The sequence below is a fragment of the Suricata suricatta genome, chromosome 16 (genome assembly GCF_006229205.1).
Source record: "Suricata suricatta isolate VVHF042 chromosome 16, meerkat_22Aug2017_6uvM2_HiC, whole genome shotgun sequence".
NCBI lineage: Eukaryota > Metazoa > Chordata > Mammalia > Carnivora > Herpestidae > Suricata > Suricata suricatta.
This window is the reverse complement of record NC_043715.1, coordinates 47,712,716-47,777,945: the sequence shown is the minus strand read 5'-3', so window position 1 is coordinate 47,777,945 and position 65,230 is coordinate 47,712,716. Positions and strand designations below refer to the sequence as shown.

The following is a 65,230-nucleotide window of genomic DNA, read 5'->3' as shown; positions in this document are numbered from 1 at the left end:
GGTCCTGAACTGGATGGGGGGTGTGGTATAAAGGACTTTTTATTGTGGTGACTGACGAAGTTGGAATACGGACGGACAATTCGATAGAAGTATTACTGTGCATTCATGAAGCCCGTAATTATTTATGTAAGAAGATCCCTGTTTTTAGGGATCACACACTCAAGTCTTTGGGGGTAAAGAGTCTTGATGTTTGTGTCTTACTCTCACATTGGGGCTGGGGATGGGGAGACAGAGCACAAAATGATAAAGAGTCAATATTACTGGTAAATGAATCCGGTTAAGGGGGATACGATGGTTCTTCATACCTTTTTTTATTTCTGCTAAAATTTTAAATTTGAACCTATTCCCAAACATTTTAAGATTTTGTGCCAGAAAAGACCAAATAGCCTTCAGAAAAGGCTTTTCTCTACAGTCTCAACAGCCACGAGTGCTCACGTCCCATGTCCCGGAAACAGTGACTGGTCACACTGTTTAAAAATGTGACAGCTCTTATTATCCAAAAGACAAGAAGTGACAAGTGTGCTACGTCAATAAAGGGGAGGGAGGAATATTATCTCACTTGTATGTACTAACACTCTGACAACACACTTTAAAAAAAATACCACCTTGGGTGGCTCAGTCAGTTGAGCGTCCGACTTCGGCTCAGGTCATAATCTCACGGTTCGTGGGTTCAAGCCCCACATTAGGCTCTGTGCCGACAGCTCAGAGCCTGGAGCCTGCTTCGGATTCTGTGTCTCCCTCTCTCTCTGACCCTCCCCTGCCCAAGCTGTCTTTTTCTCTCTCAAAAATAAATAAAACATTTAAAAAAAAACCAAAAGAAGTGCTAAATTGAGCTAAAACTTCTGTATTATCACATATTATGTATGTATCTCAGAAAGGCTTTTGAGAAACTGAAATGTGCTCAGACCAAGGGATGGCAAACTTTCTATAAAGGTCCAGACAGTAAATGGTTTAGGCTTTATGGTCCATCTACATTCTCTAGAGCATATTCTTTGTTTTCTCCTTACAATTCTTTTTTTTTATTTTTTAGTTTTTATTTATTATTGAGACAGAGAGAAACAGAGCATGAGCAGGGGAGGGGCAGAAAGAGAGGGAGACACAGAATCTGAAGCAGACTCCAGGCTCTGAGCTGTCAGCACAAAGCCTGATGTGGGGCTCAAACCCATGATCCATAAGATGATGACCTGAGCCAAAGTCAGCGGCTTAACCAACTGAGGCACCCAGGGGCCCCTCTCCTTATAATTCTTTAAGATGTGAAATTCCAAGGTGTCGGGCCATACAAAAATAGGATACAAGCTGGATTTGGCCACGAGCCTATAGTTTATTGTTCTCTGGCTTGAAATTTCATAATATAAATATATGGTAATAGTTTCATCTGTAGAAAATAATAACTAATACTGTACAGCTTTTTTGAAATTTTTTTTAACATTTTACTTATTTTTGAGAGAAAGACATCATGAGCAGGGGAGGGACAGAGAGAGAGGGAGACACAGAATGTGAAGACAGGCTCCAGGCTTTGAGCTGTCAGCACAGAACCTGACACGGGCCTTGAACCCATGAATTATAGGATCCTGACCTGAGCCGAAGCCGACGCTCAACTGGCTGGGCCACCCAGGCGCCCCGTACTATTAGAGTTTTAATCCTCACAACAGAAGAGCTCTTATCCACACTGAACACACAAACTGAGGAACAGAGAGGTTATGCACCTTGTCTGCAGTTAGTCAACTAGCAAACAGTGGGACTGGACAAGTCTGCTTCCAGAATCTGCTTTTTAATTACAATACACTGCTTTGTAACCAACATTCTGGTTTGGTCTCCTTAACATTAGCTTCTCCTAACATATTTTTAGTTTTCTCAAGAAGCAATGGAGGGGTATGGTCCACAATGGCCTGAAAAGTATCAAACTTCTTCTAAGAAGTCCAGCAGGAAATGGGAGGTGGATAGTAGATGATGGAATAGAGGGCTGGTCAATGGCCAGAACTGCTCCCCAACCCACCCTTCACAGGAACTATTTTGTCACATTAGCTGTCCTGGTATCTGCAAGGAGTCATTAACTGGTGGGCTCTCATCTGGATATGCCCATCTTTGGATTAATTTTTCTATCACGTACTTTTCTTCATGGCCCAACAAGGACATTTTATTTGGTTTAAAGCGTCAGTGCCCTGAGGAATGGTTACAGTTACGGGGGAGACTATGCCATTCAAAAGTCACCTCTGGCATTAGTTGTCCAATATTCCATTCTTCTTCCATGAACAACAGAACCCCCGAGTCGTAGCTGGGGGTGCATGTCCATACTCTTCAGTTAGTATGTAGATGATACTGGGAGTCAAATTTCTGATTCTTAGAGAATGAAGATGCAATTTGTAATGGAGCAAGGCTAGAAAGAACACTACAATGTTGAATTAAGAAATGGTGGTTAGAACTCATGGTTCATTCTAGCTATGAACATCCTTATCTATCTGCCTACTTATGTCCATCCCCTCAGTGGTGAAAAACAGCCTATTTCCCAGGCCTTGATTTCTTAATACCATTCCCCACTGTGAATAACCAGGGTCCTAAAGAAATAACAGATTCCGTGGCTGGGGCAGGAGAGTACAAGGGAAGTATGGGACATTGTTTTGTGCCAGACGAAGGAGGTGCTCAAATTTATGAAGAGTAAATAAGCAGGGGCAGCTGGGTGGGTCACTTAAGTGTCTCACTCTTGACTTTGGCTCAGCTAATGATCTCACAGCTCGTGGGAGCAACCCCTGCCTTGGGGTCTATGCTGACAGGGCAGAGCCTGCTTGAGATTCTCTCCCTCCCTTCCTGTCCCCTAATCACTTTCAAAATAAAAAAATAAACTTAAAAAAATGAGCAAACATTTTAGGTATTTGCTAACATATGTTGAAGGAATGTTACTGGTAGAAAAACACTCTTTTGGGGTGCCTGGGTGGCTCAGTTGGTTAAGCGTCCAGCTTCGACTTAGGTTATGATCTCACAGTTCATGGGTTCTAGCCCTGTGTCGGGCTCTGTGCTGACGGCGAGCTCAGAGCCTGGAGCCTGCTTCAGACTCTGTATCTCCCTCTCTCTGACCCTCCCCTCCTCACATTGTCTCTTTCTCTCTCAAAATTTAAAAAAAAAAAAAAAAAGGAAAGGGAAAAAACCCACTCTTTTGCAATCATCAGTAACAGTTGATTTAGGCCACATTTAGCAATGGATGCTAAAACTAGTGGAGGAAAATTTGTTGAAAAACAAGTTATTTACAGAATCAGAATATACCTCCCCACAATATACTAATTACAAAGGTAAAAATGGTAACTTCGCAGTGGAAAAACCAAGCTTACATCTACCTTAACCGAGTTAACCAAGTTAATATCACCTATAACAGGATTAACATATTATGTTTCCTATGTGCTACACCAAGGACATATCACTTACGGAATCCTTATGCCAAAAAATGCATAATTTAAATCCAATATGGAGAAAACCTCAGACTAATCCAAATCGTGAAACACTCAAAAGTATCAAGGTCATTAAAAACAAACATTGAGGTACTGATCCAGATGAAAGGAGTCTAAATGCAATGTATAATCCTTGACTGGATTGTGGACGAGAAAAAATGTGATAAATACATTATCAGGACAATTGATAAGATGTGAATAAGGTCTTTAACTTAAATAGTGTTAGGTATCAATATTAAATTTTCCTGATTACTATACTTGGAGCTGTGTAAGTAGATCAAATATCCTTCTTTTTAGCACATACACTTATGTATTTAGATGCAAGGGGCAAGAGGTCGTAACATACTGAGAGTTAAAAATTCTATGAGTACAGGGGCGCCTGGGCAGCTCAGTCAGGGGAGTAGTTAAGGGTCTGACTTCAACTCAGATCATGATCTCATAGTTGGTGGGTTTGAGCCCCGCACAGGGCTCTGTGCTGATGCCTCAGAGCCTGGAGCCTGCTTCCGATTTTGTGTCTCCCTCTCTCTCTGCCCCTTCCTCACTCGCACTCTCAAAAATAAACATTAAAATTAAAAAAAATTATATGTGTGCATACAAATATCAACAGGTGTGTATACACACATTCATATACAAGGAGAGAATGACTCAAACATGTTAACTCGTGAATCTGAGTAAAGGGAATATGAGAGATGTTATGTAACTTATATTTTTGGGAAGGTTTTAGATTATTTCAAAATAAGTTTAAAGAAACGTAAAAATACATATGAAGCAAAATATCATCATTTAGGGATAACTAAAACCAAATACCTATTCATCTATACTTTTTTAATGAGATCACACAAAAATCTCATGCCTTTTTTCAGGTTAATATATTCTGAACATCTTCCGATATCCCTAAATATAAATTTACCTTTTCCCATCTGATGTTTGCATAGTGTTCCACTGGATTAATAAATCATGAAATACTTTGGCTACCCAACTGATTGTTTGTTTGCTATTATAAACAGTGATGTGATGGCCAGTCTTTTCTATACATCTATAGCAAATACAAATTTACTTCTGAAGATCAAAGATTCATCCCGGGGGATCTAATCCTTAATTTAAATCCAATATACCATGTGAAATAAAGCGATCATAGTATGAGTTCTTGGTTACAGGAAATTTTAGTCAGTAATTTTATTCGCTTTTCACAGCTTTAGTAAAAATAATGATCACTGTAAATAAGTATAAAATATAAGTTAGAGAAAAGGGGAAATAATCCAGAAGCTTCCCCGACCGCCCCCACCCCACCAGCTAGCATATGGCGAATATCCTTTTCACACATTATCTTTGGACGTGTATTTAAAGACTACAGCAGTTGGATCTTGCCAAGAGGGTTACAAGCTATTCCTCCCCTGAATATTAGTTCTGTTCCTGTTATTATGGTTCCACGTCATCATTTTAATGGATGTTAGATAGATTCCATCTGAAGAAATCCCTTTCCACTCTCCACACTTGAGAGTTTACCACTAGCCAAGGACTCTCCAAATATGTGATGACGTACAGCCTGACAGAAGCCACGAACACATTTTTCACTTCGAACGATTCTTGCCGGCATGGACTTTCTGATGGTACGTAAGACGTGAACGGTGACTGAAGTCCTTACCACATACGTCACATTTGTATGGTTTCTCACCAGTGTGGACTCTCTGATGGGCTCGAAGACGGAAACTTTGACTGAAGCTCTTCCCACACTCCGCACATTTAAATAGTTTCTCCCTAATGTGGATACTCAGATGGACTCTAAGATTTGAGGGGAGACTGAAGGCCTTACCACACTCTCCACATCTATGGGGCTTCTCTCCCGTGTGGACCCTCTGATGATGGCGAAGATTCAAGCTCCTTCCAAAGCCTTTCCCACACTCCTCACATTTGTAAGGTTTTTCTCCAGTGTGGCCTCGCTGGTGGTATATGAACTGCGAACTGTATCTAAAACCCTTTCCACAGACGTCACACGTGTACGGCTTCTCCCCAGTGTGGACCCTCTGGTGGGACTGGAGGCCGGAAGACTGACTGAAGCCCTTCCCGCACACACCGCACGTGTACGGCTTCTCCCCAGTGTGGACTCGCTGATGTACCCGAAAGTCTACGGCCTGACTGAAGCTTTTATCACACTCCTCACATTTATAGGGTTTCTCCCCAGAGTGGACTCGCTGATGAGCATGAAGATTCGATCGCCAACTGAAGGCCTTCCCGCACTCCTCGCATGCATATGGTTTTTCTCCAGTGTGAATTACTTGGTGCAGTTTCAGATTTGAACTGTAACTGAAGTCCTTACCACACACATCACATTTGTACGGCTTCTCTCCAGTGTGGACTCTCTGATGCGTTTGAAGCTTCGATGACTGACTGAAGCCCTTCCCACACGTCTCACATTTGAATCGTTTTTCCCCAGTGTGGACGTTCTGATGGACTTGAAGATTAGAGGCCTGACTGAAGCCCTTCCCACACTCCTTACACTTGTACGGTTTCTCTCCTGTGTGAACTCGGAAATGGATGTGAAGATCTGTGTTACGGGTAAAGCCCTTCCCACACGCCTCACATTTGTATGGTTTCTCTCCAGTGTGAACCCTCCGATGGCATATTAACGGTGAGTTATGACTGAAGCCCTTTCCACAGACGTCACATCTGTACGGCTTCTCCCCGGTGTGGACCCTCTGGTGTATGTGACAGTGGGCAGCCTGAGTGAAGCCCTTCCCACACTCCTCACACTTGTAGGGTTTCTCACCCCTGTGGACCCTCTGATGAACACGAAGATTAACACTCCAACCAAAGCCCTTACCACACTCTTCACACTTGTATGGTTTCTCTTCAGTGTGGACTCTCTGATGGCATTGAAAATTTGAACTTTGGCTAAAGCATTTGCCGCACTCCTCACATTTATAAGGTTTTTCTCCAGTGTGAGTCCTGTAATGAATGATCAGGCCTGTGCTGCTACTGAATCCCTTGCCACAACGGTCACATCTGTAGGACTTCTCCCCTGCGTGGTTAGGCAGATGACGGAGAAAAGCGCTCTTACCGAAGCAATCACTGGATTCCTGACGTTTACTGCGCTTCTCTCTTGGACGGATTCTCTGAAGAGCCTGCAGGTGTGGGCACTGACTCGAGCACTTCTCTCCGGTGTGAACGTCCCGCAGCGGAAGCATGGCGCTGTAACCGAAGCCCTGTCCACGCTCACGACACGGGAGGAGGCCCCCTCCCGGGGGTACATGCGGACGGAAACCATCACAAGTGCTTTTGCCACGGTCGCTGTATTTGTAGGGTTTCTGCTCTGGGTCAGTGCCAGGATGGTCCCTAAGTGGGGATTTCTTCACGAAGGTTCCATATACACTCAGGTTATTTTTCACATTAACTTGCTGACCTCTGCTCTGCTTCTGCGACTCATGCAGGCGGGCATTCCCACGAGAATCCCGAGTTTTCCAGACTGACAGCTCTTGACTTGCAGTGGAAGTGGAGATATTTCCTTTATAATTCATTACATTGTTCTCATTTTCAGAAACCTGGACAGAATCACGTCGGAGTAACTGGGAGCCCTTCCCCCGAAGACACATGGTTAAATCACCTGCAACCTGCTTCCTGATTTGCCAGCAGGATAGTTCTTCATATGAAAGGTATTTCAAGGCAGCTTTTCGAAGAGTCTCCATCTCACCTTGATTCTTGCTGCCTATAAAGAGAAAGCAACGTTCAGAGCTAAGGACAAGCAGATACTTAGGTACAGATGTCAGGATCTCACATACAGGCCTCCAGAATCCAGGGGGAGGGTCATGTCTGTACAATATCATTTATCCTTTTATGTGTTTCCATGCAAGCAGAAGCAAAACATGGGGCCAACAGACGCTTTAGCCACTAAGTGTAAATGTGACCCATTTTAGAACCATCCATTTGACAGTTTAAAATGAGAGCTTTAAGTCTGAAATCAAATGACTACAGGCAAGGGGCGCCTGGGTGGCTCAGCTGGTTAAGCATCTGGCTTCAGCTCAGGTCATGATCTCATGGTTTGTGGGTTCGAGCCCCACATCGGGCTCTGTGCTGACAGCTCAGAGCCTGGAGCCTGTCTTCAGATTCTGTGTCTCCTTCTCTCTCTGACCCTCCCCTGCTCATGCTGTCTCTCTCTCTCTAAAAATAAAACACTAAAAAAATTTTTTTTAATGACTACAGGGCAATAAAGACAATTCACATTCTATCCTACAATAGCATCAATTAAAAGCCTACTCACCTTTACCTCAGTAGGCTTATGATAAGAGGCATTCTCCCTAGGAAGATTACAAAAGCCTATAGGCATTAAGTAATATTTTGGGTCCTGGCAGAAATCACACATAGTAAGGACACCACTGTATGAAATGCCTGTTTTAAAAAAAACAAACAGGGGCGCCTGGGTGGCTCAGTTGATTAAGGGTCCGGCTTCTGCTCAGGTCACTATCTCACGGTTCATGGGTTCGAGCCCCACATCGGGCTCTGTGCTGACAGCTAGCTCAGAGCCTGGAGCCTGCTTTGGTTTCTGTATCTCTCTCTCTCTCTTCCTTTGACCCTCCCCTGCTTGAGCTGCCTCTCTCTGTCTCTCAAAATTAAAAAAAAAACATTAAAAAAACAAGGTTTTTGTTGGATACAAAAAAACCTTCCACCACGAAGCGACATTGGAAGGGAAAAGGACACAAGAAAGGGTACACCCATCAATCACTCACAAAATTCATCGCCTTAAACTCATCACGTTTTCAGACCGACTACTGCTTCATTTTCATTTTCAGAATGTTTAACTTCTAAATGGGTAGACACCACTGTATTACATGCTTATTTCAGTTCTAAACACACACCCGAATATTAGGCTGGGTCAAGATGTAAAATATGTGATTGAGGTTCAAGGCCAAAAACGTATGGAAGCCGCTGGCTTAAAATGTTTGAGTGGGGCTTGGAACCAAGTCCTTAATTAACGTGCTTAAGTGGAAAGTTACAATCTAATAATAGAAGCTGAAAAATTCTCAATGGGTATACACGCATTTCTAGGTATGCAAGGGGAAGATGTCATGCCCTAATCCACGGAACCCGGAAGTATGCTCATGTCTGTGGCAAGAGGGCTTTAGATCTGATGAAGGGTCCTGAGACGGGAAGCCATCCTGGGTTATGTGGCTGCATCCAAAGTCGTCACAAGGGTACGTATCAGAGGGAGGTGGGAGGGGATGCTTCTGGGCCTCACCCTATGCATCTCTGCCTTTTGCTGGTTCTGATTTGTATTCTTTTTTTTATATATAGTTTATTTATTTTTGAGACAGAGAGAGACAGAGTACAAACGGAGGAACGGCAGAGAGAGAGAGACAGACAGAATTGGAAACAGGCTCCAGGCTCTGAGCCATCAGCACAGAACCCAACACAGGGCTCGGACCCACGAACCGAGAGATCATGACCTGAGCGGAAGTCGGACGCCTAACTGAGCTACCCAGGTGCCCCTGATTTGTATTCTTTTTGGGGCGCCTGGCTGGCTCAATCATTTGAGCATATGACTCAGTCTCGGGGTATGAATTCAAGCCCCGTGTTGGGTGTAGAGATTACCAAAAAAGAAAATCTTAAAAAAAAAAAAAAAAAAAAAAAAGCCCAAACCTCATTCCTGAAGTTGAGTCTGCCTGTGAAAACGAGACCCAGTGAAGTGAAGCAAGGACCCAGTGTCTTGAACGCACCCACCACGGAGCGACATCGGAGGGAAACAGGACGCACAGAGGACGGGGTACGCCCGCCAGCCGCTCACAGAATCATCACCTAACTTAGCACGTTTGCAGACAAGCTACGTTTTCGTTTTCAGGCAGGAGAGCCTGTGAGTTTACGTGATCTAGGAATACCTAATTTTTAACTTCTAAATGGGTAGAACGAAGACACATGCAAATTAAAGAGCAAGGACACAGGGGGAGAGAAAGGAGACAGAACAGTGAGGTGACAGGCGAAAGAGGGCGAGGGGGCAGGAGAAAGGCGGGTGAGAGGCTGGGGGGGAAGTAACCGGCCTGCCTGGGGACAGGGACGAGGCACCCTGCCCCTCCAGGGAGGGCCGGTGTCCTGGCTCACTTTGACAGGAACAGCAGCTATGCAAATGGCTTATTCATTTAACAAGTACGGACGGCATCATCTTCTATGCAGAAGGCCCACGCGAGGCTTTGAGTAGACACAGCAACTTAAACCGCCCAAATTCCTACTTCCTGGAGAGATGGCGGACGCACAGGTAAATAAAACTGGGTTACTAGGTCAGGAGGTGCCTGGTGCGCAGACACGAAATACGGCAGGGAGAGGGGATGGAGAACGGAAAGGAGGACGCTTGAAAGAGCAGACGCAGAAGGCCTGGCGGACGGAGGTGAGATCCAGGCAACGGGCTGAGCAAGGCGGCGGCTGCGGACTCCACGCCCGGGCAGAGAGGAGCCAGTCAAAGGCCCTGAACCAGCAGACAACACTCCAGGGCGGCCGGGACACCAGGGGTGACGGAATCCAGGGTAGCAAGGTGGATCAGAGAGGAACCTGGTGAGGCATCCAGGTGAGGTAGGGTCTCGCAGGCCACTGTGAGGACGCAGAGTGAAATGGGGAGTCTCTGGAGGGCTTTCGGCAGGGGAAGGGCGCGACCCCACTTGCTCTCTCAAGAATCACTCCGGTACCATGTTGAGAGAGGACGGAAGTGCAGGGGAGGAGGCAGGGGGACCGGCGTGGAGGCTGTTTCCCCAGTCCAGCCAAGGGATGGCAGTGCTCGGACAAGAGTGGCAGTCACGGACGTGGTGAGAGCCCGAGGAGCTGGTACCTGAAGGGACAGCCAGGCGGATCTCACTGCAACATCCATTTCTTTGGGTTTCTCTTTCCATCACCCAAAGCTCTTCTTCTGCCTCCAACTGGGACACCATATCTGGCTTGAGGGGAAGATGTCCTATGAAAAGGCAACGATATATTTTTAAGATGAACCCCTTTCTAAAATATATTTTTGTTCAAATATTATAATCCTTGGAACCTCTAACGTGACATTTTGAGCGCACTTTTTTGATCATGAACCATAATAAATGAATTTAGGTCCTGACCGAGTTCATGTCTAGATGGAGATAAATTACATTTAGCCAGTAATTGTTCTCATCCTAGATCCCACTCTCACACCACTCACTGCAAATGGCCAGTTTCTGCTGCAATGTGAGGTCTTGATAAGTAACTTTGATAATTTCTATCCTTATTCTCGTTTATTCTATTTCACTGAAAAAGAAAATGCCAGTACAATGTACTAAATTAATTCCGTGACTCACTAATGGGTCACAGCCACAATTTGCAAGACAAGGTATTCAAAAAACATAGAAGCCAATTTGTAATTTATATTTCCCATTTATAGTTAATTAAAAAAAATTTTTTTAATGTATGTTTATTTTTGAGACAGAGAGACAGAGCATGAGCCGGGAGGGACAGAGAGAGAGGGAGACACAGAATCTGAAGCAGACTCTAGGATCTGAGCTGTCAGCACAGAGCCCGATGCGGGGCTCGAACTCAGACACACTGAGATCATGACCTGAGCCAAAGTCGGACACTTAGCCGACTGAGCCCCCCAGGTGTCCCTTATCTATAGTTAATTTAGACAGGGTTTCTCAACTGAGGCACTGCGGGTATCGGGGACTGGCGACCTCTGCGTTGAGGGCGTTGTCCCGCATGCTGTAGGAGGGTTAGCAGCATTGGTGGCCACTAGGTGGCAGTAGCACCCCTCCCCTCTAGTTGTGACGATCAAAACAGTCTCCAACATCATTCTACTGTTGGGGGAGGCTCAGCCCTGACACAACTTTGAGCAGAAAGACCAGAAAAACCTGCCTGCGGTCCCGGGGATTAGAAAAACTAGTGCTTTCAAGGTCATTTTTAAAGGGCCAAAGCCGTGAACCACTGAGGACACAGGCTCTCAAGGGCGGTGAGGTTTGGTGTCACAGTGCGCCTGTGCTCACCCACAGAAACCAGGTTCCGGAAGTTCTCCAGCGTCACGTCTCGGTACAGCTTCCTCTGGGCGGAGTCCAGCAGCCCCAGCTCCTCTATGGTGAAGACCACGGCCACGTCCTTGAACGTCACTGCCTCCTACGACACCAAGCACACTCAACCTCAATCCCGTAGTCTCCACTGGAAAAAAGCCAGGACTGAGAAGAATAAACAGGATTACCAAAAATACCTGTTGCTGATACGGAGGGAACCCAAGCGGATTTCGGTCCCATGGTTGTCCCCCATCCCCACCCAACCGCCCCACAAAGCTTGGATTCTGTCACTGTTTTTAATGTCCGCAATGTTCACAGGCCTTTGGCAGCGCTCGGGACGGGCACACAGCTCTCTGGGTTCAATACCCCTGCCGCGACCACCTGCGGCATTCACAGCGGGTGAAGGCACAGACCGAGTTCAGATTTCAAAGGTTTAATTACAGGACTTTGGGGAGGTCCCATAACTTCCCACTATCCCCATTTCCTCTTTTCCTTAATGAGGTCTAAACCACAAGGTTGAGTAAGTATGTGTAAACCGCAGGGAATGGCACCTGACACATATCAAAGTGCTCAATAAATCTGAACAATTACTATCGTTCTACTTTCTCATTCCATTTTTTAAAACTTTTAATTTACTTATTTTGGAGAGACAGAGAGAGATAGGGCATGAACGGGGGAGGAGCAGAGAGAGAGGGAGACACAGAATCCGAAGCAGGCTCCAGGCTCTGAACTGTCAGGCGCCCCTCTTACTATCTTAGTAAGAGAGTTATTAAGCCTTTCTCTAGTACGTACAAGTACAGGTGACCCTTCAACAGGGTCTGAACTGCTTCGGTCCACCTTGCGTACAGATTTTTTACAACACTGTAAACATATCCTTCCTTACAATTTTCTTAATGATGTTTTGTCTCTAGCTTACTTTGCTATAAGAATACAGTACATGATAGATATAACATACAATATACATGCTCATCAACCGTTTCTGTTATTGGTAAGGCCTCTGGTCAACAGCAGCCTAAAAGAGAAGTTTCTGGAGAGTCAAAAGTTACATGTGGATTTTCAGCTGTGCAGGGGGTTCAGCATTGTTTGGGGGTCAACTGTAGACCCCACCGATGCCAATACTACAAATAGAATTAGGAATGCAAGTGAAAAAGGGATATGGGAGGGGCGCCTGGGGGGCTCAGTCGGCTAAGTGTCCGACTTCGGCTCAGGTCAGATCTCACGGTTTGTGAGTTCAAGTCCCGCATCAGGCTCTGTGCTGACAGCTCAGAGCCTGGAGCCTGTCTTCCGATTCTGTATCTCCCTCTCTCTCTGCCCCTCTCTTGCTCATGCTGTCTCTCTCTCAAAAATAAATAAAACATTAAAAAGTTAAAAAAGAAAAAGGAATACGGGAAAGGGCTGCTGCTGTGTAAGCGAAGTAGGAGCGTAAATGACTTTCATCTGTTTCAAATTCCTATTTGTTTTTCAGAGACTCTTTTGTGAAATACTAACGCACGCAGAGTCTGGCCGCCACATGCATCAAAATCTGTTGTTTTCCATTAGCCTTTCCAAGGAAGAGAAAAAAAGCTGTGCCTAATCTTTGAAAAGGAAAAACACGTCTTGGGAGACAGAAAAGAATGCCTTATTTACCTGAAAGTAGGTCATTTTCTCCTGCTCCTTCTCGGAAAGGTCAGAGTCCTGAGGAGGCATAACTGGGGAAGGACAAGGAAGCCGTGAGCCGCCGGCCACGGCTGCCGCGAGCCTACGCGGGTCTTTGCAGAAGTTACACGAAAGCCCCCCTACTTCCGGGCAGGGGCAGCCACGCACAACGTGGGCAGCAGAGCGCGGAGTAGATTCCAACTGCGAATAAGCGTGTGGGCCAGGGGCCGCTGGACAGCGACCAGCCTGCACAACCAAATGCAGTTTCCCTACTGCAAGAATCGTCCGTCCTGGGGACAGGAGGGAATGAAGGACATTGTTAACAACAGGCAGGCGTTTAAAAAAAAAAAAAAAAAAAAAAGGGGGTTCTGAAGTCAAGGGCCTACATTTAAACCCTGGAGATCATACTATCTACGTCATGTCCGGGAAGTGGGTGTTAGAGAAAAAACCGTGTCTCACTGCGGTCATCGGCGCTGAGAACTGCAAAGCACAGTCACCTCGTGAGGTTCTCCCCGGATGACCTGAGCGGACGGGAAGTCCAAAGAGCCAGGAATCCTTTGTGCTTGCACCTGCAGAAAAGGAGATGATACTCGCATTATAAACTGGATTTGCAGAGGTCTTTTCCAAAAGCAACAAAAAAGACCAGGAAAGTATCTGGACTTCTTAATGCTCTCCTAGGAAACTCACCTTTCTTCTCTGAAAATTCTACTTCTGACTTAAAATTTAAAAAAAAATTTTTTTCTGTCTTTTATTTATTTTTGTGAGACAGAGAGAGACAGCGTGAGCAGGGGAGGGTCAGAGAGAGAGGGAGACACAGAATCTGAAGCAGGCTCCAGGCTCTGAGCTGTCAGCACACAGCCTGACGCAAGGCTTGAACCCATGAACCGTGAGATCATGACCTGAGCTGAAGCCGGATGCTTAACCAACTGACGCACCCAGGCGCCCCTTAAAATTTTTTAATAATTTGTTGTCCAAGGATGCCTGGATGGCTCAGTTGATTAGAAGTCTATCTCTTCGTTTCGACTCAGATCATGACCTCATGTTAGTGAGTTCAAGCCCTGTATCAGGCTCTGCGCTGGCTGACAAGGCGGAGCCTGTTTGGAATTCTCTGTCTTTCTCTCTCTCTGCCTCTGTCCCACTCACGCTCTCTCTCAATAAACAAATAAGTAAATAAAATAAACATTTAACAATAATAATAATAATTTGTTGCCCAGCTAGTAACATTTCATCCAAACTAGTATTGGTTTTCCAAAAGGCATCATTTGGAGTCAGTTTACTTCATAAAGTCAAAAAAGGCTTAAAAGTAAGAGCCTTTTAATCTATGTGCATGAAGGTAAAGAAAGATACAAAATAAAAATCAAGACACACAGAAGACAGACTGAGAGGCCATTTGTCCAATAGGAGTATTAAGAGGTGAAGAGAATGGGAAAAATGGCAGAGAGGTATTACTTCAAAAGGTACTTGTGAGTTCATATATAGAAATTCTGAACAGTATAAATAAAAATACTCTCTTAAACAAACTATACTGAAACCCAGGAATGCAAAGCACTAAAAACTGGAAGTAAATAAGAACTGAAAACAACAAAAATCCTTACGGCTCCCAGAGAGAAAATATAGTTTATCTAACAGAAATGATGGTCAGATGGACAGAATCCCGGAAACAGAATGGAGAGCTAAACAACAGAACACTATCTCCAAAAGGAAGAAAGAAAATAATTGTCACCCTTGAATTCTATGCTCTACGGAATGACTACTAACACAAGGGAGGAGAAACCTAAAAGAGCCTTGAAGAAGCAGTGACAAAACAAACAAAAACAAAAATAAGCTCTTGAAAATATGTTGGTGACATCTTTGTTATTTAAAATAAACAAACAGAGGCGCCTGTGTTGCTCAGCAAATTAAGCTTCCGATCTAGGCTCAAACCCTAATCTGTAATCTCACCATGAGTGAGTTGGAGGCACACAATGGGCTCTGTGCTGACAGCTCGGAGCCTGGGGCCTGCTTCAGATTCTGTCTCCCTCCCTCCCTTCCTCTCTCTTTCTTTCTGACCCTCCCCTGCTCTCTCTCAAAAATAAAATAAATGTTATAAACAAATAAATAAATAAATAAATAAAATAAAAAGCCCAGTTTTTAAAAAAGTGGTGGTGTGGGGCGCCTGGGCGGCTGAGTCAGGTGAGCGTCAGATTTCCGTTCAGGTCATGATCTCCCGTTCGGGTGGGCAGAGCCCCCATTAGCGCTTTGCGCTAACAGTGCCCAAGCCAGCTTCCGATCTTCTCTCCCTCTGTGTCCCTACCCTTCCTCAGCTCGTGTGCACGTTTGCCCTCTCTCAACTTTAAAAAAAAATGTGGTGGTGGTGAAGTGCCATCATTAAATATCAAGCACATTTTTCATCTCTGTAGTTCTCAGAATAAGAATACATGCTAATTAAATATAGTATCTGATCGGTGCCTCGGTGGTTCAGTCTATTTCCCATGCATGACTCTTGGTATCAACTCAGGTCATGATCTCACCGTTTGTGGGTTCAAGCCCCACATCCGGCTCTGCGCTGACAGTGCTTGGTATTCTTTCTCTCCCTCTCTCTCTCGCTGCCCCTCCCCTGCTTGCTCTCTTTCTCTCTCAAAAAAATTTTTTTTTGGTTGTTTTTAGTATCTAAGGCAGATAATCGTTTTTTATTCCAAAGCAGTTGCGAGCAAATAAAGGGGAATAAGAACAAAAGCAAGAAATGTTAAAACGCAGTAAACTGCAAAATGAAAACATATTTGAAATATATGTGCACGTGGTAACAAATTCACAGTCACGCCTATTAACAAGATTACCCCTCCGCAGACTGATGCGACAAATACTTGAATGTTTTCCTAGTGCTAATTTACTGACCGAAGGAAACCTAGTGCTAATTTACCGAACTGAAAGTAGAAGACAGGACGGGAAGGTACCTTCGCTAGTACGCAGCTGGGGCTATGCCGCGGGGAGCCGAGGTCCGTCCTTCCTCCCTGTTCCGACCGCAGGGACGAGGAAGAAAAGGACGCGGTGGGACAGCACGGCCGGGTCTGTCTCCAGGATGAACTGCGGCGGACATCCCCAGGCGCCAGCGCGGGTGCCCCGGGACTTCCCCAAGAGATCGACAGAGCTGGGGAAGCGCTCGGGGTCCGGGAGGATGACAGCAGGGCCACGCTGTCGATGCCCCTAGAGCCCCGAGCTCCCCCTCTTCACTGGGGCTTCCCAGGCAAAGGGGCGCTGTGACCGAAATACTCTAGCAAGAGCGAGAGCCAAACACAGTTCTAAGCTCTGGACACGTACTGTTCAGTTGGAATCACAACGCTACCCAGTGGTTACTCTCGCAAGTTCGCTACTGCACGGAGGAGGAGAAGTGGAGCGCAGAGAACAGCTCGCCAGGTGTTGTACCTATAGAAGTAGCAGCGGTGCTGGGTAAGTGGGGGCGGAGAGCAGAGGGATCCCAACCTTCCGCACTCCGTCTCTCAGCCTCCGCCGGCGGCCGCGACTCCTCCATCCTAAGAAAAGGCCGCCTCGGTGGCGACTAGTCTCACGCTCCGGACGACAAGGCTCGGAGGGGTGAAGGGGGAGCAAGGCTGACTCACCTCCCGACCAAAAAGATGGTGGCTGTCTCGCTTTTCCGGGGCGGAAGGGCCTCTACCTACCCGGCGCCCCAGAACTACACATCCCAGAAGCACCGAAGGGAACAAGCGCCACAGCGCCACCTTGTTTCCGGAAAGAGTTGAGGACTACATTTCCCAGAACCTCCAAGAGGAGGAAGAACGATGCCCGCCCCTCTTAGGGCACTCCCTTCCCTCCCAGCAAATCTCCCAACTGGTGGATCATAGACTACAACTATCAGAATCCGCTGTATTGCTGTCCATTTTGCCGACTTAAAGCAGTTGTCTGACGCCAGTGAAACTGAGTTTTTCCCGTTGACAAAGAAACAAAACGTAATTAGCAAATGTTTGAAGTGATTCTTGGGGCGCCTGGGTGGCTCAGTCGGTTAAGCGTCCGGCTTCGGCTGAGGGCATGATCTCACGGTTCGTGGGTTCGAGCCCCGCCTCAGGCTATGTGCTGGCTGCTAGCTCAGAGCCTGAAGCTGCTTCAGATTCTGTGTCTCCCCCTCTCTCTCTGACCCCCCCTGATCGTTCTCTCTCTCTCTCTCTCTCAAAAATAAATAAAAAGCATTAAAAGAATTTTTAAAAAATTAAAAAAGATTCAGATTCTTAAAAACAGTTTGTAAAAAGATCACGTGATCCTTTACTAATGAAACTGTACCCACTACTACAAGAACGTGATAGTCTTATTTTGCAGTTTCAGACACTTTTCAGATATAAAAAAGGAACGAAGGACCAAAAAAAAAGTGCAACAGGGGCAAAATATAGTGTAGATTTCAACTTTTGTGACTAGCACAGATAATAAAGAACTTGGCTACTGAGGACAGCCAGACATACTCAAGGTAAAACAACAAGCTTTAGCATATTTGTATGATCAATTTCTCCATCGGGCGTTTGTAAACATCCCTCAGATTTCTGAATTTGAAGGATGAGTACAGTATTCTTAATTAGCTTTTCATGCAATAGTCACTATAAAAATTTATTATTTGCTCATATCTATGATAGAACAGATGTTTCAAAGAAATGAGGGTGGGGAAATAGAGGAATACCTAAAAATATCTACAAATCCACTTCAATATGTTTTCATTTCTTATTTACTAACGTGTTAAGCAGGAAATTAGGCAAAGTGACAGGAGGGCAACCTTAGGTGTCCTGACAGAGGTCCCCAACCAAGGCCTGCCCAGGGACCACCCGACTCCACCCGTCTGGCAGAAGGTTTATAGTTACAGCATCCCAGCAAAGAGTTAAGTTTGTTGCACTTGCTGCACGTTTGCAGAAAGCATCCTCTTGTCTTTACTCAGCGTAGGTCTCTAGAAATAGTGAATAGAGGGGCGCCCGGGGGGCTTAATTAGTTGATCGTCCAACTTTGGTTCAGGTCATGATCTCACAGTTCGTGGGTTTGAGCCCGGTGTCAGGCTCTGTGCTGACAGTTCAGAGCCTGGAGCCTGTTTCTGACTGTGTGTCCCTCTCTCTCTGCCCCTCCTCTGCTCATGATCTGTTTCTCAAAAATAAATAAATGTTTAAAAAAAAATAGAAATAGTGAATAGAAATAATGTTGCCATTTCCTATCCCCTGCAAGCATTTCAAATACATTTTGGGAAAGGATATGTGTAGCTAATTATTATAGAATCCAGGCCTGTCACTCAAATGTTGAGATTCAAGAACCCTTCCGAAAGAAGGTAAGTCAAATCCAAGAAACTACATTCATAATTATTCCTCTCCAAAGTTCCAAGTTTCTATATCCCCTAGCCTTCTTATATAACTACCTTTTAAATGTAAACATCCTGGGAAATAATCTAGTGTCCCTATCACTGTGGGAGTTTAACCAAGGTTTCTTCTGCTAGCAGGGGGGAAAGATACATTTCATTATGCCCTCGGATAAAGTCAATTAAGAAAATTCCCAAGAAATTCAGCATAAATTTATCAACGGATTTGCAGCAAATCGTGTAATCAAGCCCTCTGATAGGAAGACAAGATAGCGTTAATCCTGAGAATGTGTATATCAAGTAGGTAAAAATTATAACTATATCAAAAGCTTGTAACTGCTTGACTGTATAAATAGGGTGAAGCTTATTTGTACTCTCTTCCCACAAATTACCTACAATCAGTACTCTGAATATGAGTGTTCAGCAATAAGACAGCTTTTCTACATTGTGAAGGAGATCGCTTCCACCACTACCCTCCGCTGCCGGCCGCGGCTCCCCGCCCAGGCTCGGGCAGGTCCAGGCTTGGAGGGCTCCCAGGAATGGAAGACTCCTCTACTTGCCAGGAAGGCGGGGACCAGCCTCGCCCTCCTACCGCGAGAGAGTCTCCTTCCGACTAGAGAGACCACGTGGACCACGTCCCAGAATTCCCTCGCCAGGCCTTCCAGAAGCGGAAGTGCTCCAGGCTACGAGTACCGCAGACTACGCCTCCCAGAATGCCCGAGATGAACGACGCCCTCAGCTCCGCCCCCCTGAAACGGAAATACTTCCGGGTTCCCTAAACTTTTGGGTTTTAACTCCTTTAATGCCAGAGTGAATCTTGGCGAAGTAGTGCCGTTTTAGACTGCAAGTGTCTTCCTTAGTGGCTCCTGCAGATTTTCTGTTCAGAAAGCTGATCACTTTAAATCGCGTTCAAGGGGCTAGGAAGTATGTCGAGGTAGAGAAGTGAGGAATCCCACGGAACTGCTTTGTAGGAGTAAAAATAAGAGGGAAATGGATTGTCCGTGGTAGAGAACAAACTCCAAAGCACTTCACTAATTGAAATTGGGTTAGAGAGAAACGTTTTTGTTACTGTCTTCAAGCACCTAGCAAAAACAAATGAAAATCTTTTCTAGAAAAAGAGAGCATCATCCTAGGCTTCAAATTATTTCTGTAATATTAAAATATATGAATAGTGGGCAAAATAGTCCTTGAAGATAAAAGCATTATGAGGTATAGAAACACTTCACAAGTTTCAAATTATCAAGAATAACAGTTTCACATTATCAAAAGCAAACTTTTAAAAACAAACTTGACAGAATCGTAAGGGGGAAAACGTTTACAAATAGAATGGGAAGTTTTAATGCATATTTAGGAAGAAATGTAGAGTCTTGAGAGCATTTAGTAAGACAGAAGAGAAGTTGAAAATTAAAATGGAAGGGGGTGCCTGGGTGGCTCAGTCGGTTAAGCATCCTACTCCGGCTCAGGTAATGATCTCACGGTTCTTGGGTTCAGCTCCATGTCAGGCTCTGTGTTGACATCTAGCTAAGAGCCTGAGCCTGTCTTCAGATTCCGTATCTCCCTCTCTCTCTGACCCTCCCGTGCTTGCGTTGACTCTGTCTCTCCAAAAAAAAAAAAAAAAAACAATACAAAAAAAACACTTTTTTACCTTTTTTTAAAATGTTTTATTTATTTTTGATACAGAGAGAGACAGAGCATGAGAGTGGGAGGGGCAGAGAGAAGGAGACACGGAACAGGAAGCAGGCTCCAGGCTCTGAGCTAGCGGTCAGCACAGAGCCTGACGCGGGGCTCGAACCCAGAAACGTGAGATCTGACCTGAACTGAAGTCGGAGGCTTAACCGACTGAGCCACCCAGGCGCCCCAAAAAAAGATTTTTTAAAGAAAATTAAAATAGAAGCATAGATCTCAGGAATTTATAAACAGAAAACAAAACCTACAGTAAGTAGATGGAAGGAAATAATGAAAATAAGAAATTCATGAAATAGAAAACAAAATAGACCGAAGATTTTGTGAAGCGCCAAAAGACAATTCAATGAATAAAACAATAAAATCGACAATGTCCAGTAAGAGTGACAAAGAAAACAAAAGACAGAAATGACATATTACCAATTTCAGTGATAAAAATGGAAACATCAATAAAGATAATAAGAAAACATTATGTGGAACATTACAATGATAAATTTAAAATACATGTGAAATGGTTATAAAACTCCCAGAAAAATCCAGCTTAAAACTAAAATCAACTTCTAAATATTACATGTTAACTAACTTGAATTTTTTTCAATCTGGAAAGACACCTAAAATAAACGTACCCAACAATTATACATAATACTCGGTGACAAAATGTTGAAAATTTTATCTCTGAGAACAGGAAGCAGAAGAGAATGCTAAATACCACCCCTTTCATCACATTGTACTGGGCCATGTATCCAGCAAAACTGTCAACCTTATTTATTAATTCCCATAACTTAGCTGTAAATTATTTTAGACTTCCTAAATACATAATCACGTTATTGGTAAATAATGACAATTTTGTTTCTTCTCTTTCAATCTTTACATTTCTTATCTATTTTTCTTTCATTTGTATGTTGAAAAGAACAGTTTCTTTTAGCCTAGTCACACTTTTTAAAAATATTTTTGCTGGACTATCTTAAAGCTAATTGCAGAACCTCTTTTCAGTACAATTTAATTGAAATCCTGGACAAATATGATAAAATAATTTTGCATTTACTCCATTCTTTTCCACCATGGAACGCTTTCATTTGCCCCTCTGCACCATAGGATATTATTTCATTTGAAGTATAGTTGACTCTTGAACAACACAGGTTTGGACTGTGCAGGTACACGTATATGTGGAATCTTTCTCAATAAATAAAGTTCAGTGCTATAAATGTATTTTCTCTTATGATTTTCTTTTTTCTTAGTTTTTTAAATTGAGTTATTTTTGAGGGAGACAGAGACAGCATGAGTGGGGAAGAGGCAAGGAGAGGGGGAGACAGAAAATCCCAAGCAGACTCTACATGGCCACCACAGAGCCTGATGTGGGGCTCAAACTCATGAAACTGCAAGATCATGACCTGAGCCAAAACCAAGAATCAGACACCCAGGCACCCCTCTCTTGTGATTTTCTTTTTCTTTCTTTCCATCTTTATTTATTTATTTTTGAGAGACAGAGAGAGAGAGTGCAAGCAGGAGAGGGTCAGAGAGAGAGAGAGGGAGACACAGAATCTGCAGCAGGCTCCAGGCTCTGAGCTAGCTGTCAGCACAGAGTTCGATGCGGGGCTCGAACCCACAAACCATGAGATCATGACCTGAGCCGAAGCCGGTAACCAACTGAGCCACCCAGGCGCCCCTCTTGTGATTTTCTTAACAACATTTTCTTTTCTCTAGCTTACTTGAAGAATACAGTATATAATACGTGCAACATTCTAAATACATGTAACAACATATTAATTGGTAATGCTTTGGTCAATAGTAGGCTAATAAGTTTTGGGGGAGTCAAAAGTTCTACACCCCTGTGTTGTTCAAGGGTCACTGTATTTCTTTTGGTGTATCTTCTTATGCAAAATGTGTGTGGTTTTGTGTACACATATTTTTAATTTATATAAATGGTATTGATGAGGGAGCCAGAGGCAAGCTGACAGTAAATCACACAAGCTAACATCCTGCAACTCTCCCTCCTTCCCCCAGGGGGGATATGTGTGACATTCCTCACGTAGCTCTAGCTGCCCAAGAATAAAGGGAAGGGAAAAACAAACGATTAACTGATAGACATCATAGTCATACAGGACATGAGTCTCCATCAGTTTGCAACTTAATGATTTACAAGAAAATAGGAAATCTCTGGAAACTTATAGACTCAGTTTCCTGGAGCCCTAACATCACCCTCCCCTCCATAGTCATGTGAGTAACAAAGGCAAGAAGAAAATGTAGATTAAATTCAATTTCTTTTTAACCTGCAGCCCAGTGACAAATACTTGAAATAGGAAGAGTAAAACATTCCTCCGAAAAACTCCCTTCCTCCCTTCTTTCTTGATGTTAATGCTTTACTAGAGGGAAAAATTATTTTGGCTCAATAACAGCAAGATCTCCAGTATCTCGTGAGTTGTCTTTAGCATATGAAAGTCCTTGTGGGAACTTCCCTCTGCCTTTACCCACCCCTCATCTCCAAGGGCATATAACCAATCACTCCTCACAACCCCAGTGCAGCTTTCTCTACCCACTGGTGGTGTCCCCACTATTTAATAAAATCACCTTTTTGCACCAAAGACATCTCAAGAATTCTTGTTGGTCGTTGGCTCTGGACCCCATCATCACTTCAAAACCACATCAGTATTGTGTTAGAAAACTCAATTGATTTTACTTTCCTCATTCAGTATTATATCTTTAAGATTCATCCATGTTTTAGCATACATCTAATCTATTTTATGGAACTCACACACAACATCCTATCTGTTTCCTCTTCCATGACAGATATCTGGTATCTGCCAATAATGACGTGATCTGTCTCCATCCTCCTATACAAAGAATGAGAATTTATTTAGGACACATAGCTAAGGAGTGCACTCGTTGGTTCACAGCATATTCATATACTTATATTTATAAATAATAACTAGTTTGATTTTTTTTAACTTTTTTTTAAATTTTTTTTATGTCTTTTATTTATTTTTGAGAGACAGAGAGAGACAGCGCGAGCAGGGGAAGGGCAGAGAGAGAGGGAGACACAGAATCTGAAGCAGGCTCCAGGCTCTGAGCTAGCTGTCAGCACAGAGCCCGATGCGGGGCTCGAACCCACAAACCATGAGATCATGACCTGAGCCGAAGTAGTACAATTGACCAACTGAGCCTCCCAGGTGCCCCAGAAATGTCTATTCTGAAATGCGTTGGCACAAGGTTTAATTAGCTATCTGTCTCTTTATTACTGATTTGGGGTATTTGTCTTTTACTACTGAATTATAGAAGTTCTTTATATATTCATTGTGGAGAGCGGCCGGAAGAGCTGCCGGGGGAAGAGATGTGTGCCCTGACCTAAGATCGGCCACCTGCAGGGCTGGACAGTGTTATCACTCCCAGCTCAAGGCCGGAGACCGCTTGGCTGGGCTTTCTTATCGGCTCCTCAGACGCTGTGCTAAAACTGCAGCTTTGGTTTCTCCTTTACCCTAGCCTCTTCACATGACCCTGTTTCTTAGTAACCGACCTGCGCTTTCTGCTCTTTATAAGATGCTTGTGTTTTCTCAGTAAACTGAGGCTTGATCAGAAACTTTGTCTTGCCTCCATTCTCTGTGCCCCCTGCCCCTCAATTCTCACTCCCTCCCTCAGGACCTGCATTGACGGACCTGCGGGCCGGGTCAATTCATTCTAGTTATAACTTTAAGAGATGATTTCATATATGACATGAAAATATTTCTTCCCATTCTACAGATGTCTTCACCTTCCTATTGGTATTTTTTGAGACACAAAAGTTTCTAATTTTGATGAAGTTATTGTTCCTTGTGCTTCTGTATCATATCGAGAAACCAGTGCCTAATGCTAAATATTTTATGTTACTTTATTTTTTTAATATTTTTATGTTTATTTATTATTGAGCTAGAAACAGAGCATGAATAGGGGAGGGTCAGAGAGAGAGAGACACAGAATCTGAAGCAGGCTCCAGGCTCTGAGCTGTCAGCACAGAGCCTGAAGCGGGGCTCGAACCCACAAACGTCAAATTTTATAATGTTTAGTTCTTACATTTAGGTCCTTGATCCATTTTGAGTTAGTTTTTGAAAACTGTGCGGTACAGGGTGCAGCTTCGTCCGCGGCATATGCATATCCATTGTCTCAGCACTGTTTGTTGAAGAGACTGTTCTTTTGCCATTGAGTTGTTTTGGCAAAAGAAGTTTTCAAATTCATTGTGTGCTACGTTGACTAAACATTCTTAATTATGAATAAATCCATTTAACAAAGTTTGTCTTAATTTCTGTGCTTTTGAAACTCCCAAGTTTTGAATTTTCAAAATTAATTTTAGAATTTATCCTATATGAGGCGCCTGGGTGGCTCAGTTGGTTAAGCCTCCGACTTTGGCTCAGGTCAGATCTCACGTCTGTGGGTTCAAGCCCCACATCGGGCTCTGTGCTGACAGCTAGCTCAGAGCCTGGAGCCTGCTTCCAGTTCTGTGTCTCCTTCTCTCTCTGCCCCTCCCCTTCTCATGCTCTGTCTCTCTCTGTATCAAAAATAAATAAAACATTTTTAAAAAAGTAAAAAAAAAAAAGAATTTATCCTATATATTTAGAGCCTTTAATCCTTTTGTAGTCTACTAATGCATATGTTATCGGGTGAGGAGCCACTTTATTTTTCTGCACGTACAAAAGAAATACTTAAAAATGGATAGGGGTATTTATGGGTAGAAAATTCCATAATTTAAAATATGCTCAACCAGTATAGTGATCTACAATATCAGTGCAAACACAAGAGACATACTAGTTTTATTGAGCATCCAATGCTTGATATTTGCTCAGGTCATGAGCCAAGGTTGGAGGTTTGAGCCCCATGTCAGGCTCTTCACTGAGCATGAAGCCTGCTTAGATTCTCTCTCTCCTTTGCCCCTGTCTTCTACTTGCATTTTCTCTCTCTCTTTCTCAAAAAAAATTACTATCTTTTTTCTGGAAACTGATGCAGTAGTTATAAAAATTTTGTAAAGAAGCAAAGGGCTAAGAATAGTTAAGATAATGTGAAGACAACAAAATGGAAGACTTATCAGATATTAAATCATATTATAAAGCTACAATATCTGAGACAGTGTGGTGTGTGTAAAGAAGGAAGAAGAATAGAGCCCAGATCAAAGCAGACACTCTCATTTGATTTGTGAAAAGAAAACACTGCAATAGAGGGAGAGAGAAGCATTTTTATATATGGTTCTCCATCAACTGGAATCCATATGGGGAAAATGTATAATTGCTTCTACTTCACAGTATCTACAAATATAACTTTCATCAGGACTCTATATCTAATTTTGAGGAGTAAAATCATAATGCTCATTTAGGAATAAAGCCTAAGAGAGAATGTTTCTTACCTTAGAATTTGTGACTGTCATGGATGTCACAAGTGCTGGTTTTGTTTGGTTTATCTAGGTTCTGGTTGACTGTGTTGAAAACTAACCTATGATGTGCATTTTTCTACATGTATTTATATTTCAATAAAAATTTTAAAAATATGTACTGCTATTCACATATTAAACAACTCAATACTGTAAAGTATTGGTGCTTCCATGAATGGTCTATATATTTAGAAAAATCTCAGCAGATTGTATGTGTATGTGTATGTGTAAACTGACAAACTGATTCTAAAATTTATAAGGAGGGGTGCCTGGATGGTTAAGCATCTGACTTCAACTCAGGTCATATTTCACTGTTGGTGAGTTTGATCTTGAAGTGCTAGTGGCATAGTAAATTTTATGACTTCATTACATAATTTTCTGGCTTGTGGCCAAATAGTTAATTTTAATTTGGGACCAAAAAACCCAGAAGTTGCTTTCTCAGGAGTAATGCCATCTGCAGAGAATGGCATAATTTTGTTCCTAAATCCTAAATATCTATGCTGCAAGCTCCATGCAGTGGCCCTACTGCCGCTGACACTTCATACATCATCAGATATATATCAGGAGTCACAAAATTATTTTGGTAAAGAATCAGATTGTAAATATTTTAGGCTTTGCAGACCACACACATCTCTGACACAACTACTCAATTCTACCATTTTAACATAAAGGCACCATAGACGATATGTAAAGAGTCATTATGGCTATGCTCCAATAATGTTTTATTTACAAAAACCAGTGGCAGCCAGATTTGACTGATGGATTGTAGTTGGCCAATCTTTGGAAATAAACTAGGAATGAAGATTGGGAAGTTGGTGTAGCCCTGAGCTGGAGCCATAAAAGTGTATTGATGGCCCGACCAGATGAAATTCAACTTCTTTAGATATTTACTAATAGGTATAGGGAAAAACCTCATCTGACACTACAAGAGATGTCAAGTCTTAATTAAGTTTACAGTAATCCCAGGTCATTCTCCGAAGATTCACCTGTATTTCCTGCACAGGTCAAATGAGTAAACTAGGGGCGCCTGGGTGGCTCAGTCAATTGAGCATCTGACTTCGGCTCAGGTCATGATCTCACAGTTCGTGGAGTCGAGCCCCGCATCAGGCTCTGTGCTGACAGCTCAGAGCCTGGAGCCTGCAGCCTGCTTCAGATTGTCTCCTTCTCTCTGCCCCTCCCTGACACTCTCACTCACTCACTCTCTCTCTCAAAAATAAACATTAAAAGTTATTTTAATGAGTAAAGTAGAGGGATGTGATAGAAAGCATGACTCCTATGACTGCTGTGGGACTATCTCTAGGATCCCTTGAATAATATGGGATTGCTTTTGTTTTTCTATTTTGGTACATACAAGGCAGTTACAGAGTTACAATGTTTATCCTTTCTTACCAAAACAGCCCTTGTTTCATGGGTGAGGGAACCAATGTGAGAATTCTGCCAGTTGCTGGATATTTCTATTGCAATTCGGCATTCTGGAACTTGGGAAATAACCATTCTACGGGTTCAGGGACCTATTCAGATCACCACATATGGACCTGAGCAAAAGTTCGGGCTATTATTTGTTGTTTATAAGCCCCAACTACTAAGTGGTGGGCACAATGCATTTGAGGTTCCAGGAACTAGTGTCATCTCTACTGTCCAGTAATCCCTCCATATCCTGGTGATTTCCACTTACCTAGTGCACAACTTAGATAAAACAGGGCCACAAGTCACTTTGAGGAAGTCTAGAACAGTTTATGGGATACAGTTTTGGCAGTGTATCAGATGCTCTCCTCAAGGGGACCTGGCCTGCTCCGTATTGAAGATGCTCTGGAAATGGGAATTGACTTGCTATGGGATTGGCTTAGGGGCCACGGTTCTCATGCTGATTCAGGTTAGACCTACGTTCACCAGACCTAGAGCTTTTCTATGTATTCAAATCGAGTAGTGTATTAGTAGGCTTCTCTATTTCGGCCCCAGGAACACCATAATTAATTAGCAAAAATGCAAAATATCTGTGTACCAAAACATTTCGGTGATCCCTTTGGCTTTGCTGTTCATTACAACAAAGACACTTTATCCTTGTCAATGAAGTGCCTCCACTTGACCTGTGAAACAGGACCCCATCACCCACACTGAATTCAGCAAGCCCATTTTGATGCCATAATTTCCCTCTCATTCCTGCCCTGTAGAGAAGAGTCACTGTGAAGCTCACCAAGGCTGCCAGTGCTCCTCTCACTGATGAACTTACTACGTCTTTAGCAAAGGCGGTGTTCTTTACACCCTCCCAGGGCACATAGAGTGTTGGGTTAAGCAGGTCTCACATGACAAATCCACTGCAGCAGTCCAACATTCTTTGTATACCTTCTATGGCAGTTCTTAGCTGGGGACAGTTTTGTCCCCCAACATGGAACATCTGGCAGGGTCTTGAGACATTTTTTGTAGTTACAGCTGTTGCGGGGGATGGGGGTGGGAGTTGCGCAACTGGCATCTAGTGTGTAGAGGCCTGGGCTGCTGATCGGGCTCCAGTGCATAGGACAGTCCCCAACAACGAACAGTGGTCCAGCCCAAAATGTCAGCTGTGTCAAGGTTGAGAAACTATACATCATATTTATGAAGTTCCGGCATTTTGACTTTAGTACATACAGGCTAACTTTAGGTTCAGATTTTAGTCATTTTACTGAATAAACTGTTGAAGCCATGCACAGATGCTCAGTCTGAAATTGATGTTCAGTGCACCTGTATCAACAAATCCACCCTATTCCAATATTTTATTACTTCCATCTGATTCAACACCCTTAAGACCCACAACCATATAAATTTCTCAGGTCTCTATTGATAGAAATTATATAGAAATGTTTGGGCAGGCATAGTGTCTCCTCACAGTCATACTTTATACTTGATGGCTCCCTCCACTCCCAGTTTCCCCCTCCCCTGCAAGGATTTAGGTATGATTAGTAGAAAAAAATGAGAGGTGATAAAGTCTTGAGGATCTAGTTTCCTGCAAGGAACCATCTCGGGGGAAATCATTAAAGGTTCTTCAGGGAAGACTACATCAGAGCAGAGAAAAAGGCTTCCTTCTAATGGCAAAGGAGGCTGACCTGAGTTTAGAGATCCAAGGCCTCAGTTTTGTTGAAATCTACCTAGGTATTTCTGCCTCAATTTTTCAGGGTTCTAGTCCTTCCCTTTGACGCTCTATGACATATGACAATCCACAAGTTTGCAAATTGATGTGTTAATCATTCAGCTGCCTACTGAATTTGACTTTGGGTCTCCTTTTTTGTTAAAAAAAAAAAAAGGAAGAAAAAAAAAGGCCAACTCTATACCACAAGCCCCTAGAGTATTAATATGTAGGCAAGCTCAAATCTGAAGATAGAAAAATCCTCCAGAGGCCATGAGTGTGGGCCCCATGGTAACAATTGGGAGTTGAAACCAAATGGCCTGCAAAAGCCAATGGAACTGGATACACAGCTGGAGGTTTAGTCTTTAGTCAAGGTCAGAGGAGCCATGCGCACTAGGAGAGAGTTGTGAACTACCCAGTATTATGAAGGAAAACCTAATTCTTAAAAAAAAAATTTTTTTTTTTGCATTTATTTAGAGAGACAGAGTGTGAACAGGGCAGGGGCAGAGAGAGAGGGAGACACAGAATCCGAAGACAGGCTCCAGGCTCTGAGCTGTCAGCACAGAGCCCGATGCAGGGCTCGAACCCACGAACTGTGAGATCATGACCTGAGCTGAAGTCGGACGCGTAACTGGCTGAGCCACCCAGGCGCCCCAAGGAAAGCCTAATTCTGCAACTGACTGTGAAGAAACAGGTCGTTTCTACCTAGTGCTACCAACATCTCTGGACCAACCCAGAGAATCAGAGCAAGCAGAGCGGCAGAAAGAAGAATCAAAAGGAAACCATTCTGGAATCCTGACTGAACCCGGTTTTAAGTTCTGCTCTACTTGTGGTCTTTCCAGTTATGGGAGACAAATCTTTTTGGTTTAACACAGGATCAACAGACATTTTCTGTAAAGGGCCAGAAAGTGTTTTAGGTTTTGTGGCCAGTGTTTGTCACAACTACCAAACTCTCACTGCGATGAGAAAACAGCAAGAGGTGATATATAAATGCATTGCTATGCTCCAATAAAGCTTTAAAAAGCTTGCCAACCTTTGGTTTAACCCATTAAACTACAAATTACCTTGAGATGACAGGCTATCCTGGTATCAATTCAACAAAATAAAACATGGAAGGCGTAGGATTTCTCATATCTAATGCAATTTGAGGTAGCGTGGACTTTGCGTAGCATGTGAAGGGGTGTGGTCCAAGAAATCACATTATATACATTATGCATACATATCCTTTGCGGAGCAAAGGCCTTTTACCAAATAAGCCTTAAATGATTCCTAAGGAAATGATATTCAAACCTGCTCAATGGCTCGCTCCCATCATGCTAGATGCCCCCCTGTACACACTTTTTCTTTAGGAAATCCTTGTTAAGTTTGACCTCAAAACAAATGTACTTTTGTTCTCCATATTCAAGATTTGCCCAATCCCAATTACTCTGTAAACAAGTTTTTCATCATCCCTTTTCTCCCACAGCTCAAGGTTCTGTTTCATGGTGTCTGCAAAGAGCCAGCTACTGCCCTAATCAGACCAAGCCAGTACTCTGGGATTCCATTCACTCAGCAGGGACGTCTGACAAGAAAGAACTAGGGCATGTACAAATCTCCGTTGTTGGAATTACAAACTAGAATCTTCTAAGCTACATGGATTTCTGCCTAAACTCCAAATATATTAATTACAATACACAGTTATGCTCATTAATGTAATCTTTGACCACAGATTTTTTTTTCCTTTTTATAACTAATTTCCAGAGTTCTATTCCTTAATTTTGGTCTCATATACCACATGTGGATATGATTTTGCTGTACGGGATATATTCTTGAAAAATTTTTGAATTGTATTTTACAGGGGCACCTGGGTGGCTCAGTCAGTTGAGCATCTGACTTCAGCTCAGGTCATGATCTCACAGTTTATGGGTTCAAGCCCCGTGTCGGGCTCTGTGCTGACAGCTAGCTCAGAACATGGAGCCTGTCTTCAGATTCTGTGTCTCCCTCTCTCTCTGACCCTCCCCTGCTCATGCTGTCTCTCTCTCTCTCTAAAATAAATAAAAACAGTAAAAAAAATTAAATTGTATCTTACATAGCTTACTATGTTGCTGTAAAATAACAGTATTTTACTATAAAACTGCTCAATGAAAAATCTGTGTTAAATAAGACAAAATCTCTGGAAATCTTCGTTGCCACAATTTATATAGTGTAAATATCCCTTCACATGATTGGATGCGTCAATACATTCTTAGCACGCATACACTTGATTAAGGTATTTGATGTCCCTAAACTACCTTAATCTATTACAATCTTCTGTCTTAAACCTTAGCCATCATTTCAATGAATGTTATTTCATATCAAAACATATTCATATAAATCCCTATTGATGAACACTTATTTCCACTTTTTAAAAATTTAGTTAACAGCATTGATGTGCTACTAACCTTTTCTATTTGAATCCCCAAATCATAAGTTTGTATTCTACCTTCTCCAGATCAGAGGGAGTCCGCATTCTACATTTTAATAAATACTGACCAATTTCAAAACAAAAAGCAATTACTCAATCCACTGCTAGGAAAAAGTGTGAAAGCCAGTCATGCCTCGATGATCAATGTGTTTGAGGAAATTCCCAAATTCCAACAAATGATGTTTTGTCCTTCTTTCTCAGGGTGAATAAAGGATGCAGTAATGGGATAGAGAACTTGACAACAGTAATCTACTTCAAACAGCCTCTCTACCTGAGAAGTTTTGATGAGAGTAATGCTAAAACCCTTAGAAGGCAATGACCTCAAAGTCTGGATGGAAATATGGAGAATAAGAAACCAATGATCAATTCAACACTGACTAACAGAAGTGTGTCATGAGTATAACTTGGGACACTTAAAGCCCTGCTTGGACTTTCTTGAAAATAACAGTCAACAGTGTTAAGGTCTTATTATTGTGGGACTAGCAATCAATTTTTCAGTCGATGCTGCCAGAAAAGGTAACTGTCTGGGATTCTATTGATTTTATGTAGTCTTAAGTTCAAAGTCCAAGATGATAAGACCTAACCTGATGAGAGGCTGGAGAAGACGGGAGCTCATCACAACAGGGCAGTGTCAAACCACCAGGACCGACTGCAGTACGGAGTGGTTTTGTCACAGTCCGACTGTCTCCCTGAATTAATTTTATTAAGGCCACTTTTAGGTCACCTCTTCGGAGTATAAATTTTTGTGAAATTCCAGAGGTGATCACAACACAATTTTCAAATATACGTTTCCCCCATTCATTAATTTAACAAATACTGAGCACCTCCAAAGTCCCTGGTATGTTAAGGCTGTGGATCCAGAACAAGTCTCTGCATTTATGGAGCTTACAGTCTAATGGGCATTCATTTCAGCATCTCCATACTTTTATACAAGGCCTGATAAAACTCATACTTTTCAAGGCCTCTGCCCTGAGTAGTATTTAAGAATAAAACTCAAAGTCCAAACTGTACCTTACTAGACCATTTACAAGTGTTCTTGGCTGTCTGGCCTCCTGACTACCAGGATATGTTAAGCTGTGGCTGAAACACCGACTTCCGCGAAACAAACAAGTTCTTTTGAACTTTATGATTGGAAGAATTCACAAAACACTGGAGTTTTCTTTTAGAAAATCATTTTATACAACTGTTTTCCTGGGTAGATTCTCTGTTGTTCTTACCGGTCCTACTGCTTTTATAAGATTTATCACCAGTGTGGATCCTGTGATGGATGGTAAGATTGGATCGCCAGCTGAATGTCTTACCACAGGTCTCACACTTGTAAGGTTTCTCCCCTGTGTGGACTCTCTGGTGAGACTGTAGCTGTGAAGACCGACTGAAGACCTTGGTGCACACATCACATTTGTACGGCTTCTCTCCAGTGTGGACGCTCTGGTGAAGCTGAAGACTTGAGGCCTGACTGAAGTGCTTCCCACACTCCCCACACTTGTAGGGTTTCTCCCCTGTGTGGACCCTCTGATGCATGTCAAGATTCAAGCTCCACTTGAAGCCCTTCCCACACTCCTCACACTTGTATGGCTTCTCTCCAGTGTGGACCTTTTGATGGGCCTGAAGGTGTGAACTGCGACCAAAGCTCTTCCCACACTCTGTGCATTTGAAAGGTTTCTCTCCGCTGTGAACTCTCTGATGGGCCAGAAGATTTGAGGCCTGCCTGAAAACTTTCCCACACTCCTCGCAATTATATGGTTTCTCTCCTGTGTGGATTCTGCAGTGAATTCTGAGGTCCGCTCTACGACTGAATCCCTTCCCACACTCTTCACATTTGTGGGGTTTCTCTCCAGTGTGGATCAGCTGGTGAATCTGAAGTCGGGAACTTTGATTGAAGCCCTGCCCACACTCCTCACACTTGTAAGGCTTCTCTATGCTGTGGGCCTTCAGATGGATTTGAAGATAGGAACTCTGACTGAAGCCTTTCCCACATACCTCACATTTGTAGGGTTTCTCCCCCGTGTGGACCACAAGATGAACTTGATAATGGGAGTTCCTCCTGAAGCTCTTCCCACACTCATCACACTTGTACGGTTTCTCTCCTGTGTGGACTCTCTGATGTGCTTGAAGATTTGAACTCAGAGTAAAGCCTTTACCGCACACATTACAGATGTAGGATTTCTCTCCAGTGTGGACTCCCTGATGGGCCTGAAGACTTGAAGGCCGACTAAAGCCTTTACCACATTCCTCACATTTGTAGGGCTTTTCTCCTGTGTGGACCCTCTGATGAATGTATAGATTTGAGCTACAAATGAAGCCCTTCCCACACTCCTCACACTTGTACGGTTTCTCTCCCGTATGGACTCTCTGATGGGACTGAAGGTGCGAATTCCGACTGAAGCTTTTACCGCACGCTTCACATCTGAATGGTTTCTCCCCAGTGTGGACCCTCTGATGGTCCTGCAGATGAGAGACCTGACTGAAGGCCCTCCCACACTCCTCACAGCTGTGAGGTTTTTCTCCTGTGTGCACTTTGCCATGAACGGTAAGTGCTGATCTACAACCAAAGGCTTTCCCACATTCCTCACATTTGAATGGCTTCTCTATGGTGTGGACTTTCCGATGGCTTTGCAGAAGGGAGCTTGGACTGAATCCCTTGCCACACTCACCACACGTATAGCCTTCCTGTCCCCCGTGAACCGTCTGATGAATACGAAGAACTGAGCTGTAACGGAAAGCTTTCCCACACTCTCTACACGTGTGAGACTTCACCTCTGAGTGTAACTGTTTATGAAGATCCAAGGCGGAGAGATCACTGAAGGCTTTTTCACATTCATTACATCGGTAAGGTTTCTGTCCTGTGTGAATTGTACCATCCTGGTTCAATGTTGAAACCTTCACGCGGTCTTTCTCATAATCATCATGGTGGTAAGATTTGTCACTCCCATGTATTCCATGATCGAGGGGATGTGCAATCCAGCCAATCTCATCAACATCCTGTTTACACCGACACAGAAGATTCTTCATGGAAATTTGCTGATATCCGTTCTGATAACTCTGTGACTCAGTCAAAGAGGTTTTCCTCCAAGAGTCTTGGGCTCTCAAAATAGGAAACTCTGAGTTTCCAGTACCATTGGGCCCAGCCACTTTGCAATTTAGCTCACAGTTCTCATCTTCAGAAATCAGAACAGACAGTCCCGCGCCAGGCTGGCAGGGCAGATCACCCAGTTTGCGAAACTGAGAACTATTTCTCATGGAGTTCTGCCACCTGGTTAGGTCACTTGCAATGTGTTGCCAGATTTGCCAGCAGGAAAGCTCTTCATGTGGTCCTCTGTCTTGAACAGTCCTCCGCTCGCTTTGACTGTTCCCTCCTAAAGGGGCAGAATTCAGAGATGTGGACAAAGTGAAAGCATTTCTCCAAAGAGTCAAGATTTCACAGATGGGACACAGCATGAGACTTTAATGAACCTAAGGATGGCCCAGCTTATCTTTTTCACCACGTATGAAATACTCTGGCTTATATACTGATAGAAACCAAGAGGTAGTATTAATGAAACCTACTTAAAACAAAATTGCTGCCATCTGACATACCAGTTAAATCATTTGTAAGAAGTGACATGTCTTTCCCACCACAATACAGGATCAATAAGGACAAGCATTTTGCAGTGTTGACAGATTCTGAAGGCACAAAGCAGTTAGTAGGCGCTCAGAAGTGCATGCACAGATGAATCCCTCTTTGAGCTCTGAGATTATGTCTAATTCTAAATCCCAGTTTAAGTGTGAACAAGACAGGGGAGCAGACGCGCTTTTACAAGTAAGGTGTCCGAGGGGCGCCTGGGTGGCTCAGTCGGTTGAGCGTCCAACTTCGGCTCAGGTCATGATCACGCAGTTCGTGGATTTGAGCCCCATGTTGGGATCTGTGCTAACAGCACAGAGCCTGGAGCCTACTTCAGATTCTGTGTCTCCCTCTCTCTCTGAGCCTCTCCTGCTCACACAGTCTCTCTCTGTCTCTCAAAAATAAATAAAAAGCATTTAAAAATTAAAAAAAAAAAAGTAAGGTATCTGAAGTAAGAAAAGAAGGGGAACCTGGGCGGCTCAGTCGGTTGAGCATCCAACTTCGGCTCAGGTTACAATCTTGCGGTTCGTGAATTTGAGCCCCACGTTGGGCTCTGTGCTGACAGTTTGGAGCCTGGAGCCTGCTTTGGATTCTGTGTCTCCCTCTCTTTCTCCCCCCCACCCCCATCCCCTTGCACACATTCTCTGTCTCAAAAATAAATAAACATTAAAACAAAAAACTGTCTGAAGAAAAGGACGGGTAAATACAGTTTGCTAAGGAGTTGAAAGGCAACAAAGGTGCTAAAGAAAGAAAAGCATCAAGACTCATGCACTAGATCTTTCTGAGATTTCTATACTATCTAAAATTTTTTAAATTTTTTTATTCTTTGGAGGAGAGAGAGAGAGAGAGAGAGAGGCAGGCAGAGCACAAGTGAGGAAGGGGCAGAGAGAAAGGGGAGACACAGACTCGGAAGCAGGCTCCAGGCTGAGCTGTCAGCACAGAGCCCGACGCGAGCTCTAATTCATGAGCTGTGAGATCATGGATAACCGGAGCCAAAGTCGGATGCTCAACCGACTGAGCCGCCCAGGTGCTATCTCTCTAAATGTACTCTAACCATCAGCCCCCACTACCCTCACAAGTGGAGTCGAATTTAGAGACCAGCGAAGAACACCAACTCTTTGTAAACAGTGTGGAAAATTTTTGGATATAGATCTACTAGTCTTCAACAAGAATAATTTTCAAAGTGAAGGATGGTTTATTAGTGAACTGGGAAATAACTTCCACAGCTTACAACATTTAGAAGAAACAGACCAGAAAGTATTAGGGAATCGTCACAAGCAGTAAAGGGTCATTATATGAAATGTCTCTCAAAGTCACACATTTAAATACACACAAACACAATGTCCAAGGCAACAGTGTAAAGTCCATTTCTTAAAGGCTCACTCACAAGCTCACTATTTGCTGAGACCTTTCATTCTCTGATACAAGAGATACGGAAATTGAGTTTTTTTCCCCTTCTGTGGGAGAGCTGCCTAATTGGACAAATTAATCGATCAAAACAAATTTCCTCCCCAAATGAACATGCTCTGCTACTAAAGCAAAGTCCCAGGGAAAGAAATTACTCGGTTTGGTTATAACCACAATGCTGCAAGTTCTGTACAGATTTCTGTACAAGCTGGTGCAGGTCAAGCTATAAGGAAAGGCACCCCTCCCCACCACACACGGATATCAGGGGCACCTGAGATATCAGAATTGGGTCAGAAATTTAAAGACAGAAAAATGGTTTGCAATATCCCCTCCTCACAGGGATCTGTTCCCCACCCATTAGCTAGCTCCACAGAAGGCGGGTTTCCCTACACGGAGCTCATTCACGCAACAAATATTTACAGCGCCCCTGCCATGTACCAGGACCGTTCTAAGCACTGAGGATAGTGAGCAAGGAATGAAGGACAAAGTCCCCCCACTCCTGAAGACTACACTCCCGTGAGGAGAAAAAGGTAATAAACAATGAACAGAAAGGTAAGTGAGGTGAGGACCAGGCCTCAGACACACGATAAAGCCGGCAGAGAGGAGAGGCGGGGTGGCGTTTGGACACGGTGGTCAGAGCCCAAACATGATATTAACACGAGTGACCTGAAAGGAGAGAAGGGGCCTGAAGGACTGGAAGGGGAAGAGAATGGCAGGCAGAGGAGAACGAGTGAAGGGCTCTGAGGCAGAAGCTTCTTTTGTGGGTCTGGGAAACAGCAGAGAGGACGCTGTAGGCAGAAAAGATGGGGCGTGAGGGAGGACAGATGTATTCGGAAAGCCAGTGGGGGACGAACAGCAGACCACAGAGGACCTTCTGGAGGCTGCTCTAAGTGGTTCTTATTCTACGTAAATGAAGAGAATTCTGAACAGAAGACTAATGTAACCTGACCTTGAAGTTACAAAGGATCGCTCAGGCTGCTACCTGAAGAACAGACTGTAGGAGGAGTTTCACAATCCAGGAAAGGGGTCTGGCAACTTGGACACGGGCGACAGCACGGGGCGGGGCGGTACGAGAAACAACACAGATGGCCAGGAAACTGCGAGAACTCATACTTGCTTGGTTCTTACCCACATTTCTCTCCAACTGGGTTGCTGTCTTCATCAACGAACGCTTCTCTTCTCTTTCTAGATGCCATTTATCTTGTTTCAAAGGTTGATGTCCTGAGAACATGCAAAGTCACAAGTTACAATGACCACACGTGAGCTAAAATTAACTGGAAATTTGAGTTCTGACTGCCTATTCGAGGTACCAAAAGTTGTGTTTTTCAAACCTGTTTTAAATCATGAGCCAAACACTAAATACATAGCATTTATTTCATGACCCGAACACACACATACCTGAAGATACGTATTGTCAAAACAAAGTTTGAATGGTCTATTTCTAACCAATGTCCGTGTTCACTAAATCCCCTCCCACTGGCCCCCGCGCACTCATGCAGTCAGCCAGTTTTTGCTGCAATGTGTCCTCAGAAGCTCTGATACTCTCTACTTTCTTTATTTCATTCAGTTCTCACAGAACTCAATAAATCAGTTTTCTAATGCACTAACGGGATAGGAGTGAACTCTGAAGCTGATCAGGCAAGGTATAGCAGTATACTTAGTCCATTTATAGTTCTTGAAAAAGACCTGAAAGATCCTGTTCAGAAAGGCCACAGATATCCCATGTCCCACAGGAAATGGAAAAGTCCAATCCCCCAACTCAGAGAACCATTTCAGGAGCCCCCAAAGGTCACCAAGACACCCCAGAGGAAGGCGGCCCTCACCCACTGAGACGAGGTTCCGGAAGTTTTCTAACATCACATCCTGGTACAGCTTCCTCTGGGCAGAGTCCAGCAGCCCCAGCTCCTCCTCCGTGAAGGCCACTGCCACGTCCTTGAACGTCACTGCCTCCTATGACAAACACACACAACCTCCATCTTACACCCGATGTCCGCCGTAAGAGGCGGGAAGGAGGTGTGGGACTCTGCTCTGGACCCAGAGCAGTGTGCAGGCTTCCCGGTGCCTCTGCTTCTACCCCCGATGCCACACGTGGTTCCCCTCAGCCTCGCCGGGCCTGTCGCTCTGAGGGGCGCCCAGGGGGGCTCAGTTAAGCGTCCAACTCTTGATTTCAGCTCATGATCTTACAGTTTTGTGGGTTCAAGCCCCACATTGGGCTTTGCACTGACAGGGCAGAACCTGCTTGGGATTCCCTCCCCCTCCCCCCAGCCCACTCACCCTCTCTCTTAAACAGAGGACCTTAAAAAAACAAGTGTTTAATGGAAAGGAGAGTTTTGTCTATTTGCCTCGCCCTCCTGGTGAACACTGTAATATGCAAACTCCCTAGAATTTGAGTTGCTGCATCCTATACTAAAAAGGTTTTACTTTGTATTTAACAAGGCCAATGACCCCGGGAACACTGACCAGGTTAGCCCCAGCAGTGTTCGCCGGCACCTGCCTTCCCACCGAGGGGGGATCAGGTAGGTAGGGAGCAGCATTCTAGGCGGAAATATACCCACAGGGCATGCCAAGTCCCTGAATGAAAACCGCCCCCTCCGGTAACCCATGTAAGACCTCCCTCCCACCAGTCTTCACGGGGATATCACACCGTGCCTCCAGATCCCTGGTTTTCTTATGTGAACTTACACAGATACTTTTTTCACAACCCCCCTTTTCTCTATATTTAAAATGAAGATGGGGCATCTGGGCAGCTCAGTCAGTTAAGATCTGACTCTTGATATCGGCTCAGGTCACGATCTCACGGTTCATGGGTTCAAGCCCGTGGCAGGCCCTGCACTGACGGTGCGGGGCCTGCTGGGAAATCTCTGTCTCCCTCTCTCTGCTCCCCCACAATCACACTATTTCACTCTCTCAAAAAATAAACATTAAAAAAAATTTTTTTAATAAATAAAATGAAGAGAAAACCAAGCACCTCTTTCTAAAATTGTTGTGAGGTGTCAAAGTAATGAGTGAGAAGTCCTTTACTACCACTGGACTTTTTAAACTCAGGTTCTGTATTATTTTGCTTGAAATTTTTTTTTAAGGTTTTTATTTATTTTTGAGAGAGAGAGAGAGAGAGAGAGAGAGAGAGAGAGAGAGAGAGAGACAGCGTGAGCAGGGGAGGGTCAGAGAGAGAAGGAATCACAGGATCTGAAGACAGGCTCCAGGCTCTGAGCTAGCTGTCAGCACAGAGCCCGACGCAGGGCTCGAACCCATGAACCATGAGATCATGACCTGAGCTGAAGCCGGACGCTCAACCGACTGAGCCACCCAAGTGCGCCCGTATTATTTTGCTTTAAAAAAAACTAAGGAAAAAAATAAACTGGTAAATAAAATACACACAGGGTAAGTGAACCAGGCACGGAGGAGAGAGAATCTAGCTCCTCTAGTTAGAGAAAGCTTCTAACAATATCTTTTCTTGTGACGCTGAAGCTTGACCTGATGCCCTGTCCCATATTTGACTTTTCTACCAAAAAACATCCAACGCGCCAGATATAAAACACACCTCCTCAATTTAGTATGTTAATGACAAAAAAAAAAAAGGCAGTCATTTTCAGAACTGCTTTTGGAGAAACAGGTTCAATCAGGAAAACTCACGGTAGCCTTCCTAAAATAGCAAAAATCCTAAACTAAATGTCTACGAACAGAGAACAATTTAAAAAACAGGTACATTTGATGTAATTTGATGGAAATATGATACAGCAACGAAACACTGTTATAGTAGTAAACAAAATAGTACTAAATAATGTTAAATGATAGGTTCTATCTATTTTATGGTGGGGAGGGGACTGACAGACAGTAAAGAAAAAAAAAAGCACAAGCTTCCAGGGGTTGTGAGTTTGAGTCCCACACTGGGTGTAACGATTACTTAGAAATAAAAATCGTGGAAGGAAAGAAGGAAGGAAGGCAGAGAGGGAGAAAGAAAGGAAAGGAAAAAAAGAAAACAAGAAAGAAAGAAAACACAGCGTAGGGAATATAATCACTAACATCACAATAACTTCCTGCACGAACAGACACTAACTACACTTCCCATGGTGAGCATCTTGCAATGCAAGTAGCTGTCAAATCACTACGCCATGAAACACGTTACATGTCAACTATATTTCAATTAAAAGAAATAAAATTGAGGGGCACCTGGGTGGCTCAGTTGGTTAAGTGTCCGACTTCGGCTCAGGTCATGATCTCATGGTTCATGGGTTCGAGCCCCGCATCGGACTCTGTGCTGACAGCTCAGAGCCTGGAGCCTGCTTCGGATTCTGTGTCTCCCTCTCTACCCCTCCCCTGCTCGCGTGCGCTCTCACTCTCTCGCAAAAATAAACACTTTAAAAAAATTTATAATTTTAATAAATTTAAAAAACAAATAAAAACTAAAACCAAAGCCAATTAAACTTCTAAAGCATAAAGAAAAAAGCCCCTGGCACGCTCAACACGTCCTCAGACGCCCTGACTCTCCGGAAAGAGAACTGGTGTCGAGTCTCGGAGGACTCACAGGACATTTTTAACAGCAAGGAAAGCAAGCCCCACTCACCTTGAACAAGCTCATTTTCTCCTTCCTTCTGAAGAAACAGAATCCTAGGAAGACGGACTGGGAAAGGAGAACGAAGTCAGTGGGAATCGGTCAGGTACGTCATCACCCTACGGGCCGGCTCGCTGGGAGTGAGCAAAGGCGCTCCTTCCTCGGCACGGGGCGGGCGGACGCGGCCTCGGGAGCAGAATGTGGGGTGTTACCAGGCACCCCCTTTACCCCTTTCCACAGCAGTTCAAGGAAGAGCCTGCCCAACCACAATAATGGTTCCCCCACGGTGCGCCCCAGGTTCCGCTGTAGGAATCTTACGCCGGGGATGCTATAAACTGAGGCCGCATCCCTAAGAGTAGGCTTCGGAGTCACTCTGCACGGGCTGAAATCGCGGCTAGACTATTCCCTAGCAGTGTCACCATGGGCTCATCCTTCACATCTCTCTGCCTCGATTTTGTCATCTGCAAGTGGGGGAGAATAACGGTCTCCACGCACTGGGGCCGTGGAGGTGGAAGGCTCCCGGATCACTGCCAGCTTCTTACTTCTATCAACTGCAGGGCCACATTCTGCAGAATAAGACTCTGTAGTTTGAAATCATCCCTCTAAGTGTTACTTCTACCAAGAGAATGTTGTTAAAAGACACAGAGATCACAGGCTGTTCCTCTGTCACGTGAGAGTCGTAACTGCTCAAAATCTCTGATTGTCTTCCTACTAATTTGTCACTGCAACAATATTTTGGATGGACATGGCCAACTTTTTATAAAAGGTATAAACTTAAGTTTCTTTTTTTTAACTTTGTTTTCTTAATATTTATTTCTGAGAGAGAGTGAGACAGAGGGTGAAAGGGCAAGGGGTAGAGAAAGAGGGAGGCACAGAATCCAAAGCAGGGGCCAGGCCCTGAGCTGTCAGCACAGAGCCTGATGTGGGGCTCGAAATCATGAACCGCCAGATCATGACATGAGCTGAAGTCAGAAGTGCAACCAACTGAGCCCCCCAGGAGCCCTTCTTTTTCTTTTTTTAATGTTTGTTATTTATTTTTGAGAGAGAGAGAAACAGAGTGAGAACAGGGGAAGGGCAGAGAGAGAGGGAGACACAGAATTTGAAGCAGGCTTCACGGTCCGAGCTGTCAGCACAGAGCCCGAAGCAGGGCTCGAACTCACGGATCGTGAGATCATGCCCTGATGTCAGAGACTGAACCCATTGAGCCGCCCAGGCGCCCCAAGTGAAGTTTCTTTTTAAGCAGGAAGTGTCCTTCTGACAACATGCATGGAGGTAAAGAAAACTAATTAAAACTCAAGGCTCTACAACAAAAATAGGTTGACTGTCCTGACCTAATTTAAATAAAAAAGGCATCTGAGTTGTAAGCATACTGTTATAAACAAAGGAATGTATAAGAAATAAAAAGGTAGGGAAATAAAGGTCCCCCTATATATAGCAGAAGACAAGCTAAAAAATGTAGAATAAAAGGCAGTTAGAAAATCATCAACAAACACCAAAAAATAGTGAAAGTTTGGGAAGAAATTTAAAAATAAATAAATAAAATATTAACTGAAAAAGGGAAAACAGGAACCTGGCACTTACGTTACCCAAGAAAACAAATTTGAAACCAGTAATTTCTGGCCAAACCAACAAACTGACAGGTGCTTCCCATGATGCACTGAGAAGCAGCCTTACCACTTACTTCCGTAGCATCCCTGCTGTTAACGCACAGCCTGAATCGAATCATAAGTATCAGATAAGCCAAAAAAAGAGGGGCAGTCTACAAAATAATCTGCCAATATTCTTCAAGAATACCATCCACTAGGGGTGCCTGGGTGGCTCAGTTAAGCATCTGACTTCAGCTCAGGTCATGATCTCACCGTCCATGAGTTCTGGACGTCAGAGCCTGGAGCCTGTTTCAGATCCTGTGTCTTTGTCTCTCTTGGCCCCTCCCCTGCTTGTGCTCCGTCTCTCTCTCTCACTCGCAAAAATAAACATTAAAAAAGAAAAGGAAAAAAAAAGACGAGACCTGTAATACAGACACAGACATTCTACAATGACGAGAACAGACCGCCCCCAACTAACCTGAGTGACTAGTTTATTTACTAACAGTGACAACCGCAGTCTGACTTTATTTCTCCCATCTACTAGATAAAAGTCATTACAACATCAGTCATCAAATTGCTTCTGCTTCCTGACATGATCCAAACCAGATCAAACACTCACTGCTTAAACTCCCCAACTCAGCTAACACCAGCCAAAAACCCTACAAGCGGCCCCACTTTATTATATATAGTCTCTTACCAAGACACCGGGGTGTGCGGGCTTTCTTGCTTCCACAAGCTGAAACTAACCTAACCCTTTGATTACAGGCCTGCTCCTGGTGATTTGGGGCTGATACTAACAGAGCAAGTAGGCAAAATATTTTATTTGTAAGTGATCGAGCTGGGTAAATAAGATTTGAGACTTCCTTATACCATTTTTGCAACTTTCCTAGAGTTTTAAGTTATATAGAAAGCAAGGGGTCCCTGGGTAGTGTAGTCGTTTAAGTGTCCAACTCTTGATTTCAGCTCAGGTCATGACTGTGGATCCAGCTCAGGTTCATGAGTTCAAGCCCCACATTTGGCTCTGCTCTGGCAGTGTGGAGCCTGCTTGGGATTCTCTCTCTCTGCCCTTCCCTGGCTCTCTCTCTCTCTCATAAATAAATAAACATTTAAAAATATATAAAAAAAAGAAAAATGAAAGAAAATAGGGACTAGTCATAGCTGTAAGAATAGTAATAGGGCACCGGCTTCGGCTCAGGTCACGATCTCGCGGTTCGTGAGTTCAAGCCCCGCATCGGGCTCTGTGCTGACAGCTCAGAGCCTGGAGTCTGTCTTCGGAGTCTGTGTCTCCCCCCCTCTGCCCCTCCCCCACTCATGCTCCGTCTCTCTCAGAAAATAAACATAAAAAAAAAGAACAGTGATAAAGACAGTAGTTCTGCTGAAGGTGACTGTAGCGAAAATATCTCATGTTAACAGTAACTACTAGGTGATCTTCACACTTTAGGAAGAATTTCTTTATTACAAAAGATGGCAATGAATCCACCCTGCAAAGCATGGGAGAAATCGACCTTCACATCCTCCAACTCCCTCCATTTTGACTCTACACTCCCCAGCCCTTCTGGCCAACTTCGTACACCACAAGGAAACCTGACAGTTGACAAGAACTAGTGAGGGGAGAAATCACCGGACTGAGCAGGGCTATGGTGTACCCAGCTCAGCGCCATCTGGGACCACCAGCAAGGTCCATTTTCCAGGGCTCAGCTTCCAGACAAGAGCCTTTTCCTGAGCTTCTTGAAGGTTCATGTGCACAGGCGTCTCCCCGGAATCTTGCTGGAGTGCAGATTCCTGGGCCTCATGGGAAGAAAGTTTAAATCAGGTCTCAGAAGAGGCTCAGGATGAGCATTTCTACCTAAGTGACGGCACTGCCACTGGTCTGTGGACCACAGTTTAAGTAGCACCGCAGTGTCCCATCTGGCCCAAAGAAAGCAGCCTCCACTGAACACAAATTTACACAGAGCGACCAAACAGACTAAAATGTTGCTGTTGCTACTGTTACATCCCAAGGTTATGGGTAGTTAACATTTGTATTTATTTGCATTTCTGTACTTTCCATAATGAAGAGGCGACTTCTGGGAGGCTCAGTTGGTTAAGTGTTTGACTTCGGCTCAGGTCATGATCTCATGGTTGCTGAGTTCGAGCCCCACCCGGCTCTGTGCTCATGGTGCAGAGCCTGCTTGGAATTCTCTCTGCTGCTCTCCCTCCCCAACTTGTGTGCATGCACTCTCTCTCTCTCTCTCTCTCAAAATAAATACACTTAAAAAATGTTCAAAAAAATTAGGGGCGCCTGGGTGGCTCGGTTAACCGTCAGCTCAGGTCATGATCTCATCATTCTTTGGTTCGAGCCCCGTGTTGGACTCGTGTGCTGACAACTAGCTCAGAACCTGGAGTCTGCTTCAGATCCTGTGTCTCCTTCTCTCTCTGACCCTTCCCTGCACGTGCTGTCTCTATCTCTCAGACATGAAAAAATTTTTAAAAAGCATAAAAAAATTTTTAAAAATTAATAGAATATCCTAAACGTTGCTCTCAAAATGCCCGCAGCCAAGCCCCAAAATACCTTCACAACGATTCTAGCCAGTTCCTTATGCTCAAGGAGAATGTATCAGAGATTCAGGAATTCAGGTGATGGCTTCAGAATGTCCAGGCTCCAACCCCTCCTCTGCCTACTACCCGGATGACTTTGGACAAACGGGCTACGTTCCCCACCTCAGTCTCTTCATCTTTAAAGTAGGGAAAACATGGGCCACCTAGGAGGTGAGGTCTGTTAAGCACCCGACTTTGGCTCAAGTCATGATACCCAGGGTTCGTGGGTTCAAGCGCCATGTCGGGTTCTGTGCTCACAGCTCAAAGCCTAGAGCTTGCTTTGGATTCTGTGTCTCTCTCTCTGCACCTCCCATGCTCCATCTCTCTCAAAAATAAATTTAAAACATTAAGAAAAATTTTTTAAGTAGGAAAAACAGCAGTACTTCAAAGAGCCACGGTGTGATGGGGAATGTGTTCATCTGTGTAAAGCTTTTAGAATGCAACTCAGCAATGAAGGCTCAGTTATAATCATCACCCTTGCCAAGTGAGTGTCCCACACATTCTCCAGATTATGTGACTATCTCGGTAGAAGAATGCCAAACCCTACTCACGTGAGGGCTCTGTCGCCTCCTCCTCCGTGCAGTGTTTTTTGAGAACTCGGGGCTGGGAAGGAAAGAAAGTTGGGAAATGCCAGTATTCTTTCCACTCCCAATAAATCGCATTCTCCGGTACCAACTAGAGGCAACCCTCTCCTTCCAAAAAACGGTCAGGAGTCCAGGCCAATTCAGCATCCTGGGCTCGCAGAATCTGAGAAACGGGCCCTTCTCAGATAACTACACTAGTACCAATAACAACAACCCTCCTGCCGGGCAGTTGTAAACCCTTTGCTTGTCCTAGGTTGGTTTTCTCCCCACAACGCTGTATTAGGAAGGTATTACTTTTACTCCACTTTTACAAAACAGCAAACCAAGGCACAGAGGGATTAAGTAACTCAACCCAGTGCGATACTGCATGAAGAGGGGAGCTAGGTCGTAGGTGGGGCAGCCAGGACACGGGTGCAGAGAGCCGGGGTGACTCTCTAACCCCGAGAAGTACCCCAAGCCCGCCCCATCCCGGGCACATCCCCAACACTAAGAAGCTCCGCCCAGGGGGGACGCCAATCACCACCCTCCGCCATCTAACCTCCGTTTTTAGCCGCGCCTCCTTTTTCTCCCCCAGGGAAAGACTGGTGGCTTCTGGCCCCAAGTGCGTTCTGGGGAAGTTTGAACGGGTCGTGAACAGTGGACCTGAAACCCTATAATCAGAAAAGATGGCTGCTCCGGCGTCCTCCTGGGGCGGAAGTGCCTGCGGTCATCCGCAGCTCCTGGACTACACTTCCCAGAATTCCCAGCACCACCGTGTTCAGGGGAAGTACCTGCGACAGGGGCCTGGGGCTGCGGCAACCGTGGCGACGTGGCTCTCCCTACTACCCTTCACCTACTGTGGGAGCGGGAAACAGATAAAGCCCCGCCCCTGGTGCGGAAGTGCCCGACTACTCTAAACTCTTGGTTTTCACTTCCTGGGATCCCTGAGAAGGTCTCCTGCAGTTGCCTTGCCATTTTAGCACGTCATCTCTGCAGTTAGAAGAGAGTAGACTCTGTTCACGAAAGGCTGAGAAACTAAGTAGCACTTTAGATATGCTCGAGGGGTTAAAACAGGTAAATCCATTGTTTACCACAGAGGCTGCCCGGTAAACCCCAAAGAGCTTCACCCAGGGAAACTGGACAGCAGCCTTTGGCAAACGTCAAATGACCTCAATACCTGAAATTTCATGGAAGTGAATTGTGGGCATCTTCTGACCTTTGCAGAAGTGAGTGAAAATCCTTTGTAGAGAAAGAGGTCGGTCATCATTCTAGGCCTCAAATTATTTCTATAATTATAAAATTTGTCATATCAATATTAGGCCAAGTGATTTTTAAGGGAGAAAAAACATTACTTGGCATAGAGAGGGCCATTTTTCGTAATGATAAAAGTTTCAAGGTACCAGAAGGTAGTAACTTCAGTTTGTACTTTATAAAATGAAAACTGAACTATGAAGAGAAAGATTCAAACTCGGAACTGGAGATTTTAACAGGTACACACATAGGAAATGTTGACTTTTAAATGCATGTATTAATGCTGAAAATCCCTCCGGAAAAAAAAAAACCTAATCTCAGAAATTTAATAAGCGAGTAGCAAAAGCAAAGAAAGCAGAGGGAAGAAAGTAAGAGCAAATTGGTGAACTACCAAAAAAATTAAATGGATTCTCCCCCCCACAAAAGGTCAAAAGATCACCCTTTGGATAAAGCAATAAAATTTATAAAAGTATGGTGAAAATGATTTTTTTAAAAAGACATGTATGAAAAATAGCAAATATCAGAAATTTTAAAAAAACATCATGAAATACTATATTGTGAAGAACGTCATAAAAATATATTTGTAGAGGTGTCTGGGTGGCTCAGTCAGTAGAGCATCCTACTCTTGGTTTCAGCTAAGGTCATGATCCCAGGGTCATGGGATCAAGCCCCACGTCAGCTCTGAGCTGAGTGTGAAGTCTGCTTAAGATTCTGTCTCTCTCTTCCTCTGCCTTTCTCCCCTGCTTGTACTTTCTCTCTAAAAATAAGTAAGTAAATAAATAAATAAATGTACATTTAAATAAAATTGATATACTTCTAGGGAAAAAACAAAAATATAATAAACTTAATACTTGAAATGACAGAAACTTCACTTTTGAGATTAGGGATAAGAAGAGAACACTGATTATAACTACTTCAAGTTGTACTGCACTTTGTAGCCAGCAAGCTTGCCAAACTCATCTATAAATTTCAGTGTTAACGCCACATTCATCCGGACTTTCTGTATACTTAATCCTGTTAATTTTAAGTGGGGCGCCTAGGTGGCTCAGCTGCTTAAGGGACTGACTCTTGGTTTCAGCTCAGGTCATGATCTCAAGGTTCCTGAGACTTAGCACCAAGTTGGGCTCTGCACTGACAGCACGGAGCCTGCTTGGGATTCTCTCTCTCTCCCTCTCTCTCAAAATAAGTAAACCTAAAAAATGATGTTAATTTTGTGAACTGGCCTGGATTACTTATTTCCTCTAACACATTCTCAATTTTTATTTTTGCCTTGAATATTTAAAGCAAATTCCAGAGATGTACTTTCACATATAAATATATTACTGTCTCTTACTGCTAAGAACATGTTTTTTAAGTAGTGTCCACCCCCAATGTGGGGCTTGAACTCACCAACAGGAGATCAAGGGTCACATGCTCCAATGTCTGAACCAAAAGTTACCCCTGATAAGAACATTTTTAAACCCTAAAGATGTTGGACAACTATATTTTTAAAAAGTAAAAACCAGAGGCACCTGGCTGGCTCAGTCAGAAAAGCGTGTACATCTTGACATCAGGGTCATGAGTTCAAGCCCAAGGTTGGGTGTAGAGATTACTTAAATAAATAAACTTAAAAAAAAAAAAAAGAAAAAAGGAGAAGGAAAATCTTTGCTTAATAACAATTTATACTCAAGCCCTGATTAAAAAAATTTTTAACTATTGTGCTAAATACGCCTACTTACACTAATTTTTTTGAATCCAGATATTTAAAAAATCCATACATTTGAATTTATTGCTTATCAGTAGTGCATGTTTCCTTTTTTTTTTTTTTTTTTAGTATGTGACTAAATTCATGGAAAGTCACCTTACTTTCCCTACACTTGCAGTGCTTTGGATTTGGTTAATTGCTTCAGCAACATTGAGATGTAAAAGGCAATGGAATAATAATTACAGTATTCTTGTGTCTTTTTTTTTATGTTTTTGTATTCCAAATTCTGGAAAATCATCCTCTAAGAACTGTGCCTGTCTTAATGCAACGTGGCACATGGAGCAGACACAGAAGTTCTTCCCAACGGACAAGTAAATTGAAATCTTGACTGTAGTAGGATGCAGTTTGTGCACATGTATTTTTAATTTATATAAGTGATACTGGACCCGTCCGGCAGGTCGGTCAACGCAGGTCCTGAGGGAGGGAGTGAGAGTTGGGGGGCAGGGAGCACAGAGAATGGAGGCAAGACAAGCCTCCGATCAAGCCTCGTTTATTGAGAGAACACACACGTCTTTTAAAGGCAGAAGACGGGCAGCTGACGTAAGTTGTTGCTAAGAAACAAGGGCGAAGATAAGGGAGAAACTAAAACTGCAGCTTCAGCATAGCACAGCACCTGGGAAACAGATAAGAAGGCCCAGCCTACAGGCCCTGAGCCTGGGAAACCGATAACGCAGCTCCGCTGAGCTGGGAATGATGACGCAGTTCTGCTGAGCTGGGAGTAACAATGCAGCTCTGCTCTGCAGGCTGCAGATCTTGCAAGGTCGAGGCACACATCTCTTCTTCCGGCAGTTCTTCTGGCAGCTCTCCACAGGTTCCCCTTTTTTATTTTTTCAAAAAAAGGGCTACTTCCAGAATATGGGCAAGGAAAGGACTGTGCCTCTCTTAGGTTGGGGGCCTGCCAATCCTTCTTACCCATCATGGGCACCAGAAGCCTATGCCTAGTAGCCTTTCTTAGGTTGATAGGATGGTAAGGCCCTTCTTACCCGTCATTGGCTAGCCAGCCTGCGCCTCTTGCCATAATATTGCTCTTCATTGGCCTCCTGATCGGCCATATCGAGCTTGTGATAGTGGACCTGGGTAGGCTGCATCTTGATAGCATCTATGTGTTGCCTTAGAAATGCCTTGACCTTATTGACGAGAACAGGGCCCAAAGACACCAAGATCAGCAAACCCACAATAGGTCCTAAGAGCAGGAAGAGATAGGGTAGAAGTCCATGAAATCCACTGAGGAAAGGACTGTCGATGAGTTCCTTCCTCCTCTTCTCTAAGTCTTCCTGAAGCTTCTTAATCTTGTTTCTGACGATGCCAGACTTGTTCACATAGAAGCAGCATCATTCCTGATACTGGAACCCAACCATCCAGAGGAGGTGCCACCATTTCCCAAACATGGTCCCTAAAAGAAAAGACAAAGATATTTCTCAAGGAGATTTCTCCTCCCTGGAAAGCTAAGTGTTATGATCAATTTGCTTTATTAGTCTCTCTGGCAACCATCAGGCTGCATCTGCTTGTTGTGAGTAGATGCACACTGCTCTTCGTCCCCAGATCAAGACGGGGTCAGGACCATACCACTTATTATCCAAGGGGTCTCTCCAAAGCACGGTAGCAAAGGTTCTTTGTGTGTCATTGTGCCAGAGACATTCAGCAGCTGAGCGTCCTTCTTTATCCAAAGTTAAAAAATTCAAAATGAAGAGTGAATGATGCAGAAGATTTCTGGGAGATTCCTTGGTGGGGTACCATTCCCCCTTTTTTATTTTTTCAAGGTGTTTTTTAAGGATAGATGTGCCCGTTCTACTATACCTTGTCCTTGTGGGTTATAAGGGATCCCGATGATGTGTTTAATGTATAACTGTTGACAGAATTTAGAGAACACGGTTCCAGTATATCCGGATCCGTTGTCAGTTTTTATTTGTTTTGGAACCCCTAACACTGATATAGCAGAAAGCATATGTGCCACGACGTGTTTTCTTGCTTCTCCAGTTTGTAAGGTAGCATATAGGAAGCCGCTGTAGGTATCAACATTCACATGGACATATTTTAAATTTCCAAACTCTGAAATGTGTGTCACGTCCATTTGCCAGATGGCATTGGGCACAAATGCTTGAGGATTTACTCCTAAATGAGGAACAGGTAGATGCACAACACAAGAAGGGCACTGTTTTACTATCTGTCATGCCTGTTCATGGGAAATTTTGAACATAATTCTTAAGGTGCGGGCACCGAGATGTTGGATAGCATGAGCTTTTGAGGCTGCTTCTACTCCTGTATCCTGGGGAAGTACAATATTATAGATTTCTCTTGTGGCTGAATCAACCTTTTGGTTACCCAAAGACAGAGGACCCGGAAGGCCAGTGTGGGCCCTTAAATTACCAATGAAGAAAGGATGCTCTCTTTTATGAATTAAAGACTGAAGTTGCGTAAAGAGGCGAGTGGCTGTGGAACTCTTTTAAATTGGGCTGTAGTCTCTAGCAAGGGTATGGAGTTAGCTATGTAAGCACTGTCTGTGTATAAATTAAAAGATTTATCATGAAAAGCAGAGATAACCACAATAACTGCATGTAGTTCCACAAGTTGAGCAGAAGTGGAAGGGGCGGGAAAACTTATGACTTGGTCCTCAAAGGTGTAGGCCGCAGTGCCAGTAGAGGAGCTGTCAGTAAAAACTACCAAAGCCTGTGATAGTGGCTGTTGAGAGGTTTTTGTTGGGAATATGAATTCATGAGTATTAAAGAAATGTAGGAGTTTGTTAGGTGGGTAATGATTGTCTAACCTACCTAAAAAAGAAGCACACGTGATAGGTCAGCAATCAGCAGTCTGAAAAAGCCAGTCAAGCTGTCCTTTTGAGTAGGGTTGTATGATGGAATCAGGCTCTTTGACAAAGTACTTTACATTTTCTTCTCTCCCTAGAATGATAAGGTCAGCCACAGCCAAATAGTAAGGATAAACAACCTTCGCAGGTGAGGAGGAGAGATGCACCCACATAATGGGGTTATTTTGCCAGAAAACTGCTGTAGGAGTAAGAGAGGTTTTGCAAATAATAAACATCAGGGGTTGATCATAGTTTATGGTTGTAACGAATTGGGAGTGGATGGCTTATTCCACAATTTTTAATGCTTGGTGGCCCTCACTAGTGAGAGATCTAGAAGATTTGGGATTTGGGTCCCCCTGGAGTATGTCAAACAGGGTTTGAGTTGTCCAGTGGTGAGCCCAAGATAGAGCCTGATCCAATTTATATCCCCTAGTAACTTTTGGAAGTCGTTGAGTGTTTGTAGAGTATCCAATCTGAGTTCTAGTTTTTGAGTAGTTATGTGGGCTCCTGAAATCTGAAAACAGAGATAAGTGTAAGGGTCTTGTAACTGCATCTTTTTAGGGGCTGTCTGCAGCCCGTGAGCCTGCAGGGATGAATGAAAGTCATCAAGGCATTTTAGCACCTGCTGGTCATCTCTTTCTGCCAGAAGAATGTCATCCATATAGTGAATCAAATAAATTTTTGGATATTTATCTTTAATCTTACTCAAAGCCCTATTGAAACATTTTTGACACAAAGTAGGAGGATTTTTTATCCCTTGGGGAAGGACTTTCCACTGAAATCTTTGAAAGGGCCTTTTTAAATTCGGAGACGGCAGGCTAAAGGCAAAATGTTTACAATCATCAGGGTGTAGAGGAATAAAGACTTTTTTACCATTTGAATATTGGGAAATTTGTTAAAACCTTAGGAAGTACAAAGCATATTTTAAATAGAATTACAATTCTGAAAACTCTATTTATTTAACCAAAGTGGCAATAAAAGATCTTATTTGCCTTTGGGATCCTTCAGCAAAACCTAACTCCTTTTTTAACCTAAGCAATCAAAGACCTGATAAAGATAGGACCTAAAGCTTTTGTCTTTGTAACAAAAGATACCCTTCATTTACATAATCTTTATAAGAGCAGACCAAAGGTCCAGAAAAACTTGTCTTTTGAAAGAGAGAAAAGCAGAATTTCAACCTTATACCAATATACCTTTAATATTCCATTTATCTCAACGTCACACATAACATTCCTTTTAATGATTTTCTTTCCCTTAAACTTCGTTTTAAAGCCATTGTTTCCCAAACAACCAATCTCATATAGGATAAAATTACTTTTTTACCCTTAACAAAAATGTGCTTGTATTTCTTATAGCTTTTTACATATTCCCAATTTCCTGCATACAGGATTGCTTTTCTCATTTTCCCATCAGTGTGAACCATAGTCTTCAAGTGAGAAAATTAGTAACCAGCCAGGTTTTTTTTTTTTGGATGGTAAATTTATGAACCAATAAAGTGCAGAGCAGATTTTTAACAGTTGTAAATATCCCCAGTTGTTTTGCCACAAGTCAAGAGCCCAAGCATCTACAGACCTCATCCTATACCAACAGTTGTGGCTTGTGCTTTAGTATTTATCTTGTCAGACAGCCAAAGAATTCAATCTCAATTTATTATCAAATAAAATCTTAACGTTTTAAGTTACCAAGAACCTTTAAAACGATTTAAACATTTACTCATGAAAACTATACAACAGACCAAATTAACCATCCTTTTAACATACACTTGTCAAAAATTGGAGCAGAGATCATAAGAACCTATTTGATTTTTGGCAGATTCAGATAGAACATAAGTTTCTGTTTTTATCTCAAACCAACAAACTTAAGCTTAAACACTGAATAAGTTTTTCTTGAGCCCAGGTAAGACACTTTGTTCCTTATAGTTGATTTTGACCTCGAAATTTGGTGCAAAATGCTGATTTTTGTGGTCTTTTGTTTTTTATCACCTAAGGCAGAGGGAGAAGCTGGTGTTATGCAAATTGGCCTTTCTCCACCCAGCGGATGGCAACCGGATGGCCTTCTGGTTGCCCTGGGCAATGGGGCGGTACAGAAGAATGGGGGAAGGGAGAGCAAGGGGAGAGGCTCCCCAGGGGGGAGAGAAGGCGAATTCCCAGTTTAAAATTTTGTCAGCTCCGACAGAGGAGCAGGTTTGAGGCTTTTTGTTTTGTTTTGTTTAGCCAGTAGAATTAGGCAATCCATGTCAGTCCAGAGAAGAGAAGGAATCCTCCCCAAAACAAAATGAGTTTTTGGCAGCTACTGGGAAATATTCTTTCAGGTCTCTGTCCCGAGGTAGACCAACAATATTTAGTTCCAATTATAGCCATTAACCTGGGAAATGAATGAGGGAGAAGCCCTCACTTCTACAAGGCAGAGGAACACAGAGAGAGTCAGTGTCCCCGTTAGTAAGATTTTATTTCAACCAGACCAGTAAGGTCTCCTTCTCTGTATAGTCTTAACCCCATGTTCTCGTGAGGCAGTGTAAAACCAAAATCCATGACAATAACAACTGGACAAACAATTACAGAACTGGCCACAAAACAGGTCTGTATGTTTACTAAAGAGCCTGACTGACGTCTCGGTGCGGTCCCGGGGTGGGAAGTAATGCTATGTCCAGCCTTCCACTCAATACCCCAGACAAAAAGCACATGTGCATTTAAAATTTAGATGATAAACTAGCTTACCTCCGGAGGTTCAGACAGGTGACTCTTACAGATTACTGGTGCCATTTTCAGGGTGGAAGAAAATCTATATAGAGTCCTCTTTCTTTAGATTCCATATGGCTCAAAACTTAATCTATGCTTTTCATATCAATAAAGAGTTCTTTTTCTTTAGACTCTTTATGGCCCAAAGCTTCTCAAGTTCTGACCTATCCATCACTCTAACTCTGCCTATCTCTATGGGGGGGGGGCTTTGCAGCAACCCAAAACAAGTAGAACAGACTCTGTATTGCCCATCCCTTATTTCTTATCCCTTATTTTCTTATGAACAAAGGGTAGTGTGCCCCCTCTAATGGGGAGACCAATCAGATGCCTGTCTGGCCGTGTCCCGAAGGAGCTTAGGTGAAGCTTAGCCGTAGCAGACTCAGCGTTGTGACTTACGATCGGAAACTATTCCGATGCCGTCATAAACCATATGCTTTTCACCACGGTATTGCAGACTAGGCCCACTCGGACTCCATAGGCTTTCGGGGACCTTAAGGGTGCCCACCCGTGGAGCCACAAACGCGAACTCGGCAGGCAAGCCAAACTGAGCCGCATATTTACACACACACACACACACACACACACACACACACACACACACACCAGAGGCTAGTACATTCCCTCCCACAGAGGTTTTACAGACAAGACAGAGACATTAGAAAAACACTTAACTGGGCAATCTCTTTACTTTACTCACCTTTTTTATTCTCTATCTACATTTAGAAAAACACTTAAGGACAAACTTCATGGAGGAACTGAAAAAATTCTAATAACTGCTTTTTCTTAACCTTTACTCCCCATGCACTTAAGGTCTCTGTTAGACCATTTACAAAAGCCTGATGCTGGCTTATTTCCTGCCCCATAATCACCGATCACTTACCTGAGCCCTGGACTACGCAGCAGATTCCCGCATAAATGTCTCCCTGAAAATTCTTTAAACTTTGCCGCTACTTCTTTATTTTTCTTTTTATCTCTGATCGGTGTTCTTCACTGGGCCCCTCGTACTCAGGACCCACATTGGGTGCCACTTGACCCATCCCGCAGGTCAGTCAACACAGGTCCTGAGGGAGGGAGTGAGAATTGGGGGGCAGGGAGCACAGAGAATGGAGGCAAGATAAATCTCTAATCAAGCCTTGCTTATTGAGAGAACACACACATCTTTTAAAGGCAGAAGACGGGCAGCTGACATAAGTCAGTTGCTAAGAAACAAGGGCAAAGATAAGGGAGAAACTAAAACTGCAGCTTCAGCACAGCACAGCGCCTGGGAAACAGATAAGAAGGCCCAGCCTACAGGTCCTGAGCCTGGGAAACCGATAACGCAGTTCTGCAGAGCTGGGAGTGATAACGCAGCTCTGCTGAGCTGGGAGTAACAATGCAGCTCTGCTCTGCAGGCTGCTGATCTTGCAAGGTCGAGGCACATATCTCTTCTTCTGGCAGTTCTTCTGGTAGCTCCCCACAATACTGTGTCATAGAATTCATTCTGGTGTTCATTTTCTCCTCCAAGGGGTATGTTTTTCAGATTTATCCACCCATCTAATCTATTTCATAGAACTCCATTTTCTGTACCCACAACCTTTTTAAAAAGTTTTTATTTAAGTCTGAGCTAGTTATATAATGTAATATTAGTTTCAGATGTATAATTTAGTGATTCAGCACTTACATACAATGCCCGGTGCTCAACACAGTGAGTGCACTCCTTAATCCCTGTCACTTATTGATATACATATATGATTTTATTTATTTTTTAAGTATGCGCCACACCCACCATGGCAACTGAACTCACAATCCTGAGATCAGGAGTAGCTCTCCCGACTGACCAGCCAGGTGCCCCTCCCATCATCAATAACCCATCCCTCACACACCTCCCCTCTGGTAACCATGTTTGTTCTATACAGTTAAGAGTCTGGCTCTTGATTTGTCTCTCTCTCTCTCTTTTCCCCAACATTTCATCTATCTACTCTTCCCATTCCTGTTGCCAGAAACAATGAAATGAACATACATGTTCACGTATGGACCTCTGTGAGAATTTCTTTGGAATACATATCCAAGAGTGAAATTACTCCATAGCATATGTGTATACTTAAATTCAGTATCGGCCATATTGAATCACAACACCAGTCCACATTAAGGAGAGCTGCATGTGAGTCTTTTTGAGTAACTACCTCTTCACCTTCATTTGGAAGACTCATCACCCTAACTTTTGCCAGTGTATTAAATGTACAGTATCACAATGTTTTGATTAAATTTCTCTAGTAAGTTTGATAATTTTTCAAGTACTCAGGAGCCTTATCTGTAAATATCTATTTATACTCTTTGCCCCCTTTTCTATTCTAGATGCTACCTTTTTCTTTCTTCATTTTCATTACATATTCTGATTATTAATACCTTGTGAGTTTTAGAAATTACAAATATCCTTCCCTAAGTGGGCATGGGATTTTAAATTTTGACTATTGTGTCCTTCATTCAATGGAAATCATTAATTATAAGATAACTACTAAATTTGTTCTTAATCACTGTCCTTTGAAACTCCTGAGCCAAAAGTATCTATTTCTGCTGGCTTAAAATAAATTTCTAGACCTGTCTTTCATAGGTAGGCCCTTTAAATGTTTTGAAGCCGATGCATGTACATCTTATTATATGGGGATTCACTTTTCTAAGAAAAACTCTTAAAAAATAAATAATGATATTCGTGGCTTCAAGACCCAATATTACAAAGATCTCAATACTCCTCAAAATGATCTATAGTATCAATCAAACTCCAATAACAATATCAGCATTTTCCCCTGGAAAATGATAAGATGACTAGAAACATTATGTTGGAAAAGAAAAGAGCTAAGAATCTGAAATAAGAATAAAAAAGAAAGACATATTAGTATACACCAAATCTTATTTTTTTCATAATATTTTATTGTCAAATTGATTTTCATACAACACCCAGTGCTCTTCCCCATAAGTGCCCTCCTCCATCACCACCACCTCTTTTCCCCCCTCTCCCTTTCCCTTCAACCCTCAGTTCATTTTCAGCATTCAATAGTCTCTCAAGTTTTGCATCCCTCTCTCTCCCCAACTCTGTTTCCCTCTTCCCCTCCCCCTGGTCCTCCATTAGGTTTCTCCTGTTTTCCTGTTAGACCTATGAGTGCAAACATATGGTTTCTGTCCTTGTCTGCCTGGCTTATTTCGCTTAGCATGACACCCTCAAGGTCCATCCACTTTCCTACAAATGGCCATATGGCCATATGACACCAGATCTTATTAAATTAGAAAATCTACAATATAAGACAGTCAGGAGTTTGCTCAAGAATAGACAAATGAATGAATCAAAATTTATGTTGAAACAAACATTATATTTTGATGTGTATAAAGAAAACACTGCAACAGACAGGGTAAAGTGGTCTGGCTAATACATAGTTCTGGGTCAGTTGGATATCTCTACAGGGAAAAAATGCTGATCGTTGTCTCATGGAGTATAAAAACACAAACTCCAGAAGGTCTGCAGATTTAAATTTGAAGAGCAAACAATGATAATTTAGGAAAGAAACAGGGCCATCTGGGCAGTTTAGTCAGGTAAGTGTCCCACTTCGGCTCAGGTCATGATCTTGCAGTCTATGAGTTCAAACCCTGCGTCAGGCTCTGTGATGATGGCTCAGAGTCTGGAGCCTGTTTTGGATTCTGTGTCTCCCTCTCTCTTCCTCTCCCTTGCTAATGCTCTGTCTCTCTTTCTCTCAAAAATAAATGTTAAAAACATTAAAAATTTAAAAAAGAAAGAAACAGAGCTGCTTTCTTATCTTGGACTAGGAAGAATTTCTCCCTCTCTCCCTTTTCTTTAAGTAGAAAGAATTTAACAACAAAAAATCACACTGAAATAAAAAACTGAAAATATTTTAATGTTAAGAAACACTGCTAATCAAAATACACTAAAAGAATGAAAAGGCAAAAAGTGAGAGATATTTTCAGAACATGTGTTGAATAAAAGACTCATGTAAAATATAAGTCTTCAGATCAATAAGACAGGTATCCCAACACAAAATGTGGATAAAAGACTTAAGTAAACAACTCAGAAAAGAGGATGTCAAGTTAGCCAATAATCATGAAAAGGTACTAAACTCCAAACATCATGCGGGAAATTCAAATTATTTTGTTATGAGATACCAGCACCTTCTGATCAAAAAGGCTAAAATTTAAAACACTGGAAAAAAAAATGGGGAACGATGCTAACACGTGCCTATCACTAGCGAGGATGTGTAACTATGCTGGAGTCACTACTTCGGAATACTGTTTGTAAGTACCTACTAAAGTTGAACGTTTACCTATAATGCTTTGGATCCACCCAACCAAATATTCCTCATATAAATATTCCTCACATAAATATAAACATTCCTCAAATAATTGTATCCTATGTTAAGCACAAGACACATTTAGACTGCTCATGTCAGTACTAAAGGTGATATCCAAAAATTGGAAATTACTCAACAATATCCATCAACAGTAGAATAAATAGATTATGATATGTTGACACACTACAATGATCTCCACCAATGAAAGCAAGACAAAGTCTTCTGCTCCCAACAACGTTGATGATGAATGTCATGACATGATGTTGAGTGAATGAAGCCAGCGTGTATGTATTTTGTGTATATTGTATCATTCCACGTAAATGAATCTGCACCATTGAGTTAGTGGCTACCACCAGGAAAAGGAAATAACTGGAATGAGCCCAAGAGGGGTGTTTCTAAGATGTTGGGTTTCTCCTGGTCCTCCAAGGAATGGATGCCAAGATGCTAAGCAAGACTTTTAAAGAACAAATATTTTACTAGGGGGAAATATCTGTGAGAGAAAAGGGCTGGGAGCTCGGGGATGGAATCATCAGAACCACCAGATGATGGTACAAATGTGTCCCTGAGTGAAGGAGTTTTGGAAGGAAGATTTGGTGATCATCCTAGAATGCCTTGTAATTTGAGTTCTTGAAAGCTTTAGAGTCCCTGGAGAAAAGGCTTTGGACAGAGGAGTCCCAGCTTCCAAGAGTGGATTTGTTTTAGGATCCCTTTAGTGTTGACCCAGAGCAATTATGGGAAGATTGGCCTCCCTGTAAATATGATGGATTTTCGAGCACAGCTCCTGGGGCCTTTGGTCAACTATGCTCCTGCAGTCAGGTAATTGTGAAGCAAAAACTGTCAATTTGGGTTTATCTGATATTCCCTCATGGTAAGATTTGAGTGCACATTTTTGGCAGTAATGATAGTGAAGCAAAATGTAGGTTTGTTCTATTATCGATAATATGAACATCTTGGTTTAAGGGAGCATTCACCCACATTTCTCCATGATATACCTACTGTATTTCCTTTTACAATTAATAGTGTACTTTGTGGGGAGGTATTTTGGGCTCTGTAGCTCCCATCCTGTTTCTCAATAACTTTCAAACCATAAGCCAGACCTGCAGTCTTATGAGTTGTGAGGACAAATCTTTGTTTTTTTTCACCTACTGAGTTTTCTGTTACAAATTCCCTGACGACCCATAATGGTATCACATGACAGCAAAAAATCAGAAAACAAAAAACAAAAAAACAAAGAAATGAAACCAACACGAAGGCCCTGGGCTTCCGACGTCATGTGTACAGAAAAGTTTAACATAGAGCTGAGACTCAGATCCCTAGAAAGGCCGGCTTGCAAGGCTGGCTGCTGACCAGTATCTGGGTACTTGGATTGGTCAGGACAATTCCTACCATTCCCTAAATAGCTCGCGGTGCCCACGCTCTTTGTGGAAAATGGTTTATGCTGAATATCTATTTTTCCTTCGGAGCGTCTCTAATTTTGGTACATGCCAGGCAGAGAGTGCCTAAGTAACCAGCCCCCAGTAAAAACCCAGAGCAGAGTCTCCGATGGGGTATCTCTACTGACATTTCACATGTGTTACCACAATTCAGTGCGGAAGGAATTTAGTACACTGTGATTCCACGGGGAGAGAACTTTTGGAAGCTTGCACTGGATTTCCGCACTTCATCCTATGTACCTTCTCCTTCTGTTCATTCTATTTTGAACCAGACGCGAAGTAACTGCTTGAGCTAAAGCCAACCCTGTTCATTCTATTTTGTATCCTTTCAGTTAACAGATCAGTTGTGAGTACTCCTGGGTAATGAAAGAACGCGGAAGCAGCTTTAGCAACCAAACTGAAACAGCAGGGACCTAATTAAGTACCCAACATCCGATGAAGGTGTGGTCCACAAAATCAATCAGTGGGAATCTGTCTCCAGTAGATAGAATTTTCTGAGGAAAGCCCCTTTAATCACCTACAATGAAAAATCACTGTCACATCTATGTAACAACATCCAAACCTGTTCATCTTTACTGGTTCCACTTCCAGAGGGTCCACATTACTGTTATGTTCTTCCTTCATGCATACCTTTTCAAAAGGGCATCTTTTTTTTTTTAACTTAATGCCTCCACAATACATTTATACCAATTTTGTTTTTAGCTCCAGGATTTGCCCTCTCCCTCTTATGAATTTATACTTAAAGCACAGCATATTAATTACAAAGATAAAATTGTTAAAATTCATCCGATTCTTTGTGCATGCAAAACCACCAGAGACTTTTTTGGTTTTGAAATTGGCTTCCAGAGACCATTCCTTAATTTTGGTCTTATATGCCATATTGACCATACAGAACCTCGTAACACCTTAACTGCAAGGGATGATCACTTGGTACTTTCCTAAATTCCATTTTAATTTACTGCTTTGGTAATAATCCATATCGTATTCAATCAAACACTGAAACATAAATGGAAAAATATTGGAGGGGATAAAAAATGTGAAAATGCTATAAAATGTTCCTTGCCAAGGAACACGAGGGAAGAGGATCCCTTTACACATAATCCAATATATGTGGGTAGATACACATGCGCTCACACAAACACATTCACAAAGATTTATGTGTGATGATACCACAAAGCTACAATCTAGGATTCCTCAAGGCCCGTATAATTCTCTTCTCATCAGTTATCTGCAATAATCTTTTTTTTTTTTTTTATACAGAGAGAGACAGAGAGAGACAGAGCATGAGAGGGGGAGGGGCAGAGAGAGGAGACACAGAATCTGAAGCAGGCTCCAGGCTCTGAGCTAGCCGTCAGCACAGAGCCCGATGCAGGGCTCGAACCCATGAACGTGAGATCTGACCTGAGCCGAAGCCGGAGGCTTAACCGACTGAGCCACCCAGGGGCCCCTATCTGCAATAATCTTAATGGCTTCAAGTTAATATATGAATATAGCAAAATTCAAATTCCTAGATGTGGACTTAATCCCACTTATAAAATATCAGTGACATCATCAATGTGGTGCTCTTTTTGGTATTTTAATCTCATGATCTTCACTTCTGATAATATGATTTCCAAATCAGAGATGTTGACATATACTCCTTTCCAAGACCCATGCTCCAGTGCTGCCAATACAGAAAAGCATGTTATCTCCCCTCAAAAATACATTTGATCAAATTACCAAATTCTCACAAATGTGTGTGTGTAGGGGGGGGGTATTCCTTTCATGGGTATGGGGGAGAAATAGAGCATAGACCCTACATGAGAAGTTTTGATAAAAGAAATAGTAATCAGAAGGCAACATTCTGAATTGGATGGAAATGCAGAGTTATAAATCAACAATAAACTCAAGGTCAATTATTTGTGACATTTTCAAAGTGCAATTGTAAATTCTTGCCTTAACATTGATAGATTAAAAACAAAATCAGGGTGCCTGAGTGGCTCAGTTGGTTGAGTGTCTGACTCAGCTCAGGTCATGATCTCACAGTCCATGGGTTCGAGCCCCACATCGGGGTCTGTGCAGACTGCTAGCTCAGAGCCTGGAGCCTGCTTCAGATTCTGTGTCTCCCTCTCTCTCTGACCCTCCCCTGCTGATGCTGTCTCTGTCACTCAAAAAAAAAAACACTTGAGAAGAGAGGCTGTGGGAGGTGAGGAGCCAATGGTAGTAGAGTAGTAACATTAACATGGTGGACTGTAATATCGAGTGGTTTTCTACAGTTCAACAAATGTTCGTTTCCCTGAATTTTACTTTGCAGGTTTCCTCCTCTGGATACAATTTTCATGTTGTTTATTTGCCATACAGGTAGTGAGCACCTCTTCATGTGCTAGTCAATGTTAAGGCTGTGCAGACTTTTTTTGGGAGGGGTCAAGTTTTTATTTAAATTCCAGTTAGTTAACATACAGTGTATTAGTTTCAGGTATACAATATAGTGCTTCAGAAATCCCCCGTATCATCCGGTGCTCAACACAAGTGCACTCCTTAGTCACCATCACGTATTTAGCCCATCCCCCCACCCACCTCCCTTCTGATAACCAGCAGTTTGTTCTCTAGACTAGAGTCTAGAAAGACTCTCAGTTTGTTAAGAGTCTTTCTTGGTTGGCCTCTCCTTCGCCCTTTGCTGGTTTCTTGTTTCTTAAATTCTGCATAGGACTGAAATTATATGGTATTTGTCTTTGACTCAGTTCACTTAGCAAAATACCCTTTAGATCCATCTACATTATTGCCAATGGCAAGATTTCATTTTTTATGGCTGAGTAATATTCCATTGTATATATATATATATATATATATACACATGCCATATTTTCCTTATCCAGTCATCAATCAATGGACACTTGGGTTCTTTCCATATTCTGGCTATTGTAAATAATGCTGCTATGAACATTGGGGTGCATGTATCCCTTTAAATTAGTGTTTTCGTAGTCTTTGGGTAAATACCTAATAGTGCAATTGCTGGATCATAGGATAGTTCTATTTTTCCCTTTTTGAGGAACCTCTGTACTGTTTGTTAACAGCGGCTGCACCAGTTTGCATCCTTGTCAACAGTGCAGGAGGGCTTCCCCTTTCTCCACATCCTTGCCAACACCTGTTGTTTTTTTGTGTTGTTGCTTTTAGCCATTCTGACAGGTGTGAGGTAATAGCTCATTGTCATTTTGATTTGCATTTTCTCTAAGTGCATGTGTCTGCTAGCCATTTACATTTCTTTTTGGAGAAATGTCTAATCAGGTCTTCTGCCCAGTTTTTAATTGGATTGGTTTCTTGGGTGTTGAATTTTACAACTTCTTCACATATTTTGGATATTAACGCCTTTCATTTGCAAACATCCTATTCAGTAGACTGCCTTTTAGTTTCATTGTTTCCTTTGCTGCACACCTTTTTCTTCTAATGCAGTCTCAACCGTTTATTTTTGCTTTTATTTCTCTTGCTTCAGGAGACCTATCTAGAAAAAAAAACTGCTACAGCTGATATCAGAGAAATTACTCCCTAAGCTTTCTTCGAGGGGTTTTATGGTTACAGGTCTCCCACCAAGGTCTTTAATCTATTATTAATTTATTTTTGTGTCTGGGTGTAACAAAGAGGTCCGATTTCATTCTTTTGCATGTTGCTGTCCAGTTTTCCCAGCAGCACTTATTGAAAAGACTATCTTTTCCCCATTGGGTATTCTTTCCTGCTCTGCTGTCGATTAATTGACCATATATTTGTGGATTTGTTTCTGGGTTTTCTATTCTGTTGTAGTGACCTATCTATTTGTGTGCCACTATGATACTATTGTTTGCTACAGTTTTGTAATACAACTTGAAGTCCAGAATTACGATGCCTCCAGCTTTGAGGGCCATGTAGATTTAGCAGCAAAGTCCCCGCCCTCAGGCAGCTTATATTCTGTTGAGTATGAATTCTGGTACACTCACCATTATACGCGCATTAAAGGCCAGACCAAATTCTTTCCCTAAGTACTACCTAAGTGCTTCTGAACAAAGATGTATCACACCACCTAAGGGTTCTCCACTGTGTGATCTGGTGAGAATGGAGATAGGTTTAATTATTGCTCAAATATCAACTAAACTAAAACAAGTCTTTTCTCTCTCATGAGAATCGATGATAAGAATTCAGCTTTTCATAGAACGTCATTTTGGAGAACTTCTTTCTGCAGACAATTCCTTCACATTCTTACCACTCTTGCTACTTTCATAAACTGTACTGCCACCATGAGTTTTGCGATGATGTGACAGTTTGGATCGCCAACGGAAGCTCTGACCACAGGTCTCACACTTGTAAGGTGTCTCCCCTGTGTGGACTCTCTGGTGAGACTGTAGCTGTGAAGAGTGGCGGAAGACCTTGGTGCACACATCACATTTGTACGGCTTCTCCTCGCTGTGGACACTCTGATGAACCTTAAGACTTGAGGCCTGACTGAAGTGCTTCCCACACTCCCCACACTTGTAGGGTTTCTCCCCTGTGTGGACCCTCTGATGCATGTCAAGATTCAAGCTCCACTTGAAGCCCTTCCCACACTCCTCACACTTGTATGGCTTCTCTCCAGTGTGGACCTTTTGATGGGCCTGAAGGTGTGAACTGCGACCAAAGCTCTTCCCACACTCTGTGCATTTGAAAGGTTTCTCTCCACTGTGGATTCTCTGATGGGCCAGAAGATTTGCAGCCTGCCTGAAAACTTTCCCACACTCCTCGCAATTAAATGGTTTCTCTCCTGTGTGGATTCTGCAGTGAATTTTGAGGTCCGCTCTACGATTGAATCCCTTCCCACACTCTTCACATTTGTGGGGTTTCTCTCCAGTGTGGATCAGCTGGTGAATCTGAAGTCGGGAACTTTGATTGAAGCCCTGCCCGCACTCCTCACACTTGTAAGGCTTCTCTACGCTGTGGGTCTTCAGGTGGGACTGAAGATAGGCTCTCTGACTGAAGTCCTTCCCGCATACCTCACATTTGTAGGGCCGCTCTCCCGTGTGGACCACCAGATGAACCTGATAACGGGTTTTCGTCCCAAAGTTCTTCCCACACTCATCGCACTTGTACGGTTTCTCTCCTGTGTGGACTCTCTGGTGTGCCTGGAGATTTGAACTCATAGTGAAGCCTTTACCGCACACTTTACATACATACGGTTTCTCCCCAGTGTGGATTCTCTGATGGGCCCGAAAATGTGAAGGCTGAATGAAGCCCTTCCCACACTCCTCACATTTATAAGGTTTCTCTCGTGTGTGGCCCTTCTGATGGATGTGAAGATTTGTGCTACAGAAGAAACACTTCCCGCACTCCTCACATTTGAACAGTTTTTCTCCCGTGTGGACCATACAATGACTATTAAGTGATGATCGACGACGGAACTTCTTACCACATTTATCACATTTGAAGGGTTTCTCCCCAGTGTGGATTCTCTGATGCTCCTGAAGATGGGAGGCATGAATGAAGGCCCTTCCACATTGGTCACAACGATAAGGTTTCTCTTCCATGTGCAATTTATAATGCACATTAAGTGCTGACCTACGACAGAAGCCATTCCCACACTGCTCGCATTTGAATGGCTTCTCTACAGTGTGGACTTTCTGATGAGTCTGCAGGCATGAGCTCTGACTGAATTCCTTCCCACAC

The 65,230-nt window shown here is 43.1% G+C and overlaps 2 protein-coding genes across 21 annotated transcripts in view; both read right to left on the bottom strand.

Annotated features, from left to right (window-relative positions):
• Positions 1-4,584: 4,584 nt before the first annotated feature.
• On the bottom strand, positions 4,585-45,948 carry ZNF227 (zinc finger protein 227). 13 transcript variants are annotated; one of them, XM_029924926.1, is made up of 7 exons: positions 16,663-16,737; positions 16,000-16,468; positions 13,526-13,635; positions 13,058-13,119; positions 11,411-11,537; positions 10,246-10,368; positions 4,585-7,143 (listed from the first exon to the last, which is right to left on the bottom strand). In XM_029924926.1, exons 4-7 carry the CDS (start codon positions 13,115-13,117, stop codon positions 5,012-5,014), a joined length of 2,442 nt encoding a protein of 813 aa, XP_029780786.1. In that variant the 5' UTR covers positions 13,118-13,119; positions 13,526-13,635; positions 16,000-16,468; positions 16,663-16,737; the 3' UTR covers positions 4,585-5,011. The 13 variants fall into 13 exon arrangements, with proteins under 13 accessions (XP_029780786.1, XP_029780783.1, XP_029780784.1 ...); XM_029924923.1 differs by lacking the exon at positions 16,000-16,468 and having other exon boundaries at positions 13,058-13,356; positions 13,564-13,635; positions 16,469-16,718; XM_029924924.1 differs by lacking the exon at positions 16,000-16,468 and having other exon boundaries at positions 13,564-13,635; positions 16,469-16,717.
• Positions 45,949-63,281: 17,333 nt separating this feature from the next.
• The window catches only part of LOC115280212 (zinc finger protein 234-like), a 17,973-nt gene continuing 16,024 nt past the window's right edge, over positions 63,282-65,230 (bottom strand). For all 8 annotated transcript variants that reach the window (XM_029924947.1, XM_029924943.1, XM_029924948.1 and 5 more), the window contains one exon: positions 63,282-65,230. This exon is cut by the window's right edge and continues 388 nt beyond it. In XM_029924947.1, the coding sequence (XP_029780807.1) occupies positions 63,751-65,230 (1,480 nt within the window). In that variant the 3' untranslated portion in view covers positions 63,282-63,750.

Bases quoted from the DNA above. Each gene is read 5' to 3' on its own strand.
- ZNF227 (XM_029924937.1), bottom strand. The intron at 37,228-37,829 runs GTGAGGGCCGCC...GCATGTTCTCAG, and splicing joins CCGGAACCTCGTCTCAGTGG to GACATCAACCTTTGAAACAA. The intron at 6,460-32,245 runs GTGATAAATCTT...CTAACCACGCAG, and splicing joins CCATCACAGGATCCACACTG to GGGAGAAGTCCTACAGATGT.